This window comes from Strix aluco, chromosome 24 (assembly GCF_031877795.1).
Source record: "Strix aluco isolate bStrAlu1 chromosome 24, bStrAlu1.hap1, whole genome shotgun sequence".
NCBI lineage: Eukaryota > Metazoa > Chordata > Aves > Strigiformes > Strigidae > Strix > Strix aluco.
Genome location: NC_133954.1, coordinates 3,634,628 through 3,703,960, shown reverse-complemented (window position 1 = coordinate 3,703,960; position 69,333 = coordinate 3,634,628). Strand labels below are relative to the sequence as shown.

Below are 69,333 nucleotides of genomic sequence, written 5' to 3'. Positions count from 1 at the left end.
CGGCCAGCTCTGCCTCAGAAATGCCTCGCCCAGGGGACAGAGTCCCAGAGCTTTTGCCCTTCCCGGGCACATGCACCAAGGGCTCCCCCAAGGCTGTTAGTACCGCCAACAGCCTCCCTGCACGTTCGACGGAGCCAATTAGCAACGGGGCAATTAAGAAACCAATGCACCCAGATGTAGAGTTAGTGGCTAGTGGAGTCAGTCTTTACATGGCAAAGGCTCATTCCATCAAAGCAGAAACGTTCGTCCGAGGTCTGTCAAGTTCTCTTTACTGTGGTCTACCACCTGCTCCTCCAGCCTGGCAGGGCCAGACCTTCACCTGGGTTACACTGCTTACCTTGCCTTGCAGCAGTGGTTGATTTTATTCCTCTGACACCAACAGAGACAAAGGATTGACCTGAACACACCTTTGGTTCCACCCTCTTGCCTGGGTAGCTCTTCCAAACAGGGCAGTATGTTGCCCCAAAGGAAACACCAACACAGTCAAGCAGGGTGACCTCGCCAGGGGGCACCTGGCCCTGCTTGTCTTTGTCTTCTCCATTTTTCTCTTCATCTTAGTGGGAATAGCCTCATCCTTGTCCCCGTGCAGAGTGAGCAGCCCCCGAGTCTGCTGATGTGTTTCCCCCTTGGCAGGCTTTCCTACCTGGAGATCTGTTGTGCCACCACCATTGTCCCCTAGAAGCTGGAGACATTCCTTGTCAGCAGAACTACCATTTGTGTTTCCTGCTTTCATTTTCCCACTTCTTCCTGGGTACATTCCTGATTCCCTCAGCCACGTGCTTCGAACATTATGTCACCATATGCAAAGTGCTCAGTGAAAAATGCCATCATGATGAAGAAAGTCTACATCCTGCCAGCGCTGGCAGCGTGGGCAGTGGGCTTTGTGCCCAACTACTCCCAGGTGACTCTGCTCCTTCAGCAGCCTTTCTGCACCAAGGAGGTTGTTGGCCATTTGTACTGTGATGTTGGGCCAGCACCATCCTGGCCTGTTGGGGGTTGGGCTGACCTTGGCTGGTGGTCAGGTGCCCACCAAGCTGACACGGGGGAAAAAGAAAACAAAATGCTCGTGGGTTGAGATAAGGACAGGCGGATCACTCAGCCATTACCATCACAGGCAAAATAGACTCGATTTGGGGAAATTAATTTAATTTATTGCCAATAGAGTCATAGTAGGATAATGAGAAATAGGAACAAATATAACCCCACCCTTCTTCTCAGGCTCAATCTCACTCCCACTCCTCTACTTCCTCCCTGTTGGAAGTTTGGGAAAAGCGAAACAGCGAAAAAACTGCAAAGTTTGACACAAATATGAAGATTTATCTCCTGCTCTTCCCCTTCTCTCAAGGACTGTTTTGCAGAACTCTGCAGACCTGATCTCTCATTCTTCCTCTTTCCCCACAAAACCAGCACACACCTGGCACCAAGGAATGTGCTGTGTCGTTACACAAGAAAAAATGACTTGATGGTCCCACCCACTCACACATACACACTTAGATAAATACTACCCCAAGTTTGTATCTAACTCAGAGGGATGAGAATCCAGTACCAAGTTGGAGGGACAGATTGACGGGATTGTGCTTTTCACCCCCCCAAGAAGGGATGCATTTTGTAAGATTTGGGCCATTGGCTACACCGACAGATTAGCCAGGAATTAAGTGTTTGTGATTGCAATCGATTTTTGTGTGCAGTGCGATATATTCAACCTGCACTTTGTGCATTTATCGTAGGCACTCTCAGAGAGCCTGTACATGTTGCATAAGAATAAACCGTACTGTTCATGAACCCGACGGCTTCTCTTGAACGCAACCGGACCTACAGCACATGGGCTGTTCGTGCACCTGGTGTCCGGCCTCTAGTTACAGCCATAATTGGCATAGCTATTAAGAGATCAATCCAGGCACCCCTGGTCCCTGCAATCTCTGAGGACCAGCTAGAACACAAGGGGATTCATCTCTTACCAAATTAATTCATTACCTTAAATGCAACACTCCCCCCAAGTGGCACAGAGGAATGGGGAATGGGGGGTGCGGTCAGTTCATAGCACAGTTTCCCTGCTGCTCCTTCCTCCTCACACTCTTTCCCGCCTCCAGCGTGGGGTCCCCCCCACGGCAGACAGTCCTTCATGGACCTCTCCAACACAGGTCCTCCCATGGGCTGCAGTTCTTCATGAACTGCTCCAGCGTGGGTGGTTTCCACAGGGTGCAGTCCTTCAGGAACAGACTGCTCCAGTGAGGGTCCCCTGCGGAGCCACAGGTTCTGCCAGAAAACTTCCTTCAGCGTGGGCTCCTCTCCACAGGGCCACAGGTCCCGCCAGGAGCCTTCTCCAACGTGAGTTCTCATGTGGTCACAGCTTCCTTCAGGGCACATCCACCTGCTCTGGTGTGGGGTCTCCACGGGCTGCAGGGTGGATATCTGCTCCACCATGGACCTGCATGGGCTGCACGGGGACAACCTGTGTCACCATGGTCTTCACCAAGTGCTGCAGGGGAATCTCTGCTGCGGCACCTGGAGCACCTCCTTCCCCTCCTGCCTCACTGACCTTGGTGTCTGCAGAGTTGTTGCTCTCACATTTTCTCATTCCTCACTTCCAGATTATGTTGTGCAACACTTTATTCCCCTTCTTACATTTATTATCATAGAGGTGCTACCAGTGTCACTGATTGGCTCAGCTTTGGTCAGTGCAGGGTCAGTCTTAGTGTGGGCTGGAACTGACTCTGTCCAACATGGGGAGGCAGCTTCTGGCATCTCCTCACAGAAGCCACTCCTGCAGCCAACACCCCTGTCCCTTTCCCCCTAAGCCCAATATATTCCACCACTCTGATCTGTGAATCACATATTTTAGAATTATCATTAATATATACATTCATCACAAAATCTACAATGTTCAAAAACTTCATTTACATGAACAAAAAGAATTCCTCACACCAAAATCAAAATAACACCATCACAGCACCAACAATAGTGGACATTGTACAGACACTCCTCCCCTCATCCCTTCACCACAATTACAACAGCAGAAATTCCCCAGAATTATGCCACTCCCCTCTCTACAGCAACATTCAGTCCATGTTCCAGGGTTCCCTGGGGCTCCATTTTAGGGCCATTTCTCTTCAAAGATTTTATAAATGATCTGGATGCAGGAATCAAATGTACTTTAAGTAAGTTTGATGATGATACTGAACAAGGAGGAGCTGTGGACTGTCTGGAGGGTAGAGAGGCCTTGCAGAGAGAGCTGGATAGACTAGAGAGCCGGGCAATCTCCAACCTCATGAAATGTAAAAAGAGCAAGTGCCGGATTCTCCACCTGGGCCGGGGTAATCATGGTTATACGTATAAACTGGGGGACGAGAGGCTGGAGAGCAGCCCCGCGGAAAGAGATGTGGAGTTTTAGGTTGATGGCAAGTGAGTCAACAGTGTGTCCTGGCAGCCTGAAGGCTCAACAGTGTCCTGGGGTGCATCAAGCAGAGCACAGCTAGCAGGTTGAGGGAGGTGATTGTCCCACTCTGCACTGGTGCGGCCCCACCTCAAGTATTGTGTGCAGGTTTGGGCACCTTGAAATAAGACAGACATCAAACTATTAGAGTGTGTCCAGAGGACGGTGACAAAGATGGTGAAAAGTCTTGAGGGCAAGAGTTATGAGGAGTGGCTGAGGTCACTTAGATTGTTCAGCTTGGAGAAGAGAAGGCTGAGGGGTGACCTCATCACAGTCCACACCTTCCTCAAGGGGGGCAGCAGTAGGGGAGGTGCTGATCTCTTTCTGGTGACCAGTGGTAGGAAATGGAATGCAAAGGAAAAGGTCAAGGTGTTGTGGTTTGATCCCAGAGGTCAACTGAGCGCCACACAGCCCTTCACTCACTCCCTCCCCCCGAGAGCTGGAAAGGTAAAAATTGAATCAAAATGCTCAGGAATGGAGGTAAGGACAGGTAGGGGTCGCTCACCCTTTAACGGTAACAGCCAAAGACAGGGTCCCTTGGGGAAGAAAACAGGAACATGTCTGTAATGGAAACACTAAAAAGAGAACAATTAACAGACAGAATGGGACAGTGAGTAGCATTACCATATCTTAAAACACCTCCCCCCACCCCTCCCTTCTTTCCAGTCTCAGTTTTGTTCCCAATATTTCTACCTCTTCCCCAGCGGCACAGGGACACGGGATGGGGGCTGCAGTCAGCATCCTGCTTCTTCCTCCAAGGTGGGGGGCAGCACTCTTCTACACTCTTCTTCCCCCTGCTCCACGGGGCGTCCCTCCAATGGGATACAACCCTCCACAAACTTTCTCTGGCATGAGTCCTCCCCACGGGATGCATTCTTCTCTAGATACTCCAGCATGAGTCACCCCCACATGTTTCAGTACTCCCAGTGCCAAACTACAACAAAGATCACCATCACTAATAGGCTTGGTCTTGCCCAGAGTGCGTCTGACTTGGAGCTGGGGGAGCTTTTGTGAAGCTTCTCAAAGGGGACCACTGCTGTAGCCCCCTCCCCCAGGAACAAAAACCCTGTCAGCCAAACCCAGTACCCAAACAAATGGAATGAAGCTGCATCAGGGAAGTTCAGCCTGAACATTAGGAAAAGGTTCTTCACTGAGAGGGTGGTTGGTCACTGGAACAGGCTCCCCACGCACGTGGTCACAGCACCAAATGTGTCAGAGCTCAAGGAGCATCTGGACGATGCTCTCAGCCATATGGTTTAGTTTTAGGCAGTCCTGCAAGGAGCAGGGAGTTGCGCTCGATGATCCTTATGGGCCCCTACCAACTCCAGATATTCTATCATTGCATGATGCCATGACATGTCAGCACACATGAAAACACATGTGCATGCACAGCCAGTTGCACAGGAACCCCTGCACATGCACACACACACACACACACACACATTGAGCCCCGAGACTTGTCATCACATCAGTGTTCACAGTTGCTCATACGCACTTGCACACACACACTTGCATGTAGATAGACGTGCAAGCTCGTGTACAGAGATAGATATGTGCTCGTCTGCACACACAGATGCCCACACACATACACACACACGCACACTGACACCACACACACTTACTTGCTCACCTGCAAAAACGCCCAGGTACACAAACCCCTGCACAGACACACACAGACAGGCACTTGTTCACACACACACGGGCACACACTCACTCTCACATGGGCATTTGCAAATGCACACCCAAGGGCAAACACACAGGCACAAATGCCCCCTCAGGCACAGGCAGGTGCATATGCACATGAGGAAGCACAGCCTCTCCCCACACTCTGAGAACCAGGACTCCACCAGGCAGCTCTCTGCCTCTGTGCCCCTGACAACTCCAGGCAAGTCCTTGGAAGCCCAGTGCTCAGAAGGGAAATCAGACCCCGGCCATCGCTGGTGGATTTAATGACAGCAGAGAGCTTTTGGGCTTTTGTGGGTTGAGCAGAAGCAGTTCAATCGATTGTGTTCTCATTACAGGAAAGACAGAAGGTGTCTTGGGGTCCAAGCTGCAGGAACTTCTTTGGAAATTCAGCCTGTTCACAGGCAAAGTCTGCTCGTGAGAGACAAAGTCAAAGCTAGAGACCATCCCTATTGCTGCAGCTGCAGGGCTTCCCCGCTTTACAAGCCAAAACAATCCCAGAGTCGGACAAGATCCAGCCCATCCCTGGTGATCGCCGTGGGGCAGCTGTGGAGGTCTGGGACCAGTTCCAGTTGAGCACAGGGAGAGGTGCTGCCCTGACATGCTCCCATGGCAGCAAAGGGCTGTGTCTGGGGTGAGCCAGATGCCCTGCAGCTGCAAATGCTGAGGCTGGGACACCAGAGAGGAAGGTGGCCTGATGAAGTTGCCTTAAGATAAAGACCTGCTCTTCCGTGGGTGTCTGATGTGTCTGAGGGAGAGATGGGCCAGAGGGAAAGAGAAGGAGGCAAAGCGAGTGAGGCACCTGGAGAAAATTGCCTCTGTGAGGTACTGGAAGAGACATGAGAAGTTCCCTTTCCACCTGGATGGGGTAAAAATGATAAGATTTGGATCTCAGCTGGAGGTAGAATTCGGATCTGTTCCTCATGCTGGGATGTTCCCAAATTGCTGTGAGACAGGGTTCAGATTCCTGTAGGAAATGCAGGACATCAGGGAGGGCAAACAATAAATATATTGGAATATGGCGGTGCAAAGTAATTAATTCCAGAATAACAATTCCTGTGAGCCTACACACAAGTGACCCAGTTTTCTCTGGGCACAGGAGCCTTTTCAGTGTCTTGAGTAACTCGCTCACCTGAGGAACTTCACCAGAGGTCACTGTAAAGGCCTGTGGAAAGTGAGAGCATCCAGTTCACTAAGGCTGTCTGATCAAATTCCCTTCCCATTCAAAGGGAAGGACAAGTGAAAGGGAAAGTGATAATCAAGGCACACAATGAGAGCAGTCTCTCAGGAAGTGATGAGGGAGACAAGGAGGGAGACCAGAGCTCTTCAGCCTCTAACTGATGGGCCATAAGGGAACTGCAGGTGCAGCTTTGAAGTGTTTGAGGCTGAGCTTTGTAAGTGACAAGAGGAACCTGAGGATTTGGGATGTTTGAGGGGGTCCTGCGGGACCAGGGAACAGTTCTGAAGGAATTCTTAGGGTAAAGGTCAAAGGTGGTGGGGAAGAGGGGACTGGGGAGGAGAAAGGGAGGCAGTAGAGGGGAGGAGGGATAAAAGGAAGTCCCTGCCCCTAAGCAGGGGCTGGTCAGTGCACTTGCCGGGATGAGCCCTGTGCCTGATCACCACAGTCCCCCCTGATTCCTTATTAAATCCTTTCTTAACCACCCTTCTCTGTAGCTTCACTCCCTTTCCCATGTGTGAGCACTGCAAGGTCTGAGCGCCAGTAACTGGAGAGTCTGGTGTGAAAGAGAGAGCTGGGTGCCAGGAACTGGGTGAACAGCCAGTGCCTACAGGGATTTTAGACCTTGGTGCCAGTCACTGGAGAAGGGTCACAGGGCCTTCTGCTCTTTGAACTGTCACCTGGAGGGACTGATGTATAAGCAGTGTGCTTGTGACTCCAGAGGGTGTAAGTGTGTGTGTTTTCACTGGGAACTGTGTGTCTCAGTCATACTGGAGACAGTCAAACAAGGGGCCACTTCCATGATGAAGAGCCTGGAGCGTGTCTCATATGGAGATCCCAGCTGAGAGAGCTGGGACTGTTCAGCACAGAGAAGAGAAGTCTCCGGGGAGCTCTCATCACTGTGTACAAATATCAGCAGGGAGGGTGTGAAGAAGGCAGAGCCAGGCTCTTCTGCGTGGTGCCCTGTGACAGGACAAGGGACATTGGGCACGAAGTGAAACACAGGAGGCTCTGTCTGAACACCAGGGAACCCTTTTTCACTGTGATGGTGAGGGAACACTGGCACAGATGCCCAGAGAGGTTGTGGAGTCTCCATCCTTGGAGGTCCTCCAAATCACTCTGGACATGGACCTTTGCAACCAGCTCTAGGTGACTCTTCCTGAGGCAGGTTTGGACCTGCTGACCTCCAGACGTCCCTTCCAAATGTACCAATTCTGTGTTTCTGTAACAGGAGACATGAGGGAATGCTGAGAGAACTGGCCTTCTTCAGCCTTCCAAAGAGAAGTTTGAGATTTTTTCTGATTTCTAACACTTGACTGGGGGATGCAGGGCCAGATGGAGCCAAACTCTTCTTGAGCACATGGAGAATGCAGAGCACAATGGGCATGATCTGCAACAGGGGAAATTCCTACCAGAAATTTGGATTTTTTTTTTTTTTTTTTTTGTCGGTGAGGGTGGTACATGGAATTAGATGGATTGAAGTAAGAATGGCAGTCTGGCTCCTTAAGGTGTTGATTGAAGTACCATTAATTGGAATTAATGCAGGAAGGAAAAGAGGAATAGGACAGGTGATGTTACGCTCCTTCAAATGCTGGGTACCCCGAGTTTTAGAGCATGAGATGGACCTCTAGTAAGGACATGGCAGAAGGTGAAGATCCTACCTGTGCTGAAATTATCTGACATTGTTCTCTTTGGACTTTTAATGGGATTGTCTTAGAAATAGACACAATACTCATCATTTCTACTGTTGAGTAAAATTACATTTCTACAAAAACACGTTGATTCACTCCTAGAAAAGATGTGGACATGCTTGTGGCATCTTTGCTAAGTGGTCCAAGAGATTATATACACCAGAGCACAACATGTGTGTGCCCCTACTCAGGTCAGCTGTCATGCAGGTCTCTAACATCTCCATGAACAATTGTCTTGTGGTTACTGTGGGCCACTGCTTGTGGGGAAATGGGTTCCCTGGTTCATGAGGTATTTCTGTTTGGAAAGAGGGAGAAAGTTCACATTAAATGGAGGGTTTGACAGGGACAGTAAGTTTCTGCCATGTTTGGAGTGGAGTGTCATTCTCCAGGTGTCTGAGACCTACATCCTAGAATGGTGCTGGGAGAAGCCTCAGGGCAGACACTGATGGACCCAGGTGCAGCCAAGCCAGACAATGTGTAAGGGAAGGTGAGAGAAGAGACACAAACAGGAAGGAAGGAGAGATTCCCATGGATGTGGCCCTGTGGTCAGTGAGAATGGTTGCAGGGCAGGACTATGGCTCAATTTCTGCTCTCATTTAAAATGCTGAAGTCCTAATGTTGGTGTAGATGTCTGCTGTGACTCTTAGGAAGGCAGATCCATCTCTGTAGCCCCTTGGAGGTTGAGCTTTAGCCTGCTCTTCCACCTGGGAAAGGCTTTGCCAGCCACAGAACACTCCACATTTCTAGGACCCTCCTTTTAGACCAGAAGGAGATGCAACACGTCCATGAAAATATTCCCATTATTACCATTATTGTTACCTGGATCATTATTCAACTCACTGTGGAGGTTTTTTTAGAGAAAAGCCAAAGAGACATAATCAAAATGAACAGGCTTTTTTTACCTCTGTTGTGACTGGTGCATGGGGCCACTCTGGAGTTGATCTGGAAATGGGGTGGCAGTAGGAGTCTCCACCTGCCTATCCCCCACCCCTTCACATGTTCTTTTATGTCTGGGGTGCAGGGCTGCCCCATCCCCACCCCTCACAGGGCAGGGCTCCAGTGGGTGCCCCATGTGCTCTCTGGGTATGTGTCTGGGTGAACAGCCTGATCCCTCATCCTATTCCCTGCTGACCCCTCACCCCTTTCCCTACAGAATAGTTTCTCTGGGTTTGTGTCATCCAGCAGCCTCACTGGAGCCAGGTTCCTCTCTCACCCCGTCAGTTACTCCACCAGAACAAGACACAGGCAGAGCCCCTGGGTGCTGCACAACAGGGTTCATCTCCTATTTCTGAGGATCTGGGCGAGAGGTGTTTTTCCCAGAAAGCTGATGAAAGACAGAGGAGAAGTGACAGAAATGGAGGAGGCTTCTGTTCTCAGAAGAAATAGCAACATCCCCAGAGAGCTGAGGACACCAGGGAAAGGTGTGAAACCTCAGCGACGAAGATACCCCTGACCTCCCAGATGGCCCAGCAGTGGCTGTGCAAAAGAGCAGGTGATTCTAGCTGGGGAGGTGAGGACTCCACTGCCAGCTGAGCCTCTTCCCACAACTGGGACCCCCAGAGCCCCCAGGGCCCCTCACTGTGGAGATGCTGAGAATGCCCCTGGCTGAGGGAGCCACAGGTGTTGCTGCTGGAGGAGGGAGAAACCCAGAAGGAGCATTTCAGGCACAGGAAGAACAGATCGTTTCTCTTCACCACTTCTTCCTTTGCTCCCCCAAGAGAGTCATTTCCGGCAGCTCTGTTATCTGGGGGCTGGGAGGTGCTTTTCTGACTCTCTCTCATTCAGCAAACAGGCAGGTTGGTCTTGACATGAACCTTGGATATCTCATCCTCACAGCCTTCGTGGGGCAAGTGTTGGGTAAGTCCTGGCTTTCTATCAACAAATACTTCTCTTCCCCTGTGGAAACTCTCACAAGTCTTATCAGGATGATGTGGGGAACTACTCTTGCATAATAGGAAATATTATCTCTAGATGCTCTTACTGTTGGTATTGAGAAGAGAATAGAGAAAAGAGATATCTCAGGCCCCTTCTTCTGTTTTTCTTTCCATTTCAATCAAACTTTCTATGCATCTCTCTTATGATCCACCTGCTGTCAGTCTCACTTGTCTCTGCACTCCAACATTTCCCCCTTTCCACCACTAATTAGCAGATCCTGTCAATGCTGCTACTAGGACATTAAAGCCCTCATCCCACTGACATCAGTAAGGTCTCCCATTCTGCTTCCTGGCTGGCACATACCTGCCGTGGCCTCCAGTCTCCTGCTGATGGTCAGCACAACCAGGGCTCCCTCTTTCCAACACTGGGCTCAGCACTGCATGTACCCAGGGAGTTAGGAGCCCTCCAAGATGACAGGGATGGGGAAGTAGCATGAATATTTTGCAAGAGTTCCCCAGGACCCTCAGGCTGTTGAAGGGGTGTTGGTCCAGCCCACAAAGAAAAGGCATGACAGGCTGTTCCCTGTGCCTCTGGGCAGTAGGACAAAGAGAAGCAGGAGGAGCAGGGACACAGCACAGCTCTCCTCATAGTCCATGCTGACAGGCAGCCTTCTTCTCCAGGGTTTTGCATCCATTTCTGGTTTCCTCCCCAGAGACCCTCCCTGCAGAGTCACTGACCTGCTTTTTCTTCCAGGCACCATGGGACAGAGCACTGTCACCCAGGAAGAAGGAAAAGTCACAGTGAAGCAGAGAGACACCTTTCAGACTAACTGTACATACCACATTCCCAGCTTTTATGCCTTGTTTTGGTACCAGCAGAGGAAAGGCCAAGCTCCCCAGCTGCTCTCGTATCAGGCAGCAGCTGGCCCAAGGCACAGTGGCCGTCTCACCACGTTGCTGAACACCACAGAGAAATACAGTGTCCTGCAGCTGGAGGAAGTCAAGGTCTCTGACAGTGCCTTGTACCTCTGTGCTGTGGGTGTCACCCTGGTGCAGGGAGCTTCCTTGGCTGTGCAAGAAGCCAGGGGAGGGAGGGGATGTGTGTGTGCAAGGCTGAGCTTGGGGGAAGGGTCCCTCAGCTCTCCCCTGGCAGCTCTGCTTCCCCTGGGCACCCAGGGATCTGCAGGCCTAAATTTTCTTCCAGGAGGGGAGAGTGTCAGTGGTTTGAGAGGAAGGAGAAATCAGTGGCAGAGCCTCAGGTCCTCTTGTTCTCACCATGGATTACATGGTTCTTGTGCCCAATGGCTCTGATGAGGGGGCAGGCAATGCAGGAGGTTGTGGCTGTTTGTTCAAAGTTTCCTTGCTGCTGCTCTTTGTTTTCTGTTATTCCCTGTTGCACATTGTTTCTTCAGGTTTTCCTGCAGGCCTCTCTCTTAGAGTACCTGCTCTGGGATGTGTCCCTCAGAGGTCAGAGTTCAAAGTACAATGGAAAACAAATAACATGTCACGGGGCAAAGCTTCTTCCTGGAATTGCATGATGATTCCAATTTCAGATAATAGTCTGAACCACCTTGTGGACTCTCCTGTTGCTGCATGGTGATGTGCTGGGATTCAGAGGACCTGCTCTCCCCAGTGCACTCTCCTGGTCCTTGGAGCCCTTCTCATGCCCTACCTCATGGGCCTGCCAGGAGAAGACCTGGCCTTGGGGACAGCTGCCTCATGCCTGGGGAAAAGTCTTACACCAGAGATGGACCATGGGGTTTTGGGCACTGGCTGCTGTCCTTGGGGTGCCTGTCTGGTGGAAGCTGGGGGTGTGTGAGTGACAGGGGGGCTGTGGTGTGAGGGCTGGACAGGTTGATTTCAACATTAAACTTAGGGTCATCTTAGCCCTTTGAACTGTGTAACTGCTGGGCTGTGGGGTGATCTCTTTGGGGGATGAACGCTGTAGAGGTTACATATCATTGCTATCTTTGCCCTTGAGTGCAGGTCACACCCCTCATTCTCGGGAGAGGTGGGAAGATGAGGAGGAGAAGTTCTGGGGCTGTTTTAAAAGATTTTTCTGCATCCTTTGCTGGTATCTTTTGACTGAGTTTCTTTTCCTAGTACTAAAGCAAGAAAAACTCCCTTTTGCACAAACTTCTGAGCTACTAACCTCTCAGAGCCTCCAGGAGCATTGGGCTCCTCTCTAGGGGATAGCAGTGGTCAGGTTCCATTTCTGCAGGTCATGCTCTGAGGCCAAGGGCCTGTGTCTGAGCAGAGATGCCAGAAGGCAGAGCCCTATGGCCACTGGCTGTGGAGGAGCCAGGGATGTCTTCCTCAGCTTCAAGAAACAGTGCCTGAGAGGGCCGACTGCCATGTGTCCCATCCTCCCCTTCCTCTCCAAATGCTGAAACATCTGCTTGGTCCCCGACCCGATCACCCGCTAATCAAGACAATGCCTTTTTTCCTCAGCAACTCGATACAATGTCCACCAATAAAAGAATTATGTGGAGGCAGAGGCTGGGATGCAGAAAGCTTTAATGACTCTGAAGAGGGAAATGAGTTCACTTTGAGAGGAGGCAGCCAGAGCAGAGAGAGCACCAACAGCTGCCAAATGTCTGTGCCCATTGGCCATGGTGGAGATCCCAGAAGGGATCCATCATCATGAAGGGAGAGGGGCCAGCAGATCCCCCAGCTTGGCTTTGGGGTCTTACAGCCCAGAAGAAGAGAAGAGAAGAAAGTCATGGGAGGGAGTAGAAGGCAGAGGAGTTAGACTTTGGCCATGTTTTCAGAGAGACCCCGCTGCCCTCCCTTGGGAGGATGCTCAGCCTCTCTGAAATCACTGGCCAGGAGCTCTGTCCTCAGTCCAGCATGAGCTTCTGGGTTCCTGGTGGTCCTTGTCCGGGCTGTCACTGGTGGCTTTAGCAGGGGGGGCACCTTCTTCCACAGTAGCGGTTGGTAATGCAGGAGAGGTCAAAACCCCCAGAGTTGATGGGCACTCCGTCACAGCTGAGGATGCTGCCAACGGCAGCGGAGGTGGAGGAGCCCACAACGGTGTTCTGTGGGAAGGAGCTGAGGATGGGTCCGGGCAGGGTCACCACCACGGGGGAGGGCTGGATGACGATGGTGGAGTTCTGGCACTGCCTGACACAGGGCTCATTGCAGCTGTTGGCCAGCGGGGTGGGGCCGCAGGGCCGGCAGCAGGGCTCACAGGGCTGGCACTGGTCACAGCAGGACATGTCTTGAGGCCCGAGGAACACCTGGGAGAGAGGGCAGGGAGGAAGAAAAACATGGGGACGTGTGAGGAGCAGCTTGTCACTGCACCATGAGGCAGCTACAGAACATGCAGTGCCTAAATCTGGAGTCTATGAAGAGATGAATGAGGGTTTCTTGGACTCATCCTGAGACAGATCAAAAAGAAGCACCAGCTGCTATGTGGCTACTGTCTACCCCTGAGTACAGAAGCCTCGTCACTACTGTTCCATCTTCCCTCCAAGCTTAACTCTCCCCACTCCCCTCTCACATGACAAGCAGCCCCAAGATCTGGTATAGAACAAAGCCAGTCTCAGCTGACAGGTTCACTGAAGTGAGACCTCCTTTGCGAGAAAGCAGAGAAGGAGAAGGGGCCTCGGACTCACCTGGTTCTCAAGGAGACGGACACAAGAGAAGTGGCTGAGAGAGTGAGGAGCTGGGCTGGCTTTTATCCTGGACCTTTACTGCCCCAGGCTGACAGAGGCATCCCTTGTAGAGGTGGTTATTATCTGACAAGCTCATCCTGAATGCAAAACATCCCACCTAATGCTATGGGCTGTGTTTTGCCTTCCGGAATTGCTGTCTTTTCATTTCCTGCTTGATGTCAGGTACATTCCCCAGTGAAGGCATCTTTTGCATCACAGGATGAGAGGCCCAAGCATTTCCGGAGCACGACATACAAACATGCACACACACACACACACACACACAAAGCTAGACCTCTAGTAATTCAGAGTTTATTGAGAAGACTCAAGACTCCCAAAGAGAGAGTCATATATACTGTCCACTCAGGTGTTGGACTTCAGAGAGTCATATTCTCCCAGCCCTGTTTCCAAGGGTTCCCTGTGGCTGAGGGAAGACAGGTGTGTCCTTGGTGAGAGCGGGAGATGCAATTGATGAGAGAATTGTGTCCAGCTTGAGCCCATTCACCCCAAAAAATCCTTTTCCCTGCTCTCTGTCTGTCCCTGAGTACTGTGGACATGGATGTGGGCTTTAGGCATGGGATGGAGGTGCTTCTAGGTGCTAGTAGGAGAGCCTGTGGTTTCATTCCTGATCGCATGATGAAACAAGCCATGGAGATGTGACCAGGTAGGTCAGCCCTGCTGTGAGCTAATGCTAGCTGGGAAGTTCAGAGGTGACCATGGGTCAAGGGCAGGATCAGTGTCTCCAGAAAGAGGGTTCATTCCATTTGCCGTGTACATCTGCTTTGAGGTGGGAGAAGTCCCATGTGTGAGCTGATGTCTCTTCACTGAATGAGGGAAAGAGGAGGCCACGAAGATGGTGAGAGGGATGGAACACCTCTCCTATGAGGAAAGGCTGAGAGAGGTGGGATTGTTCAGCCTGGAGAGGAGACAGGTCTAGAGAGACCTTCTTGAGGTCTTTCAATTCTTAAAGGGAAGCTTATAAGAAAGACAGAAAGATGTTTTCAAAGGGCCTGTAGTAATAAAGAGGCAATGGCTTTAAACTGAAAGAAGGTAGATATAGATTGGTCATAAGGAAGAAAATTTTTCCTATGAGGGTTTTGAGACACTGGCAGAGATTTACCCAAGAAGTTGAGGAATCTCCATAATTGGAAGTGTCCAAGGTCAGGTTAGATGGGGCTCTGAGCAACCTGACCTAGTGAGAGATGTCCCTTCCCATGGCAGGAGGCTTGATATAGATGGTCTTTCAAGGTCCCTTCCAACACAAACTCTTCTTTGATTCTGTGAGTCTATGAATTATGCTGGTGAGTGAGTCTGGGCTGAAAGAGCCTCTATACAAGGATGTGCTGGAATCTGCGTTGGTCCCACAGGGCTGGAAGGACATATCCCCTGAGGGGATCTTGTTCCATTTCACTCACAACTCCCTTAATTACCTATATTTTCTAAGAGTGTGATGCATATTTACTAAGAGTGAGATCCAAAGCATGGCACAGAAGTCAGAAGAGACTCCCTCTCCCTCATGTGGAAGAGCTCATTTGGGCAGCGGGCATGGCAGCAGGAGGCTGCAGCAGCGCTGCACAGCTCTGACTTCTATCCCCACACGACCTTCTTGGAAGAGTGAAGACTACTGGTCAATGGTGGAATGTGCCCGGCAAGGTGAGGCAAGAGTGTCTTTCCAAATCCCTGCTAAACTGTGAAGGAGGAGTGTAAAGTAGGTATGGAGGGAGAGGTCTCCCACAGACTGAAGAGCAGGGATGTCACAAGGGTAGAAGAGGCATGCACGGGGGAACAGCATGCCAGGGGAGGCTCTCACACTTCCCCTGTGACGCAGGTGGTGGTGTACTTAGGTGGCGGCTATGCATTTCCTGCCCAAGAAGAGGAGGCAGATGACACCTTTGTCAGGCAGTTGGTGAAAGCCTCATAGTCACAGGGCCTGGTGCTCATCTGGTACCACGTCAGTACCTACTGCAGGAGGAAAATGGCTGGGCACAAGCAAAACAGGACATGTCTGGTGTGTATGGAATACAAATTTTAGATGCAGGCAATCCATGAATGGATTAAGGGAGAGGATCTCTTAGACTTGCTAGTCACAAAAGAGGAAGAACTGTTGGATGATGTAAATTTCATGGGCAGCCTTGCCTGCAGTGACCAGGAGACTGTGGAGCTCAGGATCCTCAGAGGTCTGACCAAGACAAACAGGAGGATTACTGCCCCTGACTTCAGAAGAGCACGGCTTAGTCTCATCAGGGACTTTCCGGCTTGGTATGCTGCCATGGGAAACTGCCCTGGAGCCCAGAGAGTCCCAGGAGAGGGGACTGACCTTCAAGACACCTCCTCAGAGCACAAGGATGGTCCCTGCAATGTGCAAAGAGGTGAGTCAAGAAAAGCCAAAACGACTGTAGTAGACACTTACAAAGGAGGTGAAGGGAATCAGGCAAGATATCTCTGAGCCTATTGGCAGCAAAAGGAAGGCTGAATAGGTGAGGGCTCATTGGTCAGTGAGGAAGAGGACTTGGACAAATAACAAGGAAAAGGCTGATGTACTCGCCTGTTTACCTTCAGTTTTCATTGATATGGCTTCTCCGCAGGCCCACCATGTCCCTGAACCTTCCCACAGACTCTCAGGGAATGAAGCAGCACCCACAGTAGAAGAAGAAAGAACTAAGGAGCTCTTACTCTCATCTGGCCATACACAAGTTCATGGGATCATTTGGGGTGTATCCAAATGTGTTCAGGGAGTCTCTACTCATTCCCTAAAAGGACATTGTGGTGGTTTGACCTTGGCTAAATGCCAGGTACCCACCAAGTCGCTCTATCACTTCCCCCCCTTTCCCCTTTTTTTCTCAACAGGGCAAAGAAGGGAAAGAAAATAAGATAGGAAAACAAAACAACCCTTGTGGGTAAAACAAAAGCAGTTTTAATATAAGCAAAGCAAAGCAAAGGTCCGCGCGCGGAAGCAAAAAAAAGAAAACAGATTTATGCTCTACTTCCCATTAACAGGCGATGTCGGGCCTTCTCAGGAAGCAGGGCTCCAATACGCGTAGTGGTTGCCTCGGAGGACCAAGGGTGACCCCCCCCCCCTTCCTCCTTTCTCCCAGCTTTATACTGAGCAGACGTCATATGGTCTGGAATATCCCTTTGGTCAGTTCGGGTCAGCTGTCCTGGTTGTGTCCCCTCCCAAGATCTTGCCCACCCCGTCCCACTGTGGCGGGGGGGAAATGTCAGAAAGAGCCTTGGTGCTGTGTAAGCACCACTCAGCAGTAGCCACAACACCAGTGTGCTATCAACACCCTGCCAGCTCCCAGCATCAAACACAGCACCATGAGGGCTGCTACAGGGGAAAACCAATTCTGGCTCTGCCAGACCCGGTACAGACATGCAGGAAATACTCTCAGAAGCCGTTCCTAAACTCATGAAAGACTCAAGACGGGCTTGGAAGCAGCTCACATGAATTGACTGAGGCCAAATCATGCCTGAGCAACCTCATTGCTTTCTGTGAGGAGGTGACTGGGACTGTGGGGCAGGGGAGAGGCACTGGCTTGGCTGTACCTGGATTTTAACAACAGCTTTGACATACCCTCATGGGTGCACACACATGCACACCTATACCCACACCGAGGTACGCACACACACAGGCATGCACACACACAGACATGTGTCATATCTGTGCTCTTGTAAAGAGGTGTGTGCACACAGGTTTCCAAAGGAGTCCATGAGCAGACACAGGCACAGCCTCCCCACAAACCAACATGTACACACAGATATTCAACACACATGCTGACATATATGCATCCTCCTGAACCCAGGGGTGTGCAAACAAATTTACCTGTACGCTGATGTACAGCGACACGCAGGCGAAAAAGCACATACCAACACATATCTGTGCCCACACACTTACATATCTGCAGACCAATGTCACATCCATCCATGCTCAGCTACATGAAGACACGTGCATGTGATAAAACACATATGCCCTCATCAACAGACGTGCACAAACACACCCACAGCAAATATTTGTGCACACTCCTGCTTGCCTGTGCATTGCCCCAGGCACACACAGGCACACGTATGTGCAAATGGACACGTGAGCACAGCCAGAAGAACATGTATGTGAGCATGACCATGCACACACAGCACTGACAACCAGTAAGTTCAATGCCAGCTCTCAGCCTCTTGCGATGACAAGTCCTAGGCAAGTCCTTCAGGCCCTACAGTTAAGGCAGTGGATCGGTTCCTGGCCATTCCCATCAGCTTTAATAAGAACAAGGGTTTGACTGGGATTCATTCTGGTGCTTCTTCACTAGAAAAGTGGGAGATGAAGCTGCCATGGCCTTTCCAGGCATTCAGCTTCTCTGTGTCCCAAGTCTGTGTGTCAGGGATAACGTAAAAACTGGAGAACCGTATTGCTGCAGCCACAAAGAATCCCCACATTGCAAGTGAGACAACTCTTACAGCCTTAGATGCTCCCAGCTGTGCTCAGTGGTCTCCTGAAGGGAGATGTGGGGGTGGGGGACAGGCCCCTGCTCTGTAAAGGAAATGGTGCCTCAGTGGTGTATTCACACAGCAGCAGAGCGTGGTGTCCCCTGGGACAAGCCAGACTCCACACAGACTGCAGACAGTGAGACTGGGGCAACAGAAATGAGAGTGTCTGGTTCCAGTAAGAGAGGTACTCAGCCTCTTCCAAGCGTTCCTTAAAATGCCCATTATTAGTGCTAAGACAAGAAAGGAAAGCAGGGTTATGTCCGTGACCTTACATCCCTTCACGTGCTGGAAAGCCTGAGCTGCTCTACATCAGCTGCTCTCCCAGAATGAGAGAATCACAGAACAGCTGAGGTTGGAAGGGACCTCTGGATGTCATCTGGTCCAAGCCCCCTGCTCAAACATGGCCACCTAGAGCCAGTTGCCCAGGACCGTCTCCAGGTAGTTTTGGATATGGGAAGGCCTGTGACCTCCCTGGGCAACCCACGGCAGTTGTCAGTCACTCCCACAGCACAGTATAATTTGTTGCCCCCTTTCTAGAGTACAGGACACTGTGTGTGTCTCATCCACACATGGATTACCCCATTTTGGTCAGTCAGGCTTTTAGAACAGTTTCTTCAAATGGAAACAGATCTCGTCATCATTTCAGCTGTCTAACAGTAGAAACTGGCCAGCGTTGGCAGTGAAGAAATACCAGCAGCTTTCACATCCACTTTTCTTAGGGTGTAAATCAAGGTGCACAGCACAGGAATAAGTGTGATGTAAAGAACAGCTCCTACTCTGTCAGTCAATGGTTTAAATCACCATAAATAAAACCCAACCTCTGGCACAAATACACTTAATTTGAAGTGTAAAGCCTGCATGGATCCTGTGGCCTTTTCCTACCTTTGCAAGAGCTCTTTAGTTGGGTCGGCAAACCAGGGGTCATGCCAGGAGTCAGCAGCAGCACTTTGGCAGTGCTTTGGCCAAGGGTCTTACTCATCTGTCAGAAACAATGCCATCCCTCCCTCATCCAGAAGGAAAATTTCAGAGAGTATCATCATTGCCAAGGACCTTCTCCTTGTTACAAGGTTCAGTGTGGTAGTGTAGGAGGTCTATATGGATGATGATGTTCGTCATTAGCAGCATGACTAGGGAAAAAAATTTCAGACATGCAAGTGAAACGCTGCTATAGAGTTTTTGGCCTTCAGGTGTTCTGAGCTGTGTTTCATGAGCCAGCCTCAAGATATTCAGCAGCATGGGTGACTTTTCCCTGCTAGTCCCATCCATGTGTGCTGGCCATGGCCCCTAGATTGAGTGGTGGAGGGCAGAGGAAGGTGGAGTAGCAGCTCTGGGCCATCCCAAGGGCTCTTCCCTTCTTTACCACTCTTGCCATTCTGCAAAGCAAATCACCTTTCAGAGCCCAAAGCCAACCCCCTGCCAAGGCAGTGCAGCTCCAGCCATAGCAAGAGGAACGCTCTTGCTCAGGAGCTGATGGGGCTGCTGAGCCCTCAGAGCCTCCTGCCTTTCTGGGCATTTGTGCACAGAGACACAACAAGGCAAGGTCTCCTTGTGCCCTCACCCCCTTGCACCCAGAGCAACACCCTTCTCCTTTGGCAGCTTGGGGCGTGTCCACAGAAGGAAGGACCACATGGAGGCCAGGCTTGAATGCAACAGAACTTTAATGAGTCAAATGAAGGAAACAAAGTCACTCCAAGTGGAGGTCAGCAGTGCAGGGAGCCCTGGGGGCAGCTGAGAATCTGCAGTCCTTGGCCATAGAGAAGTTCCTGCATGATGTCTGTCTGCCTGTCCCAGGGAGGGAGACGAGATAGATGGACCTTACACAGCTGGTGCTGGGGTGCATGAGGGGAGAGGTAGTAAACAAAGAAAAAGGAAAGAAAGGCAAAACCATTCCGCTATCCCAAAAGCAACCTCCAAAATATTGATCTTCTACCCAGCACCATGTTCTGAGTTCCTCAAGCTGTTTCCTGGGGTTTGTCGGCACCTTTAACAGGGTGGGCACCTTCTGCCACAGTAGCGGCTGGTAATGCAGGAGAGGTCAAAGCCCCCAGAGTTGATGGGCACTCCGTCACAGCTGAGGATGCTGCCAACGGCAGCGGAGGTGGAGGAGCCCACAACGGTGTTCTGTGGGAAGGAGCTGAGGATGGGTCCGGGCAGGGTCACCACCACGGGGGAGGGCTGGATGGCAACGGTGGAGCTCTGGCACTGCCTGACACAGGGCTCATTGCAGCTGTTGGCCAGCGGGGTCGGTCCGCAGGGCCGGCATGGCAGGCACTGGTCATAGCAGGACATGTCTCTGAGGGTGGAGGTGCACCTGGGTAGAAGCAGGGAGGAAGCAGAGCACAAGGGTGGGTGAGGAGCTGCCTGGTTACCCTGTCATAGAGGAGATAAGGCCTATACTTAGTGGGGAGATGAAAGTTTTGTCAATAGCCACAAGGTCTTCATTCCCCCACAAAGAACAGCCTGGCTAAACAAAGGTCTCTCCTTATGCATAAACTTAAACTCTACTCAGCCCCCCAGCCTCTATAAGCACACCGTGTCCCCACTTCTCTCTGTCATGACAAGAAAATCCAAACCCCAGGACAGGACAGAGTAATATTAGCTGGGATGTCTCTCAAGTGGAGATCTCCTTTGGAAGAGGACGAGAAGGGGCTTCAGACTCACCTGGTTCCCAAGCAGAAGGAGCCTAGAGAAGTGCATGAGAGAGCAGGGACTTGGGCTGCCTTTTATACCTGCCCTTCACTGCCGCAGGACCAGAGGCACCTTTGCAGAGGTAACAATTTTCTGACAAGCTCATCTTGAATGCAAACCATCGCAGCTAATGCTATGGGCTGTGCTTTCATTTCCTGCACTGCTCCTTTTCATTTCCAGGTTTGTGCCATGCCCATTCCCCAGTGAAGGCTTGTTCTGAGCACTGGGATGAAAGGCCCCAGGATTTCTAGGGCAGGAATGCAGCAGTGCTGGCAGAAGACTCAACTGAAGTGTTGGATGTTTTCAGAGCAGGCAAGTGATGTCAGTCTGGGTCACTGTGTTGGGGCTGTTTGAAGTGTTGTTCTCAGGAAAAAGCTGCACCCATCCTCAGATGGATGACGTGGGCTCCTGTGCATGAGGTTCTGCCACAGTCCTTCTCCTTCCCTGCCTCCCCCCTCAGCTCACCTCAGTGGTCACTTGTTGTTGCCTCCCCAGGTGTAGGTGTTGTGCTGCTGGGGTTTGAACTCATCCTGCCTAACACTGCCCAGTCCCCCGGGATCCTCAGCAGAGTCCATGGTCCATTGTGTTCCTATGAGTGTTCTTTCCTTGTCTTTACTTGTAAGCAGACAGGTTTCTGTGGATGCACATGGGAGCAAAGATTTGTGTATAATTCCATGCAGGTGTGCACAATGTGTGTATGTGTGACCTTGTGTGTCCTTCATCACGAGGGAATGTGCTGCTCATGGCCCAGACACTCTCCTCTGCTCTGTCCATGAGCACCACAGAGCAGCAGGTTCCCAGGGTCAGAAGGAGCCTGAGTGCAGCTGAACGGTGATGGCACCAGCCTGCTAGAGATGTGTCCAGGGAAGAGGCTCTGAAGTGCAGCCCCTGGATCCTGAGCCCTCCTTTTCTTGTTCCTTCAAATTCACGCTCTGCTGCTGCCGATTTCAGGCCACTACAAGGATGGTTTCACTCCAGCTTGGCTCCTTAGTTTAATTCAGTGTAACAGCAGTGGGAGTGCCTCAGCACGGCTGGCAGTGCCCCCTCCCTGCCTCTCCAGGCCAGGACATGGCTGCTCTCCCCAGCTCTAGAGAGTTCAGAAGGACGGGGATTGCTTTCTGGGCAAGGAGAAAGGCTGAGGAATCCTGCTGACCATGTGCTGGCCATCCCTGAGTGCATCTGCTTCCCGTGCAGTGTCGGTGGTGTCTGGGCTGGGACAGATCAAAATGTACATTTGTAGATCATCGGTCTGGTGCTGCATCAGGCAGGACCTGAGACCTTGGAGCAAACAGATAAGGAATGAACAGAACAGAGAGCCTGATATCACTGTGCTCTGAGGGGAAGTGACAGACCCTGTGACTCTCACAAGAAAGCCAAAGACATCGTGGCTGCCTTGGACTTCAGCCCACAAGGACCACAAGGGAAGGGGCATTAGGTTTGACACCACATCCCCCAAAGCCTGCTGCTGCCCCACAGGGCTGTCCAGAAGAGACTCTCTTTCCAACAAGGGCTGTGTACAGTGGGTAAATGTTCTAAGCCCATCTCCCCTCCTGAATATTTGTCTGCCTGGGTCAGGCCCAGCTTGGACACAGTGCAGCCAAGGCTTCCCCCCTTCCCTTGAGTGACCTCGGGGAGATCAGTGCCAGGGAGCTCTGCTGGGAGAGCTCAGCCAGGGCTGATTCCCCTCTCCGTGGAGCTGCTCCTGAGCTGAGGCTGTCGTGTAGCTGAGGGAAACCTAGCTGGTGTCTCAGGAGGTAACAGGCACTGTGGACAAGGAAAGGGCAGGGGAGGTGTGTACCTACAGTTTAGCAAGACCTTGATAGCTCCTTTCATATTTCATTTATGATGAAATTTGTAAGAGATGTGTTCAGTGACAGGATGATAATGTGGGTGGAATATTGGCTGGACTACCAGGCTCAATGGCTGTTGATGAGTGGTGCAAATCTCAGCTAGCAGCCACTTACTGTTGGTCGTTGTCAGGGATCAGCAGTAGGATCAATACAACAATTGTTTCATTAACACACCATGAGCAACTGAAAGGTCAGAACTTCCTGCAAGATTGGGGATGACACCCAACCACAGGCAACAGGCAGACACTGATCTCTGTCAGCCAAATTGTTCCCAGCAGGTCCAGGGAATAAGTGTTCAAAGGAAAGACAGAAGAGGTGTTGGACTGTGGAGGAGCTGAGAGACATAAGTGAAGGCTTCTGGAACAGGGACATTTCCAGTTTCTGCAATCTCCACCCCGGAGTGGCCTCAAATAACAGGAACTGTTGCAAGCGGGGGTTGATCCAGACAACCCCTGCAGGTCCCTGCTCAGCTACACTGTGACTGTGTGATTCCCCCTGTCCCCTGCCCTCCCTGAAGCCTGCACGCCCAGGTCACCCTTGGCCTCCCATCCCCTCTGCTAGAGAGCAGCTCAGAGGCATTGTGCTCGGCCTGCAGAGGGGCAGCTGAAGGGAGGCTCTCAGCCTCCTCCGTGCCATGGGCAGGAGGTGAGTGGCTGCTGTTTGCAGGCGCTGAGCTCGGGGACAGCTCTGGGAAGCTGCTGCATGTGCTGGGCCAAGGCCCTGCTGCTGCCCCAGGCTGCAGCTGGCGCTGGGCAGGCTTCTTCTTGCTGGGGAGCCCTTGCTGGAGGAGGGAGAGAGTGGGATTGCCGGGAGCGCAAGTGGTGGCGGTGCAGAGCCGCTGAGCACTCTGAGCCCGGGCGAGCCCCCGAGCGGCGCCGGCGCAGGGCTCAGCCCCGGGGCGGAGCTGGCGGCGGCCGAGAGGAGCGGAGGCGGCGGAGAGGAGGCGCCGCGGCCGGAGCAGAGAGCCGGGGCTGGCGGGGGGCAGCGAGGCGCGGGCGGCGGAGCGGCGGGATGCGGCGGGGCCGGGGCGCAGGGCTGGCGGGGCTGGCCGCGGTGCTCCTGGGTGCGCGGGGCTGGGCCGGGTCTCGCCTGTGACCCTCCTGCTCCTCTTGAACCTTATTCTCTTCTCTGTCCTCCCTTCTGCCCCCAATGAGCTCGTTCCCTCCCAGCTTGCTTCTCTATACTCTTACACCATTTCCGCATCCATCCATCCATCCATCCCAGCCAATCACTTTTCCTCAGTCCCTTCTCCTCTTCCTCACTCGGACTGTCCTTCCAAACATCCCTCATACAATCCTGTCCCCAAACAACCACTCTTAGAGAAGCTGTCCACTCCATCCTGTGTTCTCAGATCACACCCCCATCATCTGTGAAGTGTCCCCTTCTCCCCTCTCCCGCTGCACGACATGTTCAGCTGAAGCAAAGGGATTCTTCTTTTCTCCTCGGCAGTGGCTGCGGGCAGAGCCCAGGTGCAGCAGGAGCCGTCGGCAGAGACCAACGAGGGCACCGGCGTCACCATCAACTGCTCCCACCCCAACATCCAGTCTAACGACTACATCTACTGGTTCCGTCAGCTCCCGGGCCGAGCCCCCGCATTCCTCGCGTTCACTGTGAAAGGCTCCAGAGATCTGCAGGCCCCGCCGGGGCGGCTGTCGGTGGCGGCAGACCGCCGGTCCAGCGCCCTGTGGCTCGCCCGGCCCCGGCGCGGGGACGCGGCGGTGTATTACTGCGCGCTGGGAGACACGGGGAGAGGAGCCGGGGCTGCGGCCGGGCACGAACCGCCGCGGGCGGGACCGGGCGGGGCCGGCGGGGGCGGGGGGACAGCCCCGGGCGGGCCCGCCAGGGGGCGCTGCCGCTCCGCCCGCCGGGGCCGCCTCGCCCCGCCCGGCCCCGCCCGGCCCTGCCTGTCCCCGGGCCCCGCGCCGCTTCCCCCGCCCGCCCGGCCCCGCCACCAACACCGGCACCACCAGGCCCCCCCAGCAGTCAAGGCCTGGCCTCAGCACCTCTTCTCATTGACGGCCGCTGCGGGTCTGTGCTCCCGAGGCCACCAAAGAGCCGCGCTTGGGCAGCGCTGCCCAGGGACAGGCAGACGGGCTGGGCAAGGCAGGCAGGGCAGGGCGGGCTTTCCCCCAGGCTCTCTTGCTGCCTCCCGACGGGCTCAGACTCTGCTGCCTAACGGGGCATCCTCGGGCCTGTCTGTAACGGCCGGCCAGCTCTGCCTCAGAAATGCCTCGCCCAGGGGACAGAGTCCCAGAGCTTTTGCCCTTCCCGGGCACATGCACCAAGGGCTCCCCCAAGGCTGTTAGTACCGCCAACAGCCTCCCTGCACGTTCGACGGAGCCAATTAGCAACGGGGCAATTAAGAAACCAACGCAGCCAGGAAGTACCCGGTGCAGCAGAGCTCCTCCTGCCCACGGGCAGCCGGGCAGCCCTCGGCTCACACGGAACATACAGGGCCCCTCCTCGGGCTCCGGCCTTTCCCCCCGAGGACAGCCAAGGGAACCCCGAGCAGGTGCTTTCCTCTGCCCCGGCCCCACGGACACTCCAGGGCTGAGTTGCTAATGAAAAGCTTTCCTTGAGAAAGAACAGCCAGAAATGGTTCCACATTTCGTTACTTTGTAAAATCTCTGATATAGAATGAAAAACTCCAGCTACAGGCTGTCACGGATCTTTCAGAATGTGTCTGTTCATGTTACAGATTCATCCCACCGAGTCAGGAGTTCAAGCTCCACAGCGAGAGGAGAAGCAGATGTCGAGGTCACAGGCACGTTCAGGCGCTCCCCTCAGTGGCTCAGTGTTGAGACCACGAGCCTGTTTGACAGGATTCAGGTCTTTCTGATTTGAGGCCCAGGAGACACAGGAAAAGCCTGGTCTGGGCACCTGAGGTGGGTTAAACTTGGCTGGGTGCCAGGTGCCCCACCAAGCTGCTCTATCACTGCCCCTCCTCAACTGGGCAGGGGAGAGAAAATATTACCAAAGCCTCATGAGTTGAGATAAGGAAGGTAAGATCACTCAGCAATTACAGGCTTAAGGAGCCAACACAGCTCTTCAAAGTGAATGGTCAGAGGGTTCCAAGGCACAGAGTGAAGGATCAGCCATGGTGCCTGTCCCAGCTGCACTTTGTAACTGTGTTTGCAGGGAACTACTGGCAGGGGGACAAACAAGGCAGAGCCACAGGCATGGCCAGGCCAGCACATGGATCAGCCCCATGGTCACATGGCATCAGCCCCTTTTGTCCCTGTTTCCAGCTCTCCTCCCATGCCTGCTCCATGCCAAAATGCCGTGGTCCTTCCATTTCCGTGTCTCTGCTGCTTCCCCTAAACAACCCATGCACAACCCCTTGCACAGTCCCCCAATTCTTTTCCACTGCATCCCGTAAGAAGTCCAATCCCCCTGTAGGCAGAAACACCCCTGAATTTATAAGATGATCCTCTCTTCTCACTCTTCTCAGAAGTGTCACCTCCAGACAAAGAGGCTGATCAGTTGTAATGAGAGGGATGTGGATAAGATTTTTGTGAAGCAGAGGGTTGTGCTGGATGTCCTCCTGCCACAGAGAGGTCATGTCTCTGACTCTGGCTGGGATGTTTACAGCATCTGCTGTTCCCAGAGACATTTCCCTTGAAGGGCCTCATCCATGGTGTGGGGAGAAGGGAGAGAAAATCCCTGTGGGCACAGAGAGTCACACTCCTGCTTCCAGGTGCCTGTAGCTGTTCCTGGTTCCACCTCCCTTCAGACACTACTGAGGAGGGACAAGGAGCACCTGAGGGGCTGCAAAGGGGCCTGTCTCCAACCCTGAGAGAGGTGGGTGCAAGCCCCTGTCTCTGGTTGGACACTGGATGGCAGGAGATGTTCATTATGGAGCCCAGAACTGGATCCAGCACTCCAGAAGTGGCCTCACCAGCATTGAGTAGAGAGGAAGGATCAGGTCCCTTGTCCTGCTGGTGATGCTCTTCCTACTGCAGGCCAGGATGCTGTTGGCTTTCCTTGCCACGAGGGTGCATTGCCACAGCAGACTCGGGAACAATCCTGAGCTGCTGAAAGTGAGCTGGACACAGCACTGAGTATTCAGGAGAAGTATTGCAGCTGCTTGTCCAAATCTTGCTCTTCCCTCAGTGTCCACCAGTGACCCCTCTTGGAGAAGGGGGCTCTTGGTAGGAGACATGACTGCTCCTGTGGGGTTACCTCCTTGCCAAAAGAAACCCAAGGAAGGCAAATGTCCTCCTAGCCCTGCTTCTGGGGATCAGTGAAAGCCTCAACTTGTGACAAAGACCCATGAGCCAGGCACTGGACAAGATGCTCTGTTCAACCCCTTGAGGTCTCCCCCTGCTTTTCATGTCTCTCCTGCAGCTGTGGGAACTCAACAGCACTTGGCTGGGGGAGTCCCTGTGTCTCTGAGTCCCTGTGAGTTCTTTGCCCAACAGTAAACTGCTGGTGGCTGCAGTTCTGGGATGTGCATTTCTGGGTTCTAGTGTGTCCCTCTGTGCACACATCTCTTATTATGCTCAGTCTGTCTGTTCCTGGAGTGGGGAAGCTGTGGGATGAGCTGTAAAAATCCGCCATGGTGGCAGGCCAACACGCCCAGAGAGGCTGAGGAAACTCCATCCTTGGAGGTCCTCCAAATCCATTTGGACACGGTCCTTTGTAACCAGGTCTAGGTCACTCTTCCTGATCTGGGTTTGGACCCACTGACCTGTAGAAGTTCCTTCCAAATGTGCCAATTGTGTGTTTCTGTAACACAAGTGAAAGGGCTCAAAGAAATGAATTTCTGATTAAGACTAAACTATGATGCATGAAAGCTTTGCTTGTGGTTGTTTCTCAAGGACTCCTGTTTTCCCGAGGCGTCTTTGTGTAGACAAAAGTAAAACGCTCCCTGTATAAGTCACTGATGGCAGACTCAAAGCCTTCAGTTGACACTTGGGCAAACTAAGATAAGGGGGACTTGAACAAAAGGACACAGAGATACTATCTAGGCAGGATGATCTTGCTGAGTTAGGAAGAAGACACCTGGACTTTACTCCACGGCACATGCTCTGGAAAGAAGGTCAACTAATGAACACCATGAGGAAGACTTACTTTTGACCTCGACCATCGAAGACCCTCGCTCTACTTTTACTACGCATGCTTGGACTATATAAATGAATTCCAGGAACTCATTATCATGACACCCCTCTCCAGGGAATCTAATGCATTTGTATGATTTGTGTGTATGTAAACTGATGTCCCTTGCTAGTTCTTGGGAGCCCTTATGGTGGAGAATCCCCAGGGCAACCCCAGCGTTGCTAATAAAGAATATCTGCTTAACAGTTATATTGGATTCTGACTGTTGAGTGAATTTTGTACTTTCACAAGACATGAGGGGAGGCTGAGAGAACTGGCCTCCTTCAGCCTTCAAAAGAGAAGCTTAAGAGAGAGCTTTTTGATGCTTCTAACACTTGACTGGAGGATGAACGGCCAGATGGATCTAAACTCTTCTTGAGCACAGCGACAGTGTGAAAGGCAATGGACACAGTCTGGAACAGGGGAAATCCTCCTAGAATATTGGAATTGTGTTTCTTTTAATGATAAAGTTGGAGCATGGGTGTAGATAGATCCCGGTAAAAATGTGACTCTGGCTCCACAGAGTATCGATAAAAATACCATTAATTGAGATGTCGCTGTAGAGATGGACAAAGCGACACACACACACACACACACACACACACACACTCACATGGGTGAACAAGTGGCTATTTTTTTTATTACTAAAAGCATGCATTTTTATATATTTCAGGTGCCAGAGTGTCACAATATAATTGGTCAAAAAGTTGTTTTTAACATTCTCATTGGATAACCTTTATCAGTTTCCTCCCTGCTTGCTTCATCCTGCTATGTAGTCAGCAGCTCCTTGAAAGTTATATGCTTTAAGCATAGCTTCCCTATCTTAAGGGTACACTGGAATCTTGTCAAGGTCAAACTCTTCTTCAATCAGTTTATCGACAGACGAGCTGCCTTCCCCAACATTGAGATAAGACAGAAGGTGAAAGGGGGCAGCTCTGCTGACTTTATGCCCCTTCAGTTGCTGGGATCCCTGGCCTATGGAGCATGAGGTGGAGCTCGAGTTGGGGTTTAGCACATAGTGCAAGTCCTGCCCGTGCTGAGACTCAGTGGCATCGTCATCTTTTAAGTTTTACATGGGTTTGCCTTGGACATAAACCACTCCTAATTTCTACTGTTGAGCAAAAGGACATTTATATGAAAGCACGGAGCTTCACTCCTAGGGCAAGACAAGGACACGCTCATGGCAATTTTGCCAAGTGATATGTGCAGCTCAGCACAGCACAGGTCTGTGCCTGCTCAGGTCAGGGTAAGCTAACGATAATGAACAGTTTGTTATCTCTGCCCTGACTGGTGCTTGGGATCACTTGGGAGTTGATCTGGAAAAGGCGTGGGAGAGGGGCAGCCCACCTGCCCATCCCCCACAGCTTCACATGCCCTTACAGCTCTGGGGTGCAGGGTTACCCTATACCCACCACTGGCAGTGCAGCACTTCAAAGGGTGCCCCATGTGCTCCCTGGGAGTGGGGGATGACCCACTGATCCCTCATCCTGTTCCCTGCTGACACCTCAGCCTTTCCCATAGTTTCTCCTCATCATCTCTGCATCTGTGGCACCTGTTCCCAGGAGAAATAGCAGTGTCCTCATAGAGCTGAGGACATCAGGGGAAGATGTGAAAAACCCTGACCTCCCAGATGGCCCAGCAGTGGCTGTGCAGATGAGCAGGTGATTCTAGCTGGGGAGGTGAGGACTCCACTGTCAGCTGACTGAGAACAGCCCCTTCCAATAACTGGGGCTCCCAGATCCCCCAGGGCCCCTCATTGTGGAGATGCTGAGAATGCCCTTGGCTGAGGGAGCCACAGGTGTTGCTGCTGGAGGAGGGAGAAACCCAGAAGGAGCATTTCAGACACAGGAAGAAGAGATCGTTTCTCCCCCCAGTTTCTTCCTTTGCTCCCCCAACAGAGTCGGTTCCAGCAGCTCTGTTATCAGACAAGCCATGTCCAGGAAGGCTGGGGGAACACCAGAGAAGTGGTGGATGTGCCTGGGCCCACAGTAAACCAAGTGGGAGTTGATTATTGTGTGCAGAGCAGGAGGCAGGGAACCAGCCAGCCATGTCCCTGCCACCAGCCAGGCACACACAGCCTGATGTGTGATGGCCCCATGGCACAGTGGGGTGCAGGTAACCAAGCAGTGGCCATAGGCCATGAGAAGGTGGAGGAAGCATTGGTCCCTGCCCAGGAGCTGGGAGGAGGACAGCTGGGCCATGCAGCTGTGGAAGGAGAGGGGTATGTCCCCTGGTCTGAGGAAGCCCTCCAGCATCTTTGGAAGGAAGACCCTGGGCAAGAGAGACTGAAGCTTTTTGTCTTGCATGCAAGGCCTGATGGTCAGTGGCAGCAGAGGAGCCAGGGGTGACTTCCTCAGCTCCAAGGGATGATGCCCACAAGACGAGCCACTGCAGGGTGCCCCAACCTCCCATTCTGTCTGAATGGAGATGGGTCTCCTTGTGCCCTCACCCCCTTCCACCCAGAGCAACACCCTTCTCCTTTGGCAGCTTGGGGATTGTACACAGAGGGAAGTACCACATGGAGGCCAGGCTTGAATGCAGCAGAACTTTAATGAGTCAAAGAGGGAAACAAAGTCACTCCAAGTCGACGTCAGCAGTGCAGGGAGCCCTGAGGGCAACCAAGGGTCTGTGGTTCTCGGCTGTAAAGTTCCTGCCTGATGTCTATCTGCCCGTCCTGTAGAGGGAGAGGAGACAGATAGTCCCCACCAGGCTGGCCTTGGAAAGATCTTGCTGTCAGTGAGAACCAAATCAAACAAAGGAAAAGGAGAGAAAGTCAAAGCCATTCAGCTATGCTGAAAACAACCTCCAAAATGTTCATCCTCTGCCCAGCACCATGTTCTGAGTTCCTCCAGGTGTGTCCCTGGGGATTTCCTAACACCTTTAGCAGGGGGGGCACCTTCTGCCACAGTAGCGGCTGGTAATGCAGGAGAGGTCAAAGCCCCCAGAGTTGATGGGCACTCCGTCACAGCTGAGGATGCTGCCAACGGCAGCAGAGGTGGAGGAGCCCACAACGGTGTTCTGTGGGAAGGAGCTGAGGATGGGTCCGGGCAGGGTCACCACCACGGGGGAGGGCTGGATGGCAACGGTGGAGTCCTGGCACTGCCTGACACAGGGCTCATTGCAGCTGTTGGCCAGCGGGGTCGGGCCGCAGGGCCGGCATGGCAGGCACTGGTCGTAGCAGGACATGTCTCTGAGGGTGGAGGTGCACCTGGGTAGAAACAGGGAGGAAGCAGAGCACAAGGGTGGGTGAGGAGCTGCCTGGTTACCCTTGCACAAAGGAGCCAGGCCAGTGTTGAGTGGGGAGCTGGAAGCTCTGCCAAGAGCTACACGGTCTTCATTCCCCCACAAAGAACAGCCTGGCCCAGTGAAGCTCTGTCCTAATCCAAAACCTAAAAGCCCCCTCAGCCCCACAACCTCTCTCTAAGCACACCTTCTCCCCACTTCTCTTTGTCATAACAAGAAAATCCAAACCCCAGGACACACAGAACAATATCATCTGGGATGTGTGTCAAGTGGAGATCTCCTTTTGAAGAGGAGGAGAAGGGGCTTCAGACTCACCTGGTTCCCAAGCAGAAGGAGCCAAGAGAAGTGCATGAGAGAGCAGGGACTTGGGCTGCCTTTTATACCTGCCCTTCACTGCTGCAGGACCAGAGGCACCTTTGCAGAGGTAACAATTTTCTGACAAGCTCATCTTGTATGCAAACCATCGCAGCTAATGCTATGGGCTGTGCTTTCATTTCCTGCACTGCTCCTTTTCATTTCCAGGTTTGTGCCATGCCCATTCCCCAGTGAAGGCTTGTTCTGAGCACTGGGATGAAAGGCCCCAGGATTTCTAGGGCAAGAATGCAGCAGTGCTGGCAAGAAGACTCAACTGAATTGTTGGATGTTTCCAGAGCAGGCAAGTGATGTCAGTCTGGGTCACTGTGGTGGGGCTGTTTGAAGTGTTTTTTTTAATAAAAAGCTCCAGCCATCCTCAGATGAGTGCCGTGGGCTCCCGTGCATAAGATTGTTCCATGTCATTTTCTTTCCCTGCCTCCCTCCTCAGCTCACCTCAGTGGTCACTTGTTGTTGCCGCCCCAGATGTAGGTGTTGTGCTGCTGGGGTTTGACCCCATCCTGCCTAACACTGCCCAGTCCCCCGGGATCCTCAGCAGAGTCCATGGTCCCTTTTGTTACCATGTGTGTTCTTTTCTTGTGTTTACTTGTAAGGAGATGGGTTTGTGGGGATGTAGATGGGAGCACATATTTTTATATAATTCCACCCTGGTGTTCATGAGCCTATGTACTTCCTTGTGTGTCCTTCATCACGAGGGAATGTGCTGCTCATGGCCCAGACACTCTCCTCTGCTCTGTCCATGAGCACCACAGAGCAGCATGTTTCCAGGGTCAGAAAGAGTGTGAGTGCAGCTGACCGGTGATGGCACCAGCCTGCTAGAGATGTGTCCAGGGAAGAGGCACTGAATTTTCCAAATGAGATGGCAGGGACACAGGACAGCAGGCTATCATGACAGTCATTACTCAATGACTCATGGTCTTGTACATTTTCTTTCTTCCATGTCTTAGCACAGTTAGCTTTTGTTAATACCACCATTTCCTCCACTGACCACTGCTTCTCAGCATAGCTACTAGGGGTAGGAGTCACCTCTTTGGAATTTTGCCATTTCAGAGTCAGGGGAAGGACTTCTGCTCACCCACTTGAAAGGTGTATGATGAAGTCCTCTTATCTCAGTTCCTCAGCTTACCCCCCATTTTTGGACAGAGTAAAGGTTCTTGGGAGAGAGACATGGCCCATCTTGCCTCATAGACACGACTAAAAGCCCACTAGAAGTGCAATGTTGTCTCTAAGGACTAAGGCAGGAAGCTAGTGAGAAGCTTAGATGAAAAAGTCAGACATCTCTACTTGGGCAGAGGCACCCATGCCTCAGTGGTTGAAGGCAAAATCCTCTCAGTTGAAACCCCCTCAAGGTAGCTCTGCTGAGAACCCCGGTGAACTGAGGGGTTTCATCTATGCCCTCCCTGCAGATAAAGGAGGATTCTTGATTAATGCTCTAGGGGAGAACCAATCTCATCCTCAGGTAGGTATCTAAGACAGTTGGATCTGAACCACCATCTGAAGGATCCCTTTCCCTCCTTTCTCCCTCCTTAGGAATTTACATACCAGAAGTCTCATGTGGCTTAAGAGTAGAGAAATCCCCCTTAATCCAGCTCTCCTTAAACATGTAAGGCATTGGAAGTGTTTGCTAGAAGTCTTGGGCAGGCTTCACTCACCAGCTCAGCCAATGGAAATGATCCAGATGACATCTCTTCATGCACCATTCTCCAGATGTCCCCTTGGCTGAGGGAGAACATTGGAGAGAGGTTGATTTATTGGAGGAGCTCTTGAAAGAGGAGCTGCTTCAAGTATACTTGAAATATAAATGAATATAAATCAAGTTATATACATTGCAGTAAAATACAAAAATAAAAATAAGGTTACTGGTTTCTATACACTGACAAAGTCAGGGGGTCTTAAGAGGTGTACTGGTCTTGTAATTTCACAGAATCACAGAATCATCAAGGTTGGAAAAGACCTTGAAAATCATCCAGTCCAACCATTAACCTCACACTGACAGTTCTCAACTCCACCAGATCCCTCAGCGCTGGGTCAACCCGACTCTTCAACCCCTCCAGGGATGGGGACTCCCCCCCTGCCCTGGGCAGCCCATTCCAACACCCAACAACCCCTTCTGCAAAGAAATCCTTCCTAAGAGCCAGTCTGACCCTGCCCTGGCACAGCTTGAGGCCATTCCCTCTTGTCCTATCACTTGTTAGTTCGTTAAAGAGACTCATCCCCACCTTTCTCCAACCTCCTTTCAGGTAGTTGTAGAGGGTGATGAGGTCTCCCCTCAGCCTCCTCTTCTCCAGACTAAACAACCCCAGTTCCCTCAGCTGCTCCGCACCAGACTTGTGCTCCAGACCCTGCACCAGCTCCGTTGCCCTTCTCTGGACATGCTCGAGTAATTCAATGTCCTTTTTGGAGTGAGGGGCCCAAAACTGAACACAGTAATCGAGGTGCGGCCTCACCAGTGCTGAGTACAGGGGTAAGATCTCTTCTCTCACCCTGATGGTCACACTATTGCTGATACAAGCCAGGATGCCATTGGCCTTTCTGTGGGGCCACCTGGGCACACTGCTGGCTCGTGTTCAGCCGGCTGTCAATGAACACCCCCAGGTCCCTCCCTGACTGGCAGCTCTCCAGCCACTCCTCCCCAAGCCTGTAGCGCTGCTGGGGGTTGTTGTGGCCCAAGTGCAGCACCCGGCATTTGGCCTTATTGAAACTCCCCCAGTTGGCCTCAGCCCGTCGCTCCAGCCTGGCCAGGTCTCTCTGCAGAGCCTCCCTACCCTCGAGCAGATCAACACTCCCACCCAACTGGGTGTCATCTGCAAACTGACTGAGGGTGCACTTGATATCCTCGTCTAGAGCATCAATAAAGATGTTAAACAGGAGTGGCCCCAAAACCCAGCCCTGGGGGACACCACTCGTGACCGGCCGCCAACCGGATTTGACTCCATTCACCACAACTCTTTGGGCCCGGCCATCCAGACAGGTTTTTACCCAGCAAAGCTTGTGCCCATCCAAGCCACAAACAGCCAGTTTTGCCAGGAGAATGATGTGGGAAACGGTGTCAAAGGCCTTACTAAAGTCAAGGTCACCCTGTCATAGAAGGAGATCAGCTTTGTCAAGCAGGACCTGCCTTTCCTAAACCCATGTTGACTGGGCCTGATCATCTGGTTGTCCTGCATGTGTTGTATGATGGTGCTCAGGATGAGCTGCTCCATCAGCTTCCCGGGCACCAAAGTCAAGCTGACAGGCCTGTAATTTCCCAGATCATCCTTCCGATCCTTCTTATATATGGGCGTCACATTGGCCAGTTTCCAATCTGTTGAGACCTCCCCGGTCATCCAGGACTGCTGGGAAATAATGGAAAGCAGTTTGCCAAGCACCCCAGCCAGTTCCTTCATCACCCTCGGGTGTATCCCATCCAGTCCCATAGACTTGTGTATGTCTGTGTGATGCAGTCACTGACTGTCTCCTCCTGGACTGTGGGGGGGGTCATTCTCCCAGTCTCTGTCTTCTGGTTGAGGAGGCTGGATTCCCTCAGTACAACTATTCTTGTTATTAAAGACTGAGTCAAAGAAGGCATTAAGAACCTCAGCCTTTTCCTCATCACTTGTTACCATGTTTCCTCCTGCGTCTAGCAGGGGATGGAGATTCTCCCCAGTCTTTCTTTTGCTGTTGATGTACTTATAGAAACATTTGTTGTTATCTTTGACGGCTGAAGCCAAATTAATTTCTAGTTGGGCTTTAGACCTCCTGATTTCTGCCCTGCATAGCCTTACAGCATCTTTGTAATCATTGTGAATCACTAGCCCCTTCTTCCAAAGGCCATAAACTCTACTTTTCTCCCTGAGTTGCAGCCAAAGCTCCCTGTTTAGCCAGGGAAGTCTTCTCTGGCACCGGCTTCTCTTATAGCACCTGGGGACAGCCTGCTCCTGTGCCATTAAGACTTCCTTCTTAAAGAGTGTCCAGCCTTCCTGGACCCCTATACTCTTCAGGACCGTCTCGCAAGGGATTCTCTCAAGCAGGTGCCTAAACAAGTCAAAGTCAGCCCTTGGGAAGTCCAGGATGGCAGTTCTGCTGCCCCCTCTCCTGGCCTCTCTAAGAATAGAGAACTCCATTATTTCAGGACTGCTGTGCCCTAGTCAGCCTCCAACCACCACATCATCCACCAGTCCTTCTCTGTTCACAAAGAGGAGATCCAGCAGGGCACCTTCTCTGGTTGGTTCACTCACCAGCTGTGTCAGGAAGTTATCTCCCACACATTCCAGGAATCTCTGGGACTGGTCCTGCTCTGCTGTGTTGTATTTCCAGCAGATGCCTGGGAAGTTAAAGTCTCCCACAAGAACAAGGGCAAGCGTTCGTGAGATTTCTCCTAAGTGCCTATAGAGTATTTCATCCACCTCTCTGTCCTGGTTGCGTGGCCTATAGTAGACTCCTACTACAACATCTGCCCTGTTGGCCTTCCCCTTGATTCTAATGCAAAGACACTCCACCCTGTCTTCACTACACATGTGATCGAAGCAATCCTAACAGTCCCTAACATACAGCGCCGCGCCACCCCACCGCCTCTCCTGCCTTATCTGTCCCTTCTAAAGAGCTTGTGGCCATCAACTGGCGTACTCCAGTCATGGGAGACATCCCACCATGTTTCTGGAATAGTCACTACATCATAATTTTCCTGTTGCATCACAGCTTCAAGCTCCTCCTGTTTGTTACCCATGCTGTGTGCATTGGTATAGATGCACTTCAGATGGATTGATGTCCCCAGCACCTTTTTGCATTTAGAGGTCCTAAGTCCGGCCTGACCTTTCACAGGTGTTAACACAGTTACTGATCCATCAGTATCCCTTGCATCTTTGGTGTGCTGCATGTCTACATCCCTTACCTCCACTGAGATGGCAGGGTGAGGGTCATCACTGCCACAACAGCCCACAAGCTCTGGTAATCTACCCTGGGGCTTATTTCTGGGAGTTCCAGTTTTGTCCCCTTCCCCCTTCAAACCTAGTTTAAAGCTCTCTTAATGAGTGGTTTCTACTTGCCAAGTCAAATTCTCTATCATTACTTGATTTTCTAAAGTCATTAGTCCTGGTAATAGGAAACTTTGGAGCCTCCAATCAAGTTGGGTAGTGCTGTGGAAGGCCCTGTCCAGGTATCAAGGTCTTTTTCTGTTTCGGTATCCCTTTTAATTTGTCCCCAGTATCGTGCTTTGATTGGCCTCTTTTTCCATGTACTACATAGGGTCAGTAATCCTAAAGTTACTTGTCTAGTTATTGTACTAAGCTGTAGTCGGGTAGTCCAATATCCATTTGATGTGACCCATGTCGTGTAACGTGGAGACAAAATTCCTTGTTTACAATCTCCATTTGAGAAATTTTGTTTCTTACAATATTCTGTCATCATCAAAGTAGAACTTAGGATTGATATTTTACTATGATTTAGGACATTGGGGCACCTCCAACCAGCTCTGCTGTCATAAATAGGCTTCGTGCCCCAATTAAAGCACCAGTCTACCTTTCCTATATACCTCCAATACCCATATACCTCTTATAGATCTTCTAAAGGTCTTGTCCAAACTTTGACTTTTTTCCTAAGGTTAGTACATTCTGGAGCGGTGGCCCCATTAGGCACTTTGCTAGCAGTAACACAGAGTTCCAGTAATCCTGCAGCCTGTCTGCCAGAGGCCCAAAAACTGGGCATTTAAGGGTTGTGATCCTTAGGGACATTGTTCCTCTGAACCCTTCCCGAATACTGTTCTATTATCTCCTAATCTTCAAGGAGTAGCATCTTGTAAGACATCACTACCTCTTTGTCTACACTTGTTCTCTTTCTCTAAATAATAGGAGACGTTAGCCCATTCAAAGGCTTTTTCGATGTTGTCATATTCCCCTAACAAAGATGAATTCATTGGTAGAACAGCCCACGGGATAGGCTGACTAGTTGAATGAGGAAATGGGATGCGTGCTGTAACACTAGTAAGATTATGCATTCTACCAAACCCTTGTATCAAAGTTAGAATCAAGTTTTCATCTAAGTCTGCATCGGCCCCCCCCCCGTCTGTATCAACTTCTGCACCTCCTGAGATCACCACAAGAGGTGTAACCCAGGACTTCATGATTCCCGGGTTAATTTTAAGCGCAGAAGTCCTTCTTGTTTAACAGTCCATTCTGGTGGTGTGGCTGGCTTCGTCCTGCTGTGGTGTATCCACGGGGTGACTCCTTCAAGCTTGACAGCTGTGTAGGTGGTAAATAAAATCCGGAAATTTCTTCTCCTTGGATGTTTCCCAACTCTGTTGTCCAGCCAAGATGTTCTTTTTTATCTGCCTTGTTTGAGCAATTCTGCCAGGATATATCTATTCTCAAGATTAGGATATTTTCTCTGTACACATTAATCACTAATTGTTATAGGCCTCCACTTGCAGACACCAACCACACACACACACACATGTACGCACACAGAGGTGTTGGACTCAGCAGATTAATCTTCTGCAAGTCCTGTCTCAAAGGTTTCAATGTGGTTGAGGGGAGAATGATCTGCACCTGCTGTGAGGGGGAGATGCAGATGATGAGAGTAACATGAACAGCTTGAGCCCATTCACACACAAAAAAGCTTTCTCCCTGCTCTCCATCTGTCCTTGAGAACTTTGGACTTGGCTATGGGGTTTGGCCATGGGATTGAAGTGCTTGGAAGGCTAACTAGATGTGGGCTTATTGCTCAGTGAGGATGGGGACCTGGTGACAAATGATAGGGAAAAGGCTGATGTACTCAATGCCTATTTCTACTCAGTTTTTACTAATATGGCTTCTCCTCAGGCTCACCACATCTCTCAAACTTCCCGCAGGCTCTCAGGGAATGAAGCAGCACCCACAGTAGAAGAAGAACTCAGGAGCTCTTACTCTCATCTGGATATACACAAGCTCATGGGACCACCTGAGATGTATCCAAGGGTGTTTGAGGAGCTGGCTGGACAGTCTCTACTCAGTCCCTGGAATGGAGATGGAGCAAATACTCTCAGAAGCTGTTCCTAAACAACTGAAAGGCAAGAAGTGTGTTGGGAGCAGCTGACATGGGTTTACTGAGAGCAAATCATGCCTGAGCAACCTCATTGCTTTCTGTGAGGAGGTGACTGGCACTGTGGGGAAGGGGAGGGGCAGTGGATGGGCTGTACATGGATTTAAGCAAGACCTTTGACGCACCCTCATGGGTGCACACACATGCACACCTATATGCACACCAACGTATACACACGCACAGACATGCTCACACAGACAGATATGGGTGCTGTTTGGGAATTTTTATTGCACACTTTCAGGCAAATTTAACACATACTTTTGGTTAGATATGAAAAAAGTCACCACCACCAAATGATCAAAATATTAGAGTGTTACCACCATAATAATTTCTACAAGGAGTCTGCAAAGATGCGTCAGGAGCCGATTCCTTATGTGCACTGGCACCAGCACCAATCCTGTGAGGGCTGGCATGAGGCACCTCAGCCTGACATTGGGTCTGTCCCCCAGCACCTGCTCTGCTGCCCAAAGGCGGCCACTGAGTGTTCACATTCCAGCACTGCTACAAGACAATGCTGCAGCTGTTTCTTCTCTCCTCACCAAGGGAAACTGCACTCCCTTGCAGGGAGTCCTTCTGTCTCTGGCATCCCTGCTGCCAGCCACTTTCACCCCTTCTGCACCTGGGCCTTCTTGCCCTCCCTGCCAGATCCTTCCTTGGTCACAGATCACCTTCAGTGCACACACAAATTCACACACACAGGCACAACCACACACATGGTCTGACATGCACCCACAGAGCAACTCATACGTGTCCCTTAGAAAGAGGGGTGTGCACACATGTTGCCAAAGGAGCCCATGTTCATACCAACATGCACAGCCACCCCCCCATGCCAAATGTACGCACAGATAGTCAAACACATGTATGCTTACACATATGCACATTCCTGCTCTAAAACTCCAAAACGAGTCTTAGAGTTCCTCTGCCAGCTTTTACGGTAACATTGCATGCATGCATTTGCATACAGATATACATGCATGCTCCTCTACACACATGTACACACACAAAAGCACACATCTACATCACCTGTGCCCACACAATTACATACATGCTGACCAGTCACACACATTCATGCTTTCCTGCACAAAGACATGTGCGTGTGCTAAAATACATGCACAGTCGTGGACACACTTTCCCAAAGACACACAGAGAACATCTGTGCACACCAATGTTTGTATGTGTATTTCCATGTGTATGGGCTGCAGCCCCACAAAGAATTCACCAGTTACACGTAAAAGTAAAAACAAATCCTGCATGTTAGAAACTCCGACCTGAAGTTAGTGACCTCCTCAAGGGTCTGAGACCAACCCCTGCCCTTGCAAAGGGAGCGGTGCCACAGTGACACACTCATGTGGCAGCAGAAGGGTGTGTGCCTGCGACAAGCCAGACTCCCCTCAGGCTGCAGACACTGAGGCTGGTGCACCAGAAGTGATGTAGTAGTGAACCCACCTCTAGACTCACTTTAAGGTAAATACCCTCTCTTCAAAAGGCAGAGAATTACAGAAGCAAAAATAATTTACAAAGCAGCTGAAAAAATGGTTTGACTACTCTGTGAATGTTCATGTAATTCCCCCCCTCCCCCCCATTTTAACTGATGTGCTGGTGGTTTTTCTTGTGTTTTGCATGCAGGTGCAGGTGGTGTACTTGCCTGCAGGGAGAGGGAGCTGCTTGCAGTCTCCTCAGTCATCATGAGCTGGCTGCGTTTATCCTGAAGCCAAAGTTCCTATATGCAAAACGGTTTCTGCACATAATAGCACAAGAATAAGGAGAGTGCATTTGATTTACCTGCCAAGGTTTTGGTAGCGGAAGGGCTGCAGGGGTGGCTTCTGTGAGAAGTTGCCAGTAGCTACCGCCATGTTGGACAGAGCCAGTAACAGCCGGCTCCAAGGTGGACCTGCTGCTGGCCAAACCTGAGCTCATCAGCAACGTTGGAAGAGCCTCTGTCACACCATATTCAAGGAAGGGTAAAAGCCTCTGCACAGCAGCTGCAAGAGAAGAATGAGAAAATGTGAGAGAAACAACTATGCAGACACCAAGGTCAGTGAAGTAAGAGGATAAGGAGGTTCTCCAGGTTCTGGAGCCATGGAGAAGACAGTGGTAATGCAGATTGTCCCCCTGCAACCCATGGAGGACCACAATGGAGCAGAGATCCACCCTGCAGCCCACAGAGGACTTCACCCTGGAGTAAGTGGAGATGCCCTGAGGATGTTGCAGCCAGTTTCTGTCAGGAGCCAAGCTAGAGCAGACTCCTGACAGAAACCGTGACCCATGGAGAGAAACCCACACTGGAGCAGGTTTTTTCCACACCATGAGAACAGACTGCACTCCTCCTAGTGCTGGGCCACAGTCCCCTGGGAAGGCAGGAGGCTGTGCCCATACCCCTGAGGCAGCACAGCAAACACAGAGCAGCGGCCTCTGACTACTCTGGCAGGATGACACTATGGGGAGCAGCTGCTATACCCAAAACCCAGTAACCTACGGTCCTGCATCAGGACCCAGACGCTTTCTGTACAGGCCAAGAAAGGTTCTTGAAAGGCAAATGTGTCTGCTGGACAACCCCAGCTTCTAACAATGTTTTACTAGTTGGAGAGGTGTCAGCATGACGCAGAGCAGCCAGTCCTGCTCTGAGACTACAGTCCTGGAGGAGGAGGGCTCTGCGTGTAGCACAACACAGCAGAGGCCAGGATCACCTCAGGTTATCTGTTACATGGATCCAGAACTCCTCAACGTACAACGGTCTTCAGGTGAGGGTCACAACACCCTGCCAGTTGTTTACTTCATGTGAACAAATGCCAGTTCCTGAACCTGCTCAGAGCAGCTTCTGCATCCCTGTTTCTTAGGGCCTAAATCAAGGGGTTGAGATGGGGAATAAGAACAATGAAAACAAGAACCACTGCTCTGCCTAGTGACCCTGCTGAAGGGGGGTCCCATGTAGATGAAGACACATGGGCCATAGAAACAGGCCACAGCAGTGAAGTAAGAAGCACAGGTTGAGACAGCTCAGTGCCTGCCTTACACACAGCAGACACACAGCATGGTTTAAATCACTATTAAAAGACAACCAATTCTGGAAACAATACCCTTAGTTTGAAGTGTAAAGCCTGCATGGCAACTGTGCCCTTATCCTAAATTTTCCACATCTCCACAGTTGTGCATTCAAACTAGAGGTCATGCCAACAGTCAGTAGCAGAGCTTTGGCAGTGTTTCGTCCAAAGGGCTTACTCATCTGTCAGAAAAAATGCCATCCCTCCCTCTTCTACAAGGACAATTGCAGACGGTATAATCATTGCGAAGGACCTGAGGTACCTTCTGCTTCTGATAAGGTCTAGTCTGGTAGCATAGGAGGTCTATATGGGATGGTGATGATGGTGATTAGCAGCATGACTAGGGAAAAAGATTTCAGACATGGAAGTGAAACACTGTTATAGAGCTTTTGTCTTTCAGTTGTTCTGAGCTGTGCTTCATGAGCTGTAATTCCCTCTTGATGAAGGACATGTGTGGGGGGATTTCCATTCTTCCACTTGTACACTTTTGTCAAGGCATCTGGATGTTCACATAGGAAATAGCATATGAGAGTGTAGTGTCTGCTGAGACACATTTCCACCGATCAGAAGGATTTACATGTAATAAAATCCTCTCTCCCCACAATGGCAGCCAGTTCCTGAGCACAAACTCTCTGGAGGGACCAATGAAGGAGTCAAGAGCTCTGCACTTACCCACAGCTCTCTTGGGAAGTGCACCCAGCACCCTTGTCCTCACTGATCTTCATGTTCTCCTGCACACTCTGTCTCAGAGCAATTAGATCCCCCTCAGAAATACACTGTTTCACTGTCCCCATTTCTGTGCTGACTACCCTCAGCTCCCACAGGTGTAGCTCCAATTTCCAGCCTCAAGACATTCAGCAGCATGGGTGACTTTTCCCTGCTAGTCCCATCCATGTGTGCTGGCCATGGCCCCTAGATTGAGTGGTAGAGGGCAGATGAAGGTGGAGGAGCAGCTCTGGGCCATCCCAAGGGCTCTTCCCTTCTTTACTACTCTTGCCATTCTGCAAAGCAAATCACCTTTCAGAGCCCAAAGCCAACCCCCTGCCAAGGCAGTGCAGCTCCAGCCATAGCAAGAGGAACGCTCTTGCTCAGGAGCTGATGGGGCTGCTGAGCCCTCAGAGCCTCCTGCCTTTCTGGGCATTTGTGCACAGAGACACAACAAGGCAAGGTCTCCTTGTGCCCTCACCCCCTTGCACCCAGAGGAACACCCTTCCCCTTTGGCAGCCTGGGGAGTGTCCACACAGGGAAAGACCACATGGAGGCCAGGCTTGAATGCAGCAGAATTTTAATGAGTCCAAAGATGGAAACAAAATCACTCGAAGGGGAGGTCAGCAGCACAGCAAGCCCTTGAGGCAGCTGAGAAACTGCAGTCCTTGGCTGTAGAGAAGTTCCTGCATGATGTCTGGTCTGCCTGTCCTGAGGAGGAAGATGAGATAGATGGCATTACATAGCTGTCACTGTGGTGCATGAGGGGAGGCAGTAAACAAAGAAAATGGAAAGAAAGGCAAAACCATTCAGCTATTCTGAAAACAACCTCCAAAATCTTGATCCTCTGCCCAGCACCAGGCTCTGAGTTCCTCCAGGTGTGTCCTCCAGGCATTTCCAGCACCTTTAGCAGGGGGGGCACCTTCTGCCACAGTAGCGGCTGGTAATGCAGGAGAGGTCAAAGCCCCCAGAGTTGATGGGCACTCCGTCACAGCTGAGGATGCTGCCAACGGCAGCGGAGGTGGAGGAGCCCACAACGGTGTTCTGTGGGAAGGAGCTGAGGATGGGTCCGGGCAGGGTCACCACCACGGGGGAGGGCTGGATGACGACGGTGGAGCTCTGGCACTGCCTGACACAGGGCTCATTGCAGCTGTTGGCCAGCGGGGTCGGGCCACAGGGCCGGCATGGCAGGCACTGGTCATAGCAGGACATGTCTCTGAGGGTGGAGGTGCACCTGGGTAGAAGCAGGGAGGAAGCAGAGCACAAGGGTGGGTGAGGGGCTTCCTTGATTACCCTGTCACAAAGGAGCCAAGTCCACTGCTGAGTAGGGAGCTGGAAGCTCTGCCAGAAGCCATATCGTCTTCATGCCGACAAAAAAGAGCAGCCTGACCCAATGAAGATCTCTCCTAATTCATAAACCGAAACCGCCTTAACTTGCCAATCTCTCTGTACGCAGACCTTGTCCTCAGTTCCCTCTGTCATGACAAGAAGACCCAAACCCCAGGACAGGACAGAGCAATATCAGCTGGGATGTCTCTTAAGTGGCAATCTCACTGTGGATGAGGAGGAAAAGGGGCTTCAGACTCACCTGGTTCCCAAGCAGAAGGAGCCAAGAGAAGTGCATGAGAGAGCAGGGACTTGGGCTGCCTTTTATACCTGCCCTTCACTGCCGCAGGACCAGAGGCACCTTTGCAGAGGTAACAATTTTCTGACAAGCTCATCTTGAATGCAAACCATCGCAGCTAATGCTATGGGCTGTGCTTTCATTTCCTGCACTGCTCCTTTTCATTTCCAGGTTTGTGCCATGCCCATTCCCCAGTGAAGGCTTGTTCTGAGCACTGGGATGAAAGGCTCCAGGATTTCTAGGGCAGGAATGCAGCAGTGCTGGCAGAAGACTCAGCTCAAGTGTTGGATGTTTTTAGTGCAGACAAGTGATGTCAGTCTGGGTCACTCTGGTAGGGCTATTTGAAATGTTGTTTCTGAGGAAGAAGCTCCAGCCATCCTCAGATGGATACCGTGGGCTCCCATGCATGAGATTGTTCCATGTAATTTTCTTTTCCTGCCTCCTTCTTCAGCTCACCTCAGTTGTCTCTTTTTGTTGCCTCCCCAGGTGTAGGTGTTATGCTACTGCGGTTTGACCCCATCCTGCCTAACACTTGGCATGCTCAGCAGAGGACATGGTCCCTTGTGTTCCCATCTGTGTTCTTTCCTTGTCTTTACTTGTAAGCAGTGGGGTTTTTTTAATGCATCTGGGAGCATAGACTTGTGTATACTGCCATGATGGTGTGCAGGAGCCTCTTTTTTTATGTCTTTGTGTGTGTCCTTTATGACGAGGGAATGTGCTGCTCATGGCAGTTACACTCTCCTCTGCTCTGTCCATGAGCACCACAGAGCAGCAGGTTCCCAGGGTCAGAAGGAGCCTGAGTGCAGCTGAACGGTGATGGCACCAGCCTGCTAGAGATGTGTCCAGTGAAGACGCTCTGAAGTGCAGCCCCTGGCTCCTGAGACCTCCTTTTCTTGCCCCTCCAAAGCTCATGCTCCACTGCTGCCAATGTCAGGCCACTACAAGGATGGTTTCACTCCAGCTTGGCTCCTTAGTTTAATTCAGTGTAACAACAGTGGGAGTGCCTCAGCACGGCTGGCAGTGCCCCCTCCCTGCCTCTCCAGGCCAGGACACGGCTGCTCTCCCCAGCTCTAGAGAGTTCAGAAGGACGGGGATTGCTTTCTGGGCAAGGAGAAAGGCTGAGGAATCCTGCTGACCATGTGCTGGCCATCCCTGAGTGCATCTGCTTCCCGTGCAGTGTCGGTGGTGTCTGGGCTGGGACATGGCCCTCTCTCAGGTCCCTGCACATGACAAATGTATTTGTGCATCCCATCAACCTGGTGCTGTATCAGGCAGGGACGGAGATCTTGGAAGAAACAGGTACTGAATGAAAGGAGCATGAAGGCTGATATCGCTGTGCTCTGAGTGGCAGTGACAGACCCTGTGGGTTTCACAAGGAAAGCCAAAGAAATTATGATGGCTTGGGATTTCAGACCATAGAAAACTTCCTGCCCCACACTGGAATCTCACTCTGAGTGCCCAGCAAATGCCCCGGGCAGGGAAGGGGCATTAGATTCGACACCACATCCCCCAAAGTCTGCTGCTGTCCCACAGGGCTGCCCAGAAGAGACTCTCTTTCCAACAACGGCTGTGTACAGTGGGTAAATGTTCTAAGCCCATCTCCCCTCCTGAATATTTGTCTGCCTGGGCTCAGGCCCAGCTTGGACACAGTGCAGCCAAGGCTTCCCCCCTTCCCTTGAGTGACCTCGGGGAGATCAGTGCCAGGGAGCTCTGCTGGGAGAGCTCAGCCAGGGCTGATTCCCCTCTCCGTGGAGATGCTGCTGAGATGAGGCTCTTTTGTAGCTGAGGACCACCCTCATTGCTTTCTGAGGAGTTAAAAGGCACAGTGGAACAAGGAAAGGGCAGGGGAGCTGCATACCTAAAGTTTAGCAAGACCTTGACAGCCTGTCTTGCACTTCCTTTATGAACGAATTTTTGAGAGATGGGTTCAGTGAGAAGATGATCAGGTGTTTGAATATTGGCTGGACTATGAGGCTCAAAGAGTTGTTGATGAGTCAAAGCCCTGCTAGCAGACACTTACTGTTGGGCTTTCTCAGCGATCAGCAGGAGGATCGATACTCAAATGTTTTCATGAACACCACGAGTAGTGGGAACGTCAGAACTTCCTGCAAGTTTGGGGATGACACCCAACCACAGGCAACAGGCAGACACTGATCTCTGTCAGCCAAATTGTTCCCGCAGGTGCAGGAAATAAGATTTCAAAGGAAAGAGAAAATATGGACTAGACTGTGGACGTGCTCTAAGACTCCGTAGGTATTTTCCCTCCACATGAGACACCTTTGGAGTGAGGGAGAGGAGGGAGGATCAAGGGCTTGTGAGTCACGGTGTCAGCTGGGGAGAGAAGCTGCCTGAGAAGTGCTGGAGAGGAGGGCTGGGTTTGTCCTTGTGTTTGCAGGGAGGAAGAATCCATCTGGCTCCAGAAAGGTGCTGTTTCTCTCCCAGACCACATCCCTGCCAGCAGCACTGATTTCTCCTCTTATGCGTTCAGCTTCTCTCCCTGTACTTGTTCCACCTCCCCCGCTTGCACAACCTCCCCCTGCCTGCCCTCCTTGCCCCGAGAAGTGCCCGTCAGCACTTGGTTCTTCCTGCATTTTGCCTGGCAGTCGACACGTGCATGGCGTGGCCTGGAGACTTCACCTGAAATCTGCCTTTGCCTTTTGTCCTGATGGAGGAGAGCATCCAGCAGCAGAACCGCGTGCCCTTTCCTCCCACATCTACTCTTAAGTGCCCGGTTTTCCAATTCGAACACCCAAAGCTTCCCGCCACGCCCTGTTGCCGTGCCGTTCCTCGTCCCCTAGGGCTCCTTCCAGGGCAGCGGCGTTCCCGCGGCCGAGGTGGCGGTGCCGGTGCCGCCTCTGCCCGCACTCCCGCACAGCCCGTGCCGCTGCGGGCAGCTCCGCTCCGGCCGGTCTCTGCCGCGGCGCCGCCTCCTGCTCGCTGCGCGCTCCCAGCCGCTGTTCCCGGGGCCGCTGCCGGCCTTTCACGGGCCCCTCGGCCGACGACAGCGGCTCCGAGGGCAGCAGCAGCCCGAGGGGCCCCCGGGGCGGGCTCGGAGTGCTTCTGGGGTGCCTTGTCCCCGCGCAGCAGCAGCGCCCTGCACCGGGTTTCAGGAGCTGCGGCAGCGCCGGGTGCCCCCGCGGAGGCTCGTCCCGTCCCCGTCTGCGCCGGCCACTGCGGGGGGACCCCAGCTCGGAAGCGCCGCGTTCCTCGCCCCGAGGGCAGGGCTCAGCCCCGGGGCGGAGCTGGCGGCGGCCGAGAGGAGCGGAGGCGGCGGAGAGGAGGCGCCGCGGCCGGAGCAGAGAGCCGGGGCTGGCGGGGGGCAGCGAGGCGCGGGCGGCGGAGCGGCGGGATGCGGCGGGGCCGGGGCGCAGGGCTGGCGGGGCTGGCCGCGGTGCTCCTGGGTGCGCGGGGCTGCCGGCGGGGCCGGGGCTAGGCCGGGGCTCGCCTGTGACCCTCCTGCTCCTCTTGAACCTTGTTCCCTTCTCTGTCCTCCCATGTGACCCCAACTAGGTCATTCCCTCCGAGCTTGCCTTTCTATTCTCTTACAGCACTTTTGCTCTATCTATCCATTCATCCATCCATCCATCCATCCATCCATCCATCCATCCATCCATCCATCCATTCTTTCCTCCCAGCCAATCTCTTTTCCTCAGTCCATTCTCCTCTTCCTCACTCGGACTGTCCTTCCAAACATCTCTCATACATTCCTGCCCCCAAACAACCACTCTCAGAGAAACTGTCTCTCCATCCCGTGTTCTCAGATCACACCCCCATCATCTGTGAAGTGTCCCCTTCTCCCCTCTCCCGCTGCACGACATGTTCAGCTGAAGCAAAGGGATTCTTCTTTTCTCCTCGGCAGTGGCTGCGGGCAGAGCCCAGGTGCAGCAGGAGCCGTCGGCAGAGACCAACGAGGGCACCGGCGTCACCATCAACTGCTCCCACCCCAACATCCAGACCGGGGACGTCATCCACTGGTACCGTCAGCTCCCGGGCCGAGCCCCCGCATTCCTCGTGCTCGCTGTGAAAGGCTCCAAAGAGCTGCAGGCCCCGCCGGGGCGGCTGTCGGTGGCGGCAGACCGCCGGTCCAGCGCCCTGTGGCTCGCCCGGCCCCGGCGCGGGGACGCGGCGGTGTATTACTGCGCGCTGGGAGACACGGGGAGAGGAGCCGGGGCTGCGGCCGGGCACGAACCGCCGCGGGCGGGGCCGGGCGGGGCCGGCGGGGGCGGGGGGACAGCCCCGGGCGGGCCCGCCAGGGGGCGCTGCCGCTCCGCCCGCCGGGGCCGCCTCGCCCCGCCCGGCCTCGCCCGGCCCTGCCTGTCCCTGGGCCCCGGGCCGCTTCCCCCGCCCGCCCGGCCCCGCCACCAACACCGGCACCACCAGGCCCCCCCAGCAGTCAAGGCCTGGCCTCAGCACCTCTTCTCATTGACGGCCGCTGCGGGTCTGTGCTCCCGAGGCCACCAAAGAGCCGCGCTTGGGCAGCGCTGCCCAGGGACAGGCAGACGGGCTGGGCAAGGCAGGCAGGGCAGGGCGGGCTTTCCCCCAGGCTCTCTTGCTGCCTCCCGACGGGCTCAGACTCTGCTGCCTAACGGGGCATCCTCGGGCCTGTCTGTAACGGCCGGCCAGCTCTGCCTCAGAAATGCCTCGCCCAGGGGACAGAGTCCCAGAGCTTTTGCCCTTCCCGGGCACATGCACCAAGGGCTCCCCCAAGGCTGTTAGTACCGCCAACAGCCTCCCTGCACGTTCGACGGAGCCAATTAGCAACGGGGCAATTAAGAAGCCAACGCACCCAGGAAGTACCCGGTGCAGCAGAGCTCCTCCTGCCCAGGGGCAGCCGGGCAGCCCTCGGCTCACACGGAACATACAGGGCCCCTCCTCGGGCTCCGGCCTTTCCCCCCGAGGACAGCCAAGGGAACCCCGAGCAGGTGCTTTCCTCTGCCCCGGCCCCACGGACACTCCAGGGCTGAGTTGCTAATGAAAAGCTTTCCTTGAGAAAGAACAGCCAGAAATGGTTCCACATTTCGTTACTTTGTAAAATCTCTGATATAGAATGAAAAACTCCAGCTACAGGCTGTCACGGATCTTTCAAAATGTTTCTGCTCATATTACAGATTCATCCCACCGAGTCAGGAGTTCAAGCTCCACATCGAGAGGAGAAGCAGATGTCGAGGTCACAGGCACGTTCAGGCGCTCCCCTCAGTGGATCAGTTTTGAGACCATGAGCCTGTTTGACAGGATTCAGGTCTTTCTGATTTGAGGCCCAGGAGACACAGGAAAAGCCTGGTCTGGGCACCTGAGGTGGGTTAAACTTGGCTGGGTGCCAGGTGCCCCACCAAGCTGCTCTATCACTGCCCCTCCTCAACTGGGCAGGGGAGAGAAAATATTACCAAAGCCTTGTGAGTTGAGATAAGGAAGGAAAGATCACTCAGCAATTACAGGCACAGGCAAGAACCACTCACTTTGGGGAAATCAGTTTGATTTATTGCCAATCAAATCAGAGTAGGATGGTGAGAAATGAAAAACGAGTCTAAAACACCTTCCCCCTTCCCCCCTTCTCAGGCTCAGCTTCACTCCTGAATTCTGTGCCTCATCCCCCTAAGCAGCACAGGGGGATGGGGAATGGGGGTTGTGGTCAGTTCATCACACATGTCTCTGCTGTTTCTTCTTCCTCACACTCTTCCTCTGCTCCAATGTGGGGTCCCTCCCATGGCAGACAGTCCTCCATGAACTTCTCCAAAGTGGGTCCTTCCCATGGGCTGCAGTTCTTCACTGGGAAGAGCCTGCGGGCTCCAGCCGTTCGCCTGGGAACCCTGTGTGGCTCAAGTAGCCAACACAGCTCTTCAAAGTCCATGGTCAGAGGGTTCCAAGGCACAGAGTGAAGGATCAGCCGTGGTGCCTGTCCCAGCTGGACTTTGTAACTGTGTTTGCAGGGAACTACTGGCAGGGGGACAAACAAGGCAGAGCCACAGGCATGGCCAGGCCAGCACATGGATCAGCCCCATGGTCACATGGGATCAGCCCCTCTTGTCCCTGTTTCCAGCTCTCCTCCCATGCCTGCTCCAGGACAAACTGCCTTGATCTGTGTCTCTGCTGCTTCCCCTAAACAACCCATGCACAACCCCTTGCACAGTCCCCAAATGCTTTTCCACTGCATCCCATAAGGATTTCAATCCCGTTGCAGGCAGAAACACCCCTGAGTTTATAAGATGATCCTCTCTTCTCACACTCCTCAGTGGTGTCACCTCCAGAAAAGAATTCAACTGTGATACCTGAGGGGATGTGGACAAGATGTCTGTGGAGCAGAGGGTTGTGCTGGATGTCCTCCTGTCCAAGAGAGGTCATGTCTCTGACTCTGGCTGGGATGTTTACAGCACGTGCTGTTCCCAGAGACATTTCCCTTGAAGGGCCTCATCTGTGGTGTGGGGAGAAGGGAAAGAGAACTCCTGTAGGGACAGGAACTCCTCCTTCCAGCTGCCTTTGGCTGTTCCAGGTTCTACCTCCCTTCAGACTCTACCGAGGGACAAGGAGCACATCAGGGGCTGCAAAGGGGCCTGTCTCCAACCCTGAGAGAGGTGGGTGCAGGCCCCTGTCTCTGGCTGGACACTGGATGGCAGGAGAAGTTCACCATGGACACTCCTCCCATGCTGGGGGCTGGTTGGGATTCAGGAGCAGCAAGAAGCAGGCAAACAGCCTGCAGCTTCCTATTGCCTGACAGCAGGCTGCTTGATCCCATCCTTCAGGCTCCTGCCTGAACTTCCAGGTGCCCCAGACCCCATTGGCAATGTTATTGGAGCTGAGCGGCAGCACTTCTACAGCAGGATATGTGTGTCTGAAGGGATGCTCAAGCACCTCCCGACTTGGAGGGCTGAGAAAAGCCCATTTGTGGCCTGACTGCCCAAAGATGAGCCCCCCAGTGCTGAACAACCTCCCCTTGGCCCTTGCAAACCTGGAACACAGTAAGAGTCACAATTTGGTGTCTTTCTTTGGGCTGAGCACTTTAACAACTTTAATTTATCTCCCTACAGAGCCTCCCCGGGCAGAGGTGTGGAGTCCCAAGCACATCTGTCTGCAGCAGCAGGGAGAGTGGTGCTCCACCCTTGACACTAAGGTTTGGTGGATGCTTTGAGCTGGCAGAAGGAGGAGAAGTGGTGAACTCTCAAGCTTCATCTCCCTCTTTCTGTGTGTACCCTGGACATGCCGTGCATGGGAGTGTGTGACATGGTCCTGGTTTCCCTGGCAGCACTGGTGGCACTGGCATCTTTTAGTGAGACACAACATTCAGGCTGGGGAGGAGCAGGGCAAGAGGTTGTCCTGCCAGTGGTGGGAGGGGAAATTCCAGTTGTGACTCTGCAGGAAACTGGGACTGAATCTGTAGGTAGAGCAGGGACTGCAGGTGGGACTGGAACATTGTCAGGGAGATGTCAGCTGTGATGGAAATGGAGGGAGGAAGAAGACTCTGCACATCCCTGTGAGTGTTCACAACCACCTTTCTAGGGGTTGTTTTTGCACAGGTGTTTCGAGAAAGACAGAGCTGCTAGGGTAGAGTCCAACACTAGAAATGGAAACTTCTCTCCCAGGCATATTTGACAAAATGCTTTCAGCCTGTGTAGGAATGGCCAAAATCATCAGGAGAAGGCTGGGTCAATGCAAGGAGTGTTGAAATTCCTTTCTAGCTTTACAGGTCATGAGCAGAAGGACTCTGTGCTCCAATCCCCTCCAGAAAGGACACAACACAACACTCTACCTTGATTTCTCCACCACCTATTCCAACCCCAACATGTACTGGTACCAGCAGCTCCCAAACCAGTCCCCTCTAATGCTGCTGGGGTTGAGCAAGTACAAAGCTCGTGTGGATTCAGGGAATTTCTCCTCTGTGCTGTCTGCAGAGGACTCCCAGGTGCTTCTGTGTGTGGGGGATGTCGAGCTCCAGGACAGCGCTCTCTGCCTCTGTGTGCTGAGTCCACATCTGTGCCCTCAGTGTGCAGCACTGCGCAGGAAGGGGAGGGTGTGTGCTGGGGAGCGACTCCCTCCCCACCACTGCTTGGGTGTAGCTCTGAGCTCAGCCTGCCCAGGAACTGCACACTGGTGCTGGGGTGAGGCTGGGTCTCTGCCTGCCCAGCCTGTGCAGCAGGGAGAAAATCTGGGCATATTGCAATGAATCACAGAATTGGTTGGGTTGGAAGGCACCTTCTGAGATCATGCAGCCCCTGTTCAAGCTGGGTCAGATAGAGCAGGTTGCCCAGGACCATGTTAGTTTGGTTTTTTAAACCGGTGTCCAGTACCTCTGCTTCTGTCAGTGGGCACTGCTGAGAAGAGTCTCTTCTTCATTCCCTCCCATCAGGTATTTACAGACACTGCCAAGATCCCCCTCGAGCCTTCTCTTCCCCAGGCTGAACACTGCCAGCCCGCTCAGCCTGTCCTCATAGGAAAGCTGCTCCAGTCCCTGCACCATTTTGCTGGGCTCATTCAGCTATCTTTCTTGTACTGGGGAGCCCAGAACTGGATCCAGCACTCCAGAGGTGGCCTCACCAGCGTTGAGGACAGAGGAAGGATCAGGACACTTGACCTGCTGGTGATGTTCTTCCTACTGCAGCCCAGGCTGCTGTTGGCCTTCCTTGCCACGAGGGTCCATTGCCACAGCAGAGTCGGGAACACCCCTAAGCTGCTGAAGCTGACTGGGATAGAGCTGTGAGTATTCAGAAGTATCGCAGCTGCTTGTCCAGCTCTTACTCTTCCTCAGCATCCACCAATGAACATTATAGGAGGAGGGGGCTCTTGGTAGGAGACATAAGTGCTCCTGTGGTTTTACCTCCCGGAAATAAAAGCCAAAGGAGGGAAAATGTCCTCCTAGCCCTGCACCTGGGGATCAGGGAAAGCCTCAACATGTGACAAAGGCCCATCAGCCAGACACTGGACAAGATGCTCTGTTCAACCCCTTGAGCTGCCCCCCTGCTTTCAGGTCTCTTTCAGCACTAAGGACACCCAGAATCACCACGAGGTTTCCCCCCAGAGCCTTGACTCAAGAGATCCTATTGTTTCAGTGGACAGGACCCTTTCAGTGTGCCTTGAGGAACTCACTCACCTGAGGAACTTCACCAGAGGTCACTGCAAAGGCCTGTGGAAGGTGAGAGTGGCCAGTTCACTAAGGCTGTCTGATCAAGTCCTCTTTCCTTTCGAAGGGAAGAACAAGTCAAAGGGAAAGTGATAATCAAGGCACACAATGACAGCAGTCTCTCAGGAAGTGATCAGTGTCCCATCAGGGAACTGCAGGTGAAGCTTTGAAGTGTTGGAGGCTGAGCTTTTTAAGTGACTAGAAGTGACAAGAGGAACCTGAGGATTTGGGGTGTTTGAGGGAGTCCTGCAGGAGTAGGCAAGAGTTCTGAAGGAATGCTTAGGGGAAGTGTCAAAGGTGGTGGGGAAGAGGGGACTGGGGAAGAGCAAGGGGAGGCAATAGAGAGGAGGAAGGAAACTGGAACCAGCAGCACAGAAGCACATGTTGGGATGATGCCTGTGCCTGATCACTACTGTACCTCTTGTCTTATGAAATCCTTTTTCAACCATCCTACTGAGTAACTTCACTCCCTTTCCAAATGTGAGGGTTGCAAGGTCTGAGTGCCAATAAGTGGAGAGAAGGATGTGAAAGAGAGAGTTAGGTGCCAGTATTTGAAGAGCCAACCTATGCCCGTAGAGATTGTATGCCTGGGTGTCAGCAGTTGAATCACCAGGGTGTGTGCTGTAAAATCTAAGTGCCAGCAACTGGAGAAGGGTCACAGGTCATAGAGCCTATCACCCTCTGCGCCAGCAGCTGGAGGGACTGGAGTGTAAGCAAGGTCTGGGTGCCAGCAACTGGAGAAGGAAGAAGGTGGCAGAGGGGTCATACATCTTGCTGTCAGCAACTGCAGGGACCACATTGCATGTGTATGTGTGGCAGGTCTGAGAACCAGTGACTGGAGGGACCTCAGTGTGTTTCTCATTTTTCTTTTTGACATGAAACCGATGTGCATGGGTGCGTATATGGAATTTCACAGAATCACAGAATCATCTAGTTTGGAAAGGACCTTGAAGATCATCTAGTCCAACCGTTAACCTAGCACTGACAGTTTCCAACTACACCATATCGCTAAGCGCTATGCCGACCTGACTCTTAAACACCTCTAGGGATGGGGACTCCATCACCTCCCTGGGCAGCCCATTCCAACACCCAACAACCTGTTCTGAAAAGAAATACTTCCTAATATCTAGTGTAAACCTTCCCTGGCACAACTTGAGGCCATTACCTCTTATCTTATCCCTCATTACTTGGTTAAAGAGATTCATCCCCAGTTCTCTGCAAACTCCTTTCAGGTAGTTGTAGAGGGCAATGAGTTCTCCCCTCAGCCTTCTATTCTCCAAACTAAACAACCCCAGTTCCCTCAGCCGCTCCGCATATTGCACTCCCATTTGCAGCATATTTCAGTGAGTGGGCAGAAAAGCTGTATCTAAAGTCTGAGACAGAGGTGGGTAAGGGAGCCCAGGGCCCACTCATGGCTGCTAGACAGGCTGATATTACCAAGCCATGGTAATGTTTGAGGGATCCAAGAGTGTGGGGATGATGGTGAGAGGAGTGGGAGATTTCACACATCTTTTTACTAGTGAACATCAGACTGGCTTAGCCAGAGAGAAGGAGGAGCCCCAGGTGCTGGGTGAGAGGGCCCAGGCTCCAGGCAGGGCTATTAGATAGGTTGAGGGCCCGTGCTGGTATTTGGGGTGTGGTGGTTAGGTCCTGTCGGGGTCTGAGACCACGTGGCCGCTGCCCGTCCCCCACAAAGGGAGTGAAATACAAAGCCCTGGGGCTGAGATAAGGAGAGGTTTAATACAACAGTGCAACAGCAACAAAATAAACAACAACAATAGCAATAACAATAGCAGTAATAACAATGAACAGAGCAAGATATCTACCGATACAGCAGTGAGAACAGAGAGATGGCATAACACACGCGTTAACCGACTCTCCTGCGCTCCCGCGCTTGGGCGCCAGGAGGTGATGTCAGCATGGTATATGAATAACCTGGCTAGAGCTTCCCCCCCACTACTGGGAAGCTTAACCCTATCCTAGCTGAACCAGACATAGGGGATACACAAACGTGACTTGTGAGTGACAACAGCGGGTGAAGCGTGTGCGATTTCACTGAGAACTCTATGTCACAACCATACTGGAGACAGTCAAGCCACAGGCTACTTAGATGATGGAGAGCCTGAAGCATGTCTCGTATGGAGATCCCAGCTGAGAGAGCTGGGACTGTTCAGCACAGAGAAGAGAAGTCTCAGAGGAGCTCTCATCACTGTGTACAAATATCGGAAGGGAGGGTGTGAAGAAGGCAGAGCCAGTCTCTTCTGCATGGTGCCCTGTGACAGGACATGGGGCATTGGGCACAAAGTGAAATGCAGGAGGCTCTCTCTGAACACCAGGGAACAATGTTTGACTGTCAGGATGAGGGAGCACTGTCACAGGATGCCCAGAGAAGTTGTGGAGTCTCCATCCTTGGAGGCATTCAAAGGCCATCTGGACATGGTCCTGACAACACAGCTCTAGGTCACTCTTCCAGAGCATGGGGTTGGAGCAGCTGACCTGCAGACATCCCTTCCAAATTTAAGAATTCTGTGATTCCATAATGTGAAACATGAGGAGAGGCTGAGAGAAATGACCCGCTTCAGCCTTCAAATGAGACGCTAAAGGGAGAGGTTTATAATCTTCTAACACTTGACTGGAGGATTGTGGAGGTTTGAACTCAGCCGGCAGCCAGACACCGTGTGGCCAGCTGTTCACCTCCCCCTCTCCCCTCTGGTAAGATAGGGGAGGGACAAAAGAAGAGAATTCGTGGGTTGAATAAAAAGAAAGAATTTACTAAATATAACAAGAGAACAACAGTAACAATAGTGAGTTCAAAAAGAAAACGGGTAAAATGCAGCAGTGGCTTACCGAGCGCGACGACCGCCCCCCCCCCAGCAACAATACTGCAGAGAGAGAGAGAGAGAGACAGAGAGCGCGAGTGCCCGCCCTGATGGTATGAAATACTCCAATGAAAATTAACTCCATCCTGGTCGAAACCAGGACAAGGATGAAGAGAGGAGCCAAACCTGGATGAAGATTGGAGGAAGCCAGAGGGAGCAAAACTCCCCTTGAGCATAGTGATGGAAAGAAAGGCAATGGACACAGTCTGGAACAGGGGAAATTTATAGCGGAAATTAGGAATGTGTTTTGGTTTTACCCATGTGGTTGGAGCATGGGTGTAGATGGATCCCAGTAAGAATGGCACTGCAGCTCCATAAGGTGTTGGTTAAAATACCATTAACTGAGATGAGACAAGAAGGAAAAGGGGGATGGCACGGGTAATGTTATGCCCCTTCAGATTCTGGCAAATCCCAATTATGGATCATGAAAAGGACCTTGAGTTGGGGTTTGTCACGTGCTGCAAATCCTGCCCGTTCTGAGATTCACTGACATTGTCGTCTCTGGAGTTGTCATGGGATTTTCTTAGACATAGGCAAGTCTGTTCATCATTTCTACTGCTGAGCAAAATAACGTTCATATGAAAACACGGTGTTTCATTCACTCCTAAAGACAAGGACGTGTTTGTGGCATCATTGCCGAGTGCCAAGTGATATATAGAGCACAGCACAGCACGCGTCCGTGCCTGCTCAGGTCAGCTGCCATGCGGATCCCTAACTCCTCCAGGAACAATCATCTTCTGGTTACTGTGGGCCACTAGAGGCAGGCAGGGAGATACACTGGTTCCTGAGGTACTTTAGTTTGGATAGAGGAGAAAGCTGATACTGCCTGGAGGATTCAAAAGGGACAGTCGGGATCTGCAGGGCTTGGAGTGTCATTCTTCAGGTGTCAGAGAGCTGCATCCTAGAGATGTGCTGAGGGAGGTGTAGGGGCAGACACTACGATGGAGCCAGGTGCAGAAAGTCAAACAAAGAGAGTATTAGGGAGGTTGAGAGAGGAGACACAAGCATCAAGAATGGAGAGACTCCCAATGAGGATGGTTGCAGGTTGAGGACTATGGCTGTGTTTCTCCTCTCAGTAGAAATACAGAAATCCTCATCTTCCTGAACATGTCTTATGTCTGCTACGAAGCCTAGGGAGGCAGATCCACCTCCGGAGCTTGTTGTAGGGTTGTTACTGTAAAAGCCAGCAGAGGAACTCTCTAAGACTCCTTTTGGAGTTTTAGAAAGCAGGCATTCTTTGTTGCAGCACTAGGCACACATGCAAATACCTTCATATTGTGTGCCCACGAGTGTGCCTAAGATCTATAAGCGGCAGCTAATATACAGTGTGATCATTCATAGTCACATTTTTTCTGAGAAGTGAGTTACATATGCATTAGATTTCCTGCAACTAATTATAATATCTGCATCCCATTTTTCTTGCTGGGTGGTGGTCTCGAGGGGTCCCTGGTGGTCGTTGGTAGTCTTCCTCACCATGTCTGTTGGTTGACCTCAGTGCTCACACATGCTCACAAAGGCCTGTTTAGGAGGTACTGTGCAGCTGTGTTGTGTCTTGAGCTGGTTTGTTTAAATTTGCCCTGTCCGTGTTCCTGTTATCTTTAAGAATAGGCCCCGACTGTCTTATTTATTAATGTCTTCTCTTCAAACCCCTTTCTACTTCACAAAAGCATGAAACTTCAGCTGTATCTGCACACTCCAGAAGTTGCATTGACATTGACCTACATTATTCTCAGAAAAAAGTATGTTCAGCAAGATGAAAAAGCAAGATGAAAAAAATCTGTTAGCAAGCTGTTTTGGCTCACAGGATAAGCTTCAGCCTGTTCTTCCACTGGGAAAGACTGTGTTGGCCTTAGAACCCACCACTTCTCTAGAAACCTCCTTTTACAGCCTGAGGAGGTTCAGCACTTCCATAAGAATATTCCTGTTATTACCATTATTGTTACTTGGATCATTATTCGCCTCATTGTGGAGGTTTTCTGTTGGAAAGCCCATATAAGACTTAAGGAAAATGACCAGGATGTTATCTTTGTTGTGACTGGTCCATGGAACCACTCTGGAGTTGATCTGGAAAGCGGGTGGCGGTAGTGGTCTCCACCTGCCCCTCCTCCCATCCCTTCGTGTGCCCTTTCAGCTCTGGGGTGAAGGGCTGCCCCATCACCACCCCTTGCAGTGCAGCGCTCCAGTGGGTAGCCCCTGGGCTCCCTGTGTGTGTGGCGGTGGGGCGTGACCCACTGATCCCTCATCCTGTTTCCTCCTGACACCTCAGCCCTTTTCCCTGTGGATTAAGTTGTCCTTCTTGCCTCTGGGTTTGTGGCATCCAGCAGCCTTGCTGGAGACAGGTTCCTCTCTTAGACTGTGGTTTACACCACCGGAGCAGGACACAGGCAGAGCCCCTGGGTTGCTGCACAGCAGGGCTCATCTGCTATTTCTGGGGTTTGGGCGAGAGGTGTTGCAGAGCAAAGAAATGGGAGATGTGAGAGAAACAGAAGAGACTTCTCTTCCCAGAAGAAATAGCAGTGTCCCCAGAGAGCTGAGGACCTCAGGGGAAGATGTGAAACCCCTGACCTCCCAGATGTCCAGCAGTGGCTGTGCAGAAGAGCAGGTGATTCTAGCTGGGGAGGTGAGGACTCCACTGTCAGCTGACGGGGAACAGCCTCTTCCCACAACTGGGACCCCCAGAGCCCCCAGGGCCCCTCACTGTGGAGATGCTGAGAATGCCCTTGGCTGAGGGACCCACAGAGGAGGGAGAAACCCAGAAGGAGCATTTCAGGCATAGGAGGAACAGATTGTTTCCCTCCTCTGCTTCTTCCTTTGTTCCCCCAACAGAGTAATTTCCGGCAGCTCTGTTATCTGGGGGCTGGGAGGTTCTTTTCTAACTCTCTTTCACTGAACAAATGGGCAGGTTGGTCTCGATAGGCAACTCGGATATCTCATCCTCACAGCCATCCTGGGGCAACTGCTGGGTAAGTCCTGGCTTTCTACAAACACATAGTTCTTCTTCTCCTCAGGAAACCCTCAGCAGTCTTATCGGGTCCATATGGGGAAGGAGTCCTGAATAACAGGAGAACACTGGGAAATGTCAGCTGACATCTGTGGTTTTCACTGGTTCTCTCAAAATGCTCTTACTTTTGAAAAGGAGAGAGGAGAGATACCTCAGGCCCCCTCTCCATCTTCTCTCTCCCCTTTGATCCATTCCTCTCTACCGCTCTCTTCAGATCCACCTGCTGTCACCATAGGAGATCTCAGCTGTCTCTGCTGTCTCATGTTTCTCGATTTCCAAAGCAAGTTAGCAGATCCTATCAGTGCTGCTACAGGGACTTTAAAGCACTCATCCCACTGACCCCTGAGGATCCTAGGGCCCTCAAGTCTGCCTCCTGCCTGGCACATCCCTGCCATGGCCTCCACTTTCCTCCTGGTTGTGAGCATATCAAGGGCTTGTCTTTCAAACACTGGTCTCAGCTGTGTGTTTACTCAGGGACCAAGGACCCCTCAGAGAAAACAGGGATAGTGCAGCAGGAGGAAGCTTTTTAATGCAGTTCCAAGGGCCCCTCAACATTACGGAGGGGTACTGGTACCAGCACACAAAAGACAAGCATGACAGTCTGTTCCCTTCACCACTGGACAGTAGACTAAGGAACAGAAACACAGCACAGCTCTCCTCAGGGTCCATTTTGGTCTGAGATCTTGGAGCTCCTGTCCAAAACTAGTCTCCACCTTGCAGTGCCCAGGCCTCATGATGTTACTGTAGGGCAAGGGACAGGAAGCTTTCTCCTCCAGGGTTTTAAATCCATTTCTAATATGCTTATACAAGGCTTCCCAGTAGAGCTATTGAGCTTCCCTTTCTTCCAGGCACCATGGGGCAGACCACAGTCACCCAGCAAGAAGGACAAGTCAGTGCAGAGGAGAGAGGCACCTTCCAGATCACCTGCTCATACCAGGTCTCTAACCTTTATGGATTCTCCTGGTACCAGCAGAGCAAAGGCCAAGCTCCCCAGCAGCTCTCGTATCAGGCAGCAGCTGGCCCAAGGCAGAGCACCCGTCTCACCACGCTGCTGAACACCACAGAGAAATACAGCGTCCTGCAGCTGGAGGAAGTTGAGGTCTCTGACAGTACCTTGTACCTCTGTGCTGTGCAAGACACCCTGGTGCAAGGAGGTTCCTTGGCTGTGCAAGAAGCCAAGGGGAGGGAAGGGATGTGTGTGTGCAAGGCTGAGCTTGGGGGAAGGGGCCCTCAGCTCTCCCCTGGCAGCTCTGCTTCCCCTGGGCACCCAGGGATCTGCAGGCCAAAATTTTCTTCCAGGAGGGGACAGTGTCAGTGGTTTGAGATGAAGGAGAAGGTGGTGACAGAGTCTCAGGTCCTCTTGTTCTCACCATGGTTCACATGGTTTTTCTGCCCATTAGATATGGTGAGGGGGCAGGCAATGCAGGAGGTTGTGGCTGTTTGTTCAATGTTTCCTTGCTGCTGCACTTTCCTTTCTGTAATTCCCTGCTGTGCATTGCTTCCTCAGGTTTACCTGCAGGCCTGTCTCTTAGAGTACCTGCTCCGGGATGTGTCCCTCAGAGGTCAGAATTCAAAGTACAATGGAAAATATAAAGAGGATGTTGTGGGGCAACGCTCCTTCCTGGAATTGCATGATTATTACAATAGTGGATAATAGTCTGAACCACCTTGTAGATTCTCCTGTTGCTGCATCACCATGTGCTGGGATCCAGAGGACCTGCTGTCCCCAGTGCACTCTGCCAGTCCTTGGAGCCCTTCTCATGCCCTACCTCATGGGCCTGCCACGAGAAGACCCGGCCTTGGGGTCAGCTGCCTCATGCCTGGGGGAAGCTCAGGCAGCACAGATGGATCATGGGGGTTTGGGCACTGGCTGCTGTCCTTGGGGTGCCCTGTCTGGTGGGAGCTAGGGGTGTGTGAGTGACAGGAGGGCTGTGGTGTGAGGGCTGGACAGGCTGAATTCAACATCAACCTTAGGGTCATCTTAGCCCTTTGAACTGTGTAACTGCTGGGTTGTGGGGTGATCTCTTTGGGGGATGGACGCTGTAGAGGTGACATGTCATTGCTATCTTTGCCCTTGAGTGCAGGTCACACCCCTCATTCTCAGGAGAGTTGGGAAGATGATGAGGAGAAGTTCTGGGGCTGTTTTAAAAGATTTTTCTGCATCCTTTGCTGGTATCTTTTGACTGAGTTTCTTTTCCTAGTACTAAAGCAAGAAAAACTCCCTTTTGCACAAACTTCTGAGCTACTAACCTCTCAGAGCCTCCAGGAGCATTGGGCTCCTCTCTAGGGGATAGCAGTGGTCAGGCGTCCTTTCTGCAGGACATGCTCTGAGGCCAAGGGCCTGTGTCTGAGCAGAGATGCCAGAAGGCAGAGCCCTATGGCCACTGGCTGTGGAGGAGCCAGGGATGTCTTCCTCAGCTTCAAGAAACAGTGCCTGAGAGTGCCCAACTGCCATGTGTCCCATCCTTCCCTTCCTCTCCAAATGCTGAAACATCTGCTTGGTCCCTGACTCGATCACCCACCAATCAAGAAAATGCCTTTTTTCCTCAGCAACTCGATACAATGTCCACCAATAAAAGGATTATGTGGAGGCAGAGGCTGGGATGCAGAAAGCTTTAATGACTCTGAAGAGGGAAATGAGTTCACTTTGAGAGGAGGCAGCCAGAGCAGAGAGAGCACCAACAGCTGCCAAATGTCTGTGCCCATTGGCCATGGTGGAGATCCCAGAAGGGATCCATCATCATGGAGGGAGAGGGGCCAGCAGATCCCCCAGCTTGGTTTTGGAATTTTACAGCCCAGAAGAAGAGAAGAGAAGAAAGTCATGGGAGGGAGTAGAAGACAGGGGAGTTAGACTTTGGCCATGTTTTCAGAGAGACCCCGCTGCCCTCCCTTGGGAGGATGCTCAGCCTCTCTGAAATCACTGGCCAGGAGCTCTGTCCTCAGTCCAGCATGAGCTTCTGGGTTCCTGGGGGTCCTTGTCCGTGCTGTCATCAGTGGCTTTAGCAGGGGGGGCACCTTCTGCCACAGTAGCGGCTGGTAATGCAGGAGAGGTCAAAGCCCCCAGAGTTGATGGGCACTCCGTCACAGCTGAGGATGCTGCCAACAGCAGCGGAGGTGGAGGAGCCCACAACGGTGTTCTGTGGGAAGGAGCTGAGGATGGGTCCGGGCAGGGTCACCACCACGGGGGAGGGCTGGATGACGATGGTGGAGTTCTGGCACTGCCTGACACAGGGCTCATTGCAGCTGTTGGCCAGCGGGGTGGGGCCGCAGGGCCGGCAGCAGGGCTCACAGGGCTGGCACTGGTCACAGCAGGACATGTCTTGAGGCCCGAGGAACACCCGGGAGAGAGGGCAGGGAGGAAGAAAAACATGGGGACGTGTGAGGAGCAGCTTGTCACTGCACCATGAGGCAGCTACAGAACATGCAGTGCCTAAATCTGGAGTCTATGAAGAGATGAATGAGGGTTTCTTGGACTCATCCTGAGACAGATCAAAAAGAAGCACCAGCTGCTATGTGGCTACTGTCTACCCCTGAGTACAGAAGCCTCGTCACTACTGTTCCATCTTCCCTCCAAGCTTAACTCTCCCCACTCCCCTCTCACATGACAAGCAGCCCCAAGATCTGGTATAGAACAAAGCCAGTCTCAGCTGACAGGTTCACTGAAGTGAGACCTCCTTTGCGAGAAAGCAGAGAAGGAGAAGGGGCCTCGGACTCACCTGGTTCTCAAGGAGACGGACACAAGAGAAGTGGCTGAGAGAGTGAGGAGCTGGGCTGGCTTTTATCCTGGACCTTTACTGCCCCAGGCTGACAGAGGCATCCCTTGTAGAGGTGGTTATTATCTGACAAGCTCATCTTGAATGCAAAACATCCCACCTAATGCTATGGGCTGTGTTTTGCCTTATGGAATCATCTTTTCATTTCCTGCTTGATGTCAGGTACATTCCCCAGTGAAGGCATCTTTTGCATGACAGGATGAGAGGCCCAAGCATTTCCGGAGCATGACATACAAACATGCACACACACATGCACACACACACACGCACACACACACAAAGCTAGACCTCTAGTAATTCAGAGTTTATTGAGAATTCTCAAGACTCCCAAAGAGAGAGTCATATATACTGTCCACTCAAGTGTTGGACTTCAGAGAGTCATATTCTCCCAGCCCTGTTTCCAAGGGCTCCCTGTGGCTACGTGTCATGGTCCACTCAGTGGACTCGTGATGGTTCGTTTGCTACGATCTCGAAAGTGCAAAATTAAGGTGTCCAACACCAAAGGGGATAGCAGTAATCAAACAGTGAAACTTTATTGGGTTGCCTGTGAAGAGGCACGCGATAGTTAGAGATGGGTGAAAGAAAGGAGAAAAGTAAAGTCAAGTTTAGAGAGAAGAGGGAGAGAGGTTATAGCTACCACCGCTGATCTCATGACGTCCTAACGGTCCCGGGTCCAGCTGATCCTGCGTCGTCGATCGTCGTGGTCCTTGGTGGGGAAGCTTCCAATTTTCGTTGTCCAGAAGTCATCTTTTATGCTTAGTAACACACCTTGCTCCACCTCTGCCTCAGGGGTCTCCGCCCTTCTCAGAATTCAATTATCATATCTCCACCCCTCTCGAGCAAGGCCATCGCGCGTGCGCGGGGGGGAGTGTCCGAGGTGTGGTCAGTCTCGGAGGCGGGTAACCTTCAACCAGGAGGTGTGTTTTGGTATTATAATGAAGCAAAGTTCATCTGAGGTTCATGATTTCTTCATCGGTGTTATGGCAACAGTCGCGATCCATCTTTTTTGACAATGGCTATGCAATTATCACTAACCACTCTAGCTAGACCCAGGTACCGAACAATAGCACAACACTCTTTGTACTACACGGCTCAGGCACCAAAGAACAGCACTGCACTGCCTGCACCACACGGTTCAGTACTCAGGAGAACAGCACAGCACTGGCTGTGCCACACAGTTCTGCATTCAGGAGCCTTTGCACCACATTCCGTTCCAGGGGTCGGCAGCTGCGCTCCAAACAGGCCGTTGTCGGGTACCTCACTGTCCATGTCCCTGATGACAATGTTGAGACAATGCTGATCTTCTGACCGACTCTTACACTGCGGGAAGACAGATCTGTGCTTGTTGAGAGCGGGAGATGCAATTGATGAGAGAATTGTGTCCAGCTTGAGCCCATTCACCCCAAAAAATCCTTTTCCCTGCTCTCTGTCTGTCCCTGAGTACCGTGGACATGGATGTGGGCTTTAGGCATGGGATGGAGGTGCTTCTAGGTGCTGGTAGGACAGCCTGTGGGTTCATTCCTGATAGCATGATGAAACAAGCCATGGAGATGTGACCAGGTAGGTCGGACCTGCTGTGAGCTAATGCGAGCTGGGAAGTTCAGAGGTGACCATGGGTCAAGGGCAGGATCAGTGTCTCCAGAAAGAGGGTTCATTCCATTTGCCGTGTACATCTGCTTTGGGGTGGGATAAGTCCCGTGTGTGAGCTGACGTCTCTTCACTGACTGAGGGAAAGAGGAGGCCACGAAGATGGTGAGAGGGATGGAACACCTCTCCTATGAGGAAAGGCTGAGTGAGGTGGGATTGTTCAGCCTGGAGAGGAGACGGGTCTAGAGAGACCTTCTTGAGGTCTTTCAATTCTTAAAGGGGAGCTTATAAGAAAGACAGAGAAAGATGTTTTCAAAGGGCCTGTAGTAATAAAGAGGCAATGGCTTTAAACTGAAAGAAGGTAGATATAGATTGGTCATAAGGAAGAAGATTTTTCCTATGAGGGTTTTGAGACACTGGCAGAGATTTACCCAAGAAGTTGAGGCATCTCCATAATTGGAAGTGTCCAAGGTCAGGTTAGATGGGGCTCTGAGCAACCTGACCTAGTGAGAGATGTCCCTACCCATGGCAGGAGGCTTGAACTAGATGGTCTTTCAAGGTCCCTTCCAACACAAACTCTTCTATGATTCTGTGAGTCTATGAATTATGCTGGTGAGTGAGTCTGGGCTGAAAGAGCCTTAACAAGGATGTGCTGGAATCTGAGTTGGTCCCACAGGGCTGGAAGGACATATCCCCTGAAGGGATCTTGTTCCATTTCACTCACAACTCCTTAATTACCTATATTTTCTAAGAGTGTGATGCATATTTACTAAGAGTGAGATCCAAAGCATGGCACAGAAGTCAGAAGAGACTCCCTCTCCCTCATGTGGAAGAGCTCATTTGGGCAGCGGGCATGGCAGCAGGAGGCTGCAGCAGCACTGCACAGCTCTGACTTCTATCCCCACACGACCTTCTTGGACGAGTGAAGACTACTGGTCAGGGGTGGAATGTGCCTGGCAAGGTGAGGCAAGAGTGTCTTTCCAAATTGCTGCTAAACTGTGAAGGAGGAGTTTAAAGTAGGTATGGAGGGAGAGGTCTCCCACAGACTGAAGAGCAGGGCTGTCACAAGGGTAGAAGAGGCATGCACGGGGGAACAGCATGCCAGGGGAGGCTCTCACACTTCCCCTGTGACGCAGGTGGTGGTGTACTTAGGTGGCGGCTATGCATTTCCTGCCCAAGAAGAGGAGGCAGATGACACCTTTGTCAGGCAGTTGGTGAAAGCCTCACAGTCACAAGCCCTGGTGCTCATCTGGTACCACGTCAGTACCTACTGCAGGAGGAAAATGGCTGGGCACAAGCAAAACAGGACATGTCTGGTGTGTATGGAATACAAATTTTTGATGCAGGCAATCCATGAATGGATTAAGGGAGAGGATCTCTTAGACTTGCTAGTCACAAAAGAGGAAGAACTGTTGGATGATGTAAAGTTCATGGGCAGCCTTGCCTGCAGTGACCAGGAGACTGTGGAGCTCAGGATCCTCAAAGGACTGACCAAGACAAACAGGAGGATTACTGCCCTGACTTCAGAAGAGCACGGCTTAGTCTCATCAGGGACTTTCCGGCTTGGTATGCTGCCATGGGAAACTGCCCTGGAGCCCAGAGAGTCCCAGGAGAGGGGACTGACCTTCAAGACACCTCCTCAGAGCACAAGGATGGTCCCTGCAATGTGCAAAGAGGTGAGTCAAGAAAAGCCAAAACGACTGTAGTAGACACTTACAAAGGAGGTGAAGGGAATCAGGCAAGATATCTCTGAGCCTATTGGCAGCAAAAGGAAGGCTGAATAGGTGAGGGCTCATTGGTCAGTGAGGAAGAGGACTTGGACAAATAACAAGGAAAAGGCTGATGTACTCGATGCCTGTTTATCTTCAGTTTTTATTGATATGGCTTCTCCGCAGGCCCACCATGTCCCTGAACCTTCCCACAGACTCTCAGGGAACGGAACACCACCCACAGTAGAAGAAGAAAGAACTAAGGAGCTCTTACTCTCATCTGGCCATACACAAGTTCATGGGATCATTTGGGGTGTATCCAAATGTGTTCAGGGAGTCTCTACTCAGTCCCTGAAAAGGACATACAGGAAATACTCTCAGAAGCCGTTCCTAAACTCATGAAAGGCTCAAGACGGGCTTGGAAGCAGCTCACATGAATTGACTGAGGCCAAATCATGCCTGAGCAACCTCATTGCTTTCTGTGAGGAGGTGACTGGGACTGTGGGGCAGGGGAGAGGCACTGGCTTGGCTGTACCTGGATTTTAACAACAGCTTTGACATACCCTCATGGGTGCACACACATGCACACCTATACCCACACCGAGGTACGCACACACACAGAGGCATGAACACACACAGACATGTGTCATATCTGTGCTCTTGTAAAGAGGTGTGTGCACACAGGTTTCCAAAGGAGTCCATGAGCAGACACAGGCACAGCCACCCCACAAACCAACATGTACACACAGATATTCAACACACATGCTGACATATATGCATCCTCCTGAACCCAGGGGTGTGCAAACAAATTTACCTGTACGCTGATGTACAGCGACACGCAGGCGAAAAAGCACATACCAACACATATCTGTGCCCACACACTTACATATCTGCAGACCAATGTCACATCCATCCATGCTCAGCTACATGAAGACACGTGCATGTGATAAAACACATACGCCCTCATCAACAGACGTGCACAAACACACCCGCAGCCAATATTTGTGCACACTCCTGCTTGCCTGTGCATTACCCCAGGCACACACAGGCACACGTATGTGCAAATGGACACGTGAGCACAGCCAGAAGAACATGTATGTGAGCATGACCATGCACACACAGCACTGACAACCAGGAAGTTCAATGCCAGCTCTCAGCCTCTTGCGATGACAAATCCTAGGCAAGTCCTTCAGGCCCTAGACTTAAGGCAATGAATCAGTTCCTGGCCATTCCCATCAGTTTTAATGAGAACAAGGGTTTGACTGTGCTTCATTCTGGTGTTTCCTCACTAGAAAAGCGAGAGATGAAGCTGCCATGGCCTTTCCAGGCATTCAGCTTCTCTGTGTCCCAAGTCTGTGCGTCAGGGATAACATAAAAACTGGAGAACCATATTGCTGCAGCCACAAAGAATCCCCACATTGCAAGTGAGACAACTCTTACAGCCTTAGATGCTCCCAGCTGTGCTCAGTGGTCTCCTGAAGGGAGATGTGGGGGTGGGGGACAGGCCCCTGCTCTGTAAAGGAAATGGTGCCTCAGTGGTGTATTCACACAGCAGCAGAGCGTGGTGTCCCCTGGGACAAGCCAGACTCTCTACAGGTTGCAGACACTGGGGCTGGGGCAACAGAAATGAGAGTGTCTGGTTCCAGTAAGAGAGGTACTCAGCTTCTTCCAAGCGTTCCTTAAAATGCCCATTATTAGTGCTAAGACAAGAAAGGAAAGCAGGATTATGTCTGTGACCTTACATCCCTTCACGTGCTGGAAAGCCTGAGCTGCTCTACATCAGCTGCTCTCCCAGAATGAGAGAATCACAGAAGAGTTGAGGTTGGAAGGGACCTCTGGATGTCATCTGGTCCAAGCCCCCTGCTCAAACATGGCCACCTAGAGCCAGTTGCCCAGGACCGTGTCCAGGTAGTTTTGGATATGGGAAGGCCTGTGACCTCCCTGGGCAACCCACAGCAGTTGTCAGTCACTCCCACAGCACAGTATAATTTGTTGCCCCCTTTCTAGAGTACAGGACACTGTGTATGTCTCATCCACACATGGATTACCCCATTTTGGTCAGTCAGGCTTTCAGAGCATTTTCTTCAAATGGAAGCAGATCTCGTCATCATTTCAGCTGTCTAACAGTAGAAACTGGCCAGCGTTGGCAGTGAAGAAATACCAACAAATTTCACATCCACTTTTCTTAGGGTGTAAATCAAGGTGCACAGCACAGGAATAAGTGTGATGTAAAGAAGAGCTCCTACTCTGTCAGTCAATGGTTTAAATCACCATAAATAAAACCCAACCTCTGGCACAAATGCCCTTAATTTGAAGTGTAAAGCCTGCATGGATCCTGTGGCCTTTTCCTACCTTTGCAAGAGCTCTTTAGTTGGGTCGGCAAACCAGGGGTCATGCCAGGAGTCAGTGGCAGCACTTTGGCAGTGCTTTGGCCAAGGGTCTTACTCATCTGTCAGAAACAATGCCATCCCTCCCTCATCCAGAAGGAAAATTTCAGAGAGTATCATCATTGCCAAGGACCTTCCCCTTGTTACAAGGTTCAGTGTGGTAGTGTAGGAGGTCTATATGGATGATGATGTTCGTCATTAGCAGCATGACTAGGGAAAAAAATTTCAGACATGCAAGTGAAACGCTGCTATAGAGCTTTTGGCCTTCAGGTGTTCTGAGCTGTGCTTCATGAGCCAGCCTCAAGACATTCAGCAGCATGGGTGACTTTTCCCTGCTAGTCCCATCCATGTGTGCTGGCCATGGCCCCTAGATTGAGCGGTGGAGGGCAGAGGAAGGTGGAGTAGCAGCTCTGGGCCATCCCAAGGGCTCTTCCCTTCTTTACCACTCTTGCCATTCTGCAAAGCAAATCACCTTTCAGAGCCCAAAGCCAACCCCCTGCCAAGGCAGTGCAGCTCCAGCCATAGCAAGAGGAACGCTCTTGCTCAGGAGCTGATGGGGCTGCTGAGCCCTCAGAGCCTCCTGCCTTTCTGGGCATTTGTGCACAGAGACACAACAAGGCAAGGTCTCCTTGTGCCCTCACCCCCTTCCACCCAGAGCAACACCCTTCTCCTTTGGCAGCTTGGGGCGTGTCCACAGAGGGAAGGACCACATGGAGGCCAGGCTTGAATGCAGCAGAACTTTAATGAGTCAAAAGAAGGAAATAAAGTCACTCCAAGTGGAGGTCAGCAGTGCAGAGAACGCCAGGTGCAGTTGAGAATCTGCAGTCCTTGGCCATAGAGAAGTTTCTGCATGATGTCTGTCTGCCTGTCCCAGGGAGGAAGACGAGATAGATGGGCCTTCCCCAGTTGGTGCTGGGGTGCGTGAGGGGAGAGGTAGTAAACAAAGAAAAAGGAAGAAAGGCAAAACCATTCCGCTATCCCAAAAGCAACCTCCAAAATATTAATCCTCTACCCAGCACCATGTTCTGAGTTCCTCAAGCTGTTTCCTGGGGTTTGTCGGCACCTTTAACAGGGTGGGCACCTTCTGCCACAGTAGCGGCTGGTAATGCAGGAGAGGTCAAAGCCCCCAGAGTTGATGGGCACTCCGTCACAGCTGAGGATGCTGCCAACGGCAGCGGAGGTGGAGGAGCCCACAACGGTGTTCTGTGGGAAGGAGCTGAGG

At 52.0% G+C, this 69,333-nt stretch overlaps 6 protein-coding genes across 6 annotated transcripts in view; 2 read left to right on the top strand and 4 right to left on the bottom strand.

Moving 5' to 3' along the window:
- Window positions 1–19,976: 19,976 nt before the first annotated feature.
- LOC141934205 (feather keratin Cos1-2) lies at window positions 19,977–20,282 on the bottom strand. The gene has a single exon (XM_074849542.1). The coding sequence runs from the start codon at window positions 20,280–20,282 to the stop codon at window positions 19,977–19,979; it is 306 nt and encodes a 101-aa protein (XP_074705643.1).
- Window positions 20,283–23,542: 3,260 nt separating this feature from the next.
- LOC141934288 (uncharacterized) lies at window positions 23,543–29,620 on the top strand. The gene is made up of 5 exons (XM_074849656.1): window positions 23,543–23,594; window positions 23,981–24,263; window positions 28,612–28,705; window positions 29,150–29,289; window positions 29,527–29,620. The coding sequence occupies exons 1-5, from the start codon at window positions 23,543–23,545 to the stop codon at window positions 29,618–29,620; spliced, it is 663 nt and encodes a 220-aa protein (XP_074705757.1).
- An 888-nt stretch (window positions 29,621–30,508) lies between these two features.
- Window positions 30,509–30,814, bottom strand: LOC141934332 (feather keratin Cos1-2-like). The gene has a single exon (XM_074849694.1). The coding sequence runs from the start codon at window positions 30,812–30,814 to the stop codon at window positions 30,509–30,511; it is 306 nt and encodes a 101-aa protein (XP_074705795.1).
- A 12,134-nt stretch (window positions 30,815–42,948) lies between these two features.
- LOC141934206 (feather keratin Cos1-2-like) lies at window positions 42,949–43,254 on the bottom strand. The gene has a single exon (XM_074849543.1). It carries the CDS (start codon window positions 43,252–43,254, stop codon window positions 42,949–42,951), a length of 306 nt encoding a protein of 101 aa, XP_074705644.1.
- Window positions 43,255–47,015: 3,761 nt separating this feature from the next.
- On the top strand, window positions 47,016–49,542 carry LOC141934287 (uncharacterized). The gene is made up of 4 exons (XM_074849655.1): window positions 47,016–47,067; window positions 47,526–47,873; window positions 48,775–48,905; window positions 49,426–49,542. The coding sequence occupies exons 1-4, from the start codon at window positions 47,016–47,018 to the stop codon at window positions 49,540–49,542; spliced, it is 648 nt and encodes a 215-aa protein (XP_074705756.1).
- A 19,634-nt stretch (window positions 49,543–69,176) lies between these two features.
- Window positions 69,177–69,333, bottom strand: part of LOC141934207 (feather keratin Cos1-2) — a 306-nt gene continuing 149 nt past the window's right edge. Inside the window, exon 1 of the mRNA XM_074849544.1 lies at window positions 69,177–69,333. This exon is cut by the window's right edge and continues 149 nt beyond it. Coding sequence (XP_074705645.1) covers window positions 69,177–69,333 — 157 coding nt within the window.

Excerpts from the sequence above, each read along its gene's own strand:
- LOC141934205 (XM_074849542.1), bottom strand. The coding sequence starts at position 20,282 with ATGTCCTGCTATGACCAGTGCCTGCCATGCCGGCCCTGCGGACCGACC.
- LOC141934288 (XM_074849656.1), top strand. The coding sequence starts at position 23,543 with ATGCGGCGGGGCCGGGGCGCAGGGCTGGCGGGGCTGGCCGCGGTGCTC. Across the intron at positions 28,706-29,149 it reads ATCTTTTAAGTTTTACATGG|TTTCTCCTCATCATCTCTGC; the intron begins GTTTGCCTTGGA and ends CCTTTCCCATAG. Across the intron at positions 29,290-29,526 it reads GTGGCTGTGCAGATGAGCAG|AGTCGGTTCCAGCAGCTCTG; the intron begins GTGATTCTAGCT and ends CTCCCCCAACAG.
- LOC141934332 (XM_074849694.1), bottom strand. The coding sequence starts at position 30,814 with ATGTCCTGCTACGACCAGTGCCTGCCATGCCGGCCCTGCGGCCCGACC.
- LOC141934206 (XM_074849543.1), bottom strand. The coding sequence starts at position 43,254 with ATGTCCTGCTATGACCAGTGCCTGCCATGCCGGCCCTGTGGCCCGACC.
- LOC141934287 (XM_074849655.1), top strand. The coding sequence starts at position 47,016 with ATGCGGCGGGGCCGGGGCGCAGGGCTGGCGGGGCTGGCCGCGGTGCTC. Across the intron at positions 47,068-47,525 it reads GCTGGCCGCGGTGCTCCTGG|TGGCTGCGGGCAGAGCCCAG; the intron begins GTGCGCGGGGCT and ends TCTCCTCGGCAG. Across the intron at positions 47,874-48,774 it reads ACCGCCGCGGGCGGGGCCGG|ATTCATCCCACCGAGTCAGG; the intron begins GCGGGGCCGGCG and ends CTCATATTACAG.